Source organism: Salarias fasciatus, chromosome 2, assembly GCF_902148845.1.
Source record: "Salarias fasciatus chromosome 2, fSalaFa1.1, whole genome shotgun sequence".
Classification (NCBI taxonomy): Eukaryota; Metazoa; Chordata; class Actinopteri; order Blenniiformes; family Blenniidae; genus Salarias; species Salarias fasciatus.
Window position 1 is genome coordinate 25,578,528 of NC_043746.1, and position 72,089 is coordinate 25,650,616.

Sequence of the window (72,089 nt, forward strand, 5' to 3'; positions counted from 1 at the left end):
CAAAAAAATTAAAAAATAACTTGGCCAGTGTTTGGACGGCAGCCTCTAGGTTTTTATAAATGAGCTGCACTAATGCAGGAATCAAATCAAGTTTTACTTAAACACAATGTGGCATGTGTGAACACACACACACACACACACACACACACACACACACACACACACACACACACACACACACACACACACACACACACACACCTCGTGTGTTTTCTATCAGCTCAGTCTGATTCTCCTGTTCGAGATGCATTCGGAAGCAATGTTGATGTAATGAAAAAAATCATTTTGACACACGAAGAAATCTGGATCAAGCTCTAAGATTAGAGACAGAATGCTGACACCCTCAGTCGCTTTAATGTTTTATAGAATTTCTTGATGAAATGTTAACTTTGACATGAATATTCATCATTATTTTGACTCTGATGTGAGCTTTTCCGTCGATACGGAGGATTTGATCTGCAGGATTTCACTCATCTGTGAGCTGATCACACGTATACATATAAAGGTCACATCTGGAGAACAACACTCCAAATAAATTATTTACCAGGCAGCAGAGATTTAAAGTGAGCTGCTGCACCTCTGCAGTGTAAAACCGGGAGCTGCTGTGTGTGATAACTGTCCAAATAATATTAATGTGAGCAGTCACCTCAGACTGGACGGTCATTTGTTTTATATGAACAAAAGAGGAAGCTTCACACAGTCATTCATGTGCAGAAACTGACATGTTCAAGTCACCGTTTACTCAGAAAGACAAATCACAAAACATTTGATTGAAACTATCTTGTCTAAACTGACTTTATCTGCAGAAACGACTGAGGCTCACATGTTTCAGTTTAGAATCCAGCTGCACATTAGGGAATATCTCTGCTGGTGTGCTTTGCTCAGTTGCATAATAATCCTCCGTTGTTGGGCTGTTCAGCAGGAACAGAGTGGGAGCTCCTGATTTCTGCAGCTTCTCTCACAGCACATGACAACACAGCCCTCCCTTTTTAACCCTTCTATGCAGTGGAGCACTTTCAGTTCTGTGCAATGTGAAACTCAGTAAGCTTTTGATTTTACTATTGAAATATTGAAAGTACATATATTTCCACATAAACATGTATTTAGCATAAATGTTACACTTTATATGAATTTGCAGGGATATTTCGATGAAGTTTTTACAAGCCAGTGTGATTTACAAATTTTAATTGACACTTTATTCACTTTCATACTCCACTACCCTTTAATGTATTCTGGACTGTTATAGCTTTGAAATTATTCCTCTCATATTTGCATTTTTCTTTAAAAATGTCTTACTTTATTTTCTTAGAAATAAGATATATAAGCCACATATTTGAAATTCTAAATACTACAATTGTATAGTAAAATGTAGGGGTCATAATCATCTGGTTTATAAGAACAATACTACCAAAGAATAGTTAGATGTGTTTTGTCCTTGCCTTTCCCTCGTGTTTGTGGATGTGGAGGTATGTGATGGCTGCAGGTGACCTTCACTGGTCAGGACCTTATTCAGGAGATTTGTTGATTCTTGTTTCTGAATCCCTGAAACGGTCCCGTCCTGAATCTTAGTGGTCTTTCCAGTCTTTGCTCTCAGTCTGACTGTTGGTGAAAATGGTGATGATTAACAGAAGAAGTGGGAAGTACAGTGTAGTGAGTTATACTGTTTTAGACTTGGCTGCAGTAGCTGCATAGAAGATGAATGAATTCTGTACTTCCTTCTCTTTAAGAAGTTAGTCGTTTTTCTTTCAGTTTATGTTTTTGTCTCCTTTTGTGATTTGACTGCAGTTTATGTTGTTTATTTCCAGCCTGAAGTAAAAAATACGTTCAATGGGGGTGGGAAGTGTGGATCACATGTTTTTTTTCTGCACATCAAAATTGAAATTGACTCAGAACCTGTTGGATTTAAGCTAAATTTTACTTCTAGAGCCCCAAATACAGCACAGTCATCTCACAGTATTTTTACTGAGAAAACCCTAACAATTCCTTTTTACCTGTAATTTATTTAACCTCTTTCTATCTATCTATCTATCTATCTATCTATCTATCTATATATATATATATATATATATATATATATATATATATATATATATACATATTTTTTTTTAAATTAATGCTCTCTTTGCTCTTTGCTCTGACGTTTAGAATGAATGAATTACTAAAACTTGAACCTCTTCAACCAACAGGAAACCTGATCGATGGATTAATTGATCGATTTTGAACATTAATAAACATTTTGTTCACGTCAGTAGAGCCACATCCAGTGTAAACTTTGTTATGAACCGGGTTTCATCTCTGAGTGGCGTGACATTAATATTTAATAATTTTAAATATTAGTTGTCCTCGCTCACCCCCCCTCCTCCTCCCCCTCCCCCCCACCACCTCCGGCTGGCCCGCACTGCGCATGCGCCCCGCCTCTCCAGGAGCGCTGCTTCGGCCTGTTCCGCGGCCGCTCGGTCATTTTCGCTTCTTTGTTTTACTGATAGTGGATTTAACTCGGATTCAGCCCAACATCCAGCGGATCGTGCTGCTCCCGAACAGGTTAGTTCTCCCCGCCGCTCTCGTCGCCGGCACGTTCGCCACCTCGGCGGATCCTCGGCCGGTTTACGGTCCCCGTCCGGCTCGTTTTTCTCCGCTCCTGTCTCTTTTCCTGCTTGCTGCTACGGGGCATGCTGCTGCTGCTGCTGCTGCTGCTGTACGTGTTGTTTTATGTGTCTCCGTGCTGGTGTATGGCGGCGCCGGGCCCTGCAGTTGCACACCGGGGATGTGTGTCTTGAGTGTGTGTGTGTTTTTAAGGGGCGAAAAGTGTGCCGTGGAGGCAGGTCGAGCACCGAGCCGGGATGCACACGGTCGGCCGTGCCGGAGAGGAGGCTCCTGCAGCCGCCTCGCTGCCTGTCTCGTCATGTTTAAATGCTGTTGTTCCTCTGAAGCAGGCTGCACTTCTTCTCTCATTCAGCTGGAAGGATCTTGAAGATGACAAAAAAATGTCCTCATGGTCCGACACTGGGCTAACCTATCCCCCTTCTGCTGTCTAAAGTTCAGCGTGTGTGTGTGTGTGCGTGTGTGTGTGTGTGTGTGGTGGATCTGCATGAGGTTTGAATTAAACCAGGAGACAAAGTTGATGCATTCATTTTCCCAGGGTGGATGTCGTCCCTCACCAGACTGCTGCAGCAGCAGCAAGCCCTCTGTGACATTGTGAAGGGAGAAAGCGTGCTCACACCAGCCAACAAGTCTGTGTATTACTACTTGAATGAAGACAAAATGTAACGCAAGCACGCTTCTGTCTCCCTGATGGGCTGAACAGGACGTATCTGGAGTCCTTCAAGGGATTTCTCAACTTTTTTTTTCCACATCTGGAACTCTGCAGCACACTGTGTGTGGTTTGCAGGTCAAAAAGATGTATTATTGTTGATTAATGTGCAATTTGAGCATTAATGCCTCGTCTCTCAAGGATATTTGTTTATCGACACCTATGTTGTTCTCCATCCGAGTACCTGAATAGAAAGGTTTCACTTCATCCTCAGCTGCCAGAGGCAGAAAGTTTCTCTGATTGATTAAATCTGAGTTTTACAGCCAGATTTCTCTCCCAGTGCCAAGTTTCAAAGGCTGTCCAAGTACATTATGCAACCTGCATGATGCATGAAGGCAGGTTTTAATGAAACGGGAGAAATCTTGCAGGGAGTATTAAAAGTTACATTCTTGTAGACTGGCTTTTGTTTTTTATTATGGAAGAGGTATTATTGAACATTGAAATAGACATTTTTACCTTGGAAATTTAGCAAAAGTATAAGTGTGATAAACTTTGAAAATTAACCTCTGCCATAGCAGTTGTGGTCTTGCATATCTTTCGGTCATCAAATCGGTGCTCCTCTCACAACAGACTCTCCTTCCAGACGTGACTTTCATAGTTTCTATATCCAACTTAGAGCGTTCAACAGCTGTGGACAGAATGAAAGACGTGACCGTCTGATCGCTGACTGATGCGCTTGTAGAGAACGCCCACCTGATGCTGATGTGTGATCAAAGAGGAAGGAGAGTACCTTTGGCAACGCGGCGTGGATTTTGATTTTGTCAGGCCTGAGTCAGCGGTGAGACGGCGCTCGTCTTCATCACGTCTTTCCATTGAGCTGAGATGAACCTGATTGAGTCAATCTGAAAGCCCCGCTGCCGTGAATGATGGCTGTCTGACAGCTGAGCCGTCTCTCGGCTTGCACTTTAAGGTCCCACATGACACGGCCGTTGCATCACACTTCACATACTCTGCCAGCATCACCTTTCCGATCATATTTCTGCTTACTCTGCGCTGAGACCTCGAGTTACCTGCCGCTTTTCTGTTACAGTTAACCTCTGATCTGAGATCCCAGAGCATCTAATGAGTCTTTTTCTTATTGCTTTGGGTAGATTTCTGGGTGATGTTTACAGAGCATCCAAGTAAAATCCATCTCGACCTTTCTTTCTTTTTTGTTAACATCAAAACAAATATCTCCACTCAAGTCCTTGCAGGCGGCCTGAGAAAACTGTCAGACAGACCGACAAGACAGGATATGAGTTGTTAAGCCCCTGTGCTGCCTGATAATGAGAAAACTCAATACTGACTGAAGTGACAGGAGATGCGTTTGTCTTATTTTTGAACAGGAAATGATCTCGGGCAGCTCCTTAAAACAAGCTACCATGCAACTGTGGGGAATCACACCTGTGCAACTTCAGAAACAGTTTACATTATTGGCTCCACTCTCACTTTGTCTCCCCTCGGCAGTTTTAAAACCGGTGATAAGACATGAAGGGTAAAGTCTGGCTTTGTTTGCCCACAAATCAGACGGGAGCTGATGTGTCACACGGCCACCATGTTTTTATTGTCATTAAGAAAGGAATCAGCGCTTTAAAAAGTGTGTTATTACCTTGGTAACACCACGATGTCGAGTTCAGGCTGAAGAGCTGTACAGTGGGACACATTTCTCTAGGTGTTGATGACAAGAATAACAGGATACAGGCTGCTTCGTAGCAATAGCACCCATTCATTTGATGTTTTCTCAACTTCATTTCTACCAATTGCTCTATTGGGATAAATGCCTAAAATTGCGAAGCAGACTCGGTCAAGCTAGCACCTTGTTTTCTCTCAGTTGCTTATCAAATTCGTTTTATTCAAACTGAACCGCCCATTCTTTTAGTTCCTCTCTGTTTCTACCTCCAGCTTCTTGGTTTGTGACCGTGGATGCCTTGCCAAAGGGGTCTTATTGAAATGAATGGTTGGTGGGGGAGTTGCCTCATTCATGTGGCACCATTGTCAGCGTGATCATGACTTGAATTTCCGGTTACTTAACCATTAAAACCAGCCAAGGCTCTCCATTTCAAAGCCACAGATGTCCTCAGTCTGATGGGTTGCCACAAGGCAGATCCCACAAAGTCAGACTTTGTTTGACTGAACCGGCTCAACACACAAAATAGCTGGTTTTCTTAAACTATTTCTCAAACAACTCTTCTTAATTTGTTTTAACTTAACCGTTTGAGCTTAAAGCTCCCTGCGTGTTTGTGTGAAACAGGCAGAGTTGTTGATCACATCCTGATAAACAAGAAATGAGAACAAGCCGGGGCACTCCTACCAGTGTGCGCCTAAGTTTCCTCCAGATACTCTAAAGACTTCCATGTCCGGATAATCGCTGACTGGAAGTCATTCTTCAGTATGAACATGCTCATTTGTAATTTTCCTCCTGCCACCCTAAATTGGATTGAGGGGAAATATAGATGATAGATGGGCGGATGGAAATGTCAATGATAAGATCAACCTTACACAACTTCCAACTTGATGGCAGACTGGGGATTTACATATGTAATTATGAGTAGTTGTAATGTCTTTGTGAGCCGTTCTGCTCTTTTGTCTGCTAATGAAGTCTCTATTTTTACCAAGTGATGCAGATAAAGAAAAAGAATCTGCAGCCAAAACGGAGAGGAAGAGAAGTTGATGCGACTTGTGTGACTGACATTTGTGTTTATAAAAGACCCAAAATATTTAACAGTCTGTGGAATGTGTTTTCAAGTTGTCATTGAAAAGCTGCACTTGTAAAAAGGGAATGAGTTTGAAAGCGCCGACGCTTTCAGGGAGCTTGTTGGGAATAACCAGCTCTGTGCATCTGATGAACTCTCCATCTCTTTGTCGAAGCCATGCCACTGGAGACATGAAGCGTCTGCTGGAACCAAACATTTAGGAAACCATATCATCAGAGTCGCCTATGTGATGTGAGAAAACTGTAAAATCACTGAGGTAATGAAACTAACAAAAAGACTTAAAAGAGACAGGAAACTGGATTATAGCGCTCCTATCTGAGATACACATTTAAATGCAAAGCTCATGGAGCCATAGCAATCGATTCTAAATAATTGAATTTACATTTTTACATTTTTATTGCATCCAGTTAGAGTTCAGTATCTTCTGAGCAGGGATCTGGCTCAGCGTCTTCCTCATAGGTAAACATCCTCAGTTTGTCAGAACACGGACGGCTTATAATCAACTCGATCCACTTACGTCATAAATGGCCCAAACAAACTATCCTGACCTCGTACAGTCAAGACTCGCATATCAGGACCAGGAATCCAGTGAAAAGCTTACAGCTGCGGCTGCATGGCTTCTGACAACACACCCTGGAGCCTGAGAACACCTTCCGTCACCCAGCTCCTCGCTGCAAAGTCAGGTCATTTCTCTGGAACCTCCTGCTCCCAGGCTGCTATTTCAGCTTAAGATCTTTAAAACATGTCTCAATGTTTCTCTCTCTTCATAGATATAGTGGGGGAAAAAAACACATCCTTATCATTCTCTTTAAACATTTAGCTTTTGTTCAAGGTATTGATGGTCACATTGAGATTAGGAAAGCAAGCTTGTGACAAGATGTTTGCTGGTTTGAATCCCACTGCTGGGATTTCAGTCAGACATGGGCTTATTGGAAAGCCTAAGGAAGCAAACTGTTACTAAATCAGACATACAGATTTCACAATCAGCTGTGAGGTTCCTCGAAGAGAGCAGCTGACATGTGTCGCATTGACAATTCCGGTTTGTTTTACTTCACGCTTGATCATAAAGGCGGTTCATCGCTCAGCTTCCAGAGCTGCATAAACATCAAACATGAGCCTCACTCGGATGCTTCCTGGTGTCAGCAAGTCCTAACATTTGTAAATATCGCTTCATAATCTCTACAAGTCCCTGATAATCTTGAAACAGACAGGGGTGGCACAGTGGTCTGTGAGAGGAGGCCATACTTGGGGCCTGTTTACACGACGTTTTCAAGTGAAAACCAAATCTTTGGTTCCGTTTTGGGTGTCTGTATACTTCTTCTGCACATGCTTGAGTAGATGGACAATAACAATCTTTGCCTCCAGCGTCTCATTACTCCCAGTCCGTATTCTCCTGGGAACTGGTAGTTATGGAGTTGGGTCACCAGCTTGGACGAATGTCGGTGTACTCCCATTGTTAAGTTTATAGCGTATTGTCTGCCCGTATATGTGTGTCGTTTCATTACAAACGTTTCTGCGTGAACACCAAACTTTTTTTGAAATGAAAATGTAAAAGCAGTGAGTTTTCACTGGAAATGTTGTGTCAACGGGGCCTTAGTGGCTCTAAAACCAGCGTGAGTGAGTGAGTGTATATGTGATTGATTGTCTGTGTTTAAGGTCTGACATTTACTGGGAAATCGTTGATGGTGTTCCTGCTTTTTTTGCTCAGGGGACGGAGGCTGTCAGGCTGGATGTGAGCAAACCGGAGAAAAATACTAAAGTGACCAATGACATGCTGAGTTGAAATGGTCCTGATGAAATTCTTAATCTGTGTTCGGTGGATGGGTTTTTAAACGTCCCTCTGAATATTATAGCGATGATCTACTTTCCTGCGTTAACATTCACACCGAGCAGAGAAAAATCCTTGACTGAAGAAGCAAAGGAGCGCCCCTTGTTTCTGGACGACGGCGAGCTATCAGGCGCTTTAGGAGCGGGACAGAGTGGTAGATGTGAAATGAGTACAGACTTGCAGTGAATATTTTTGAGTGTGATTGGTCCGTGTGCCTCTGCAGATAAGATTCACGGCCACGTTCGTGCTTTTACTGATCGTATCTGTTTTATGTCAACATCTCACAGACGTGGCTGTCAATTGAAACAGCCTGACTTGCCTCGGTGTTGACTTTAACAACACCGGCTGACAAGACGCTGGGCCGGATTCAAACGGAGGAAACTGCAAACGAGGCAGCGAGCCCGTGTTTCGGGTCCGGCCGCTGACTGTCTCTTCTCTTATAAGTTATCGACTCTGTTCTCGGGACAGATCGAACAAGAGACGCCCTAAATGTAGATGAGATCCTCAGACACATTAGTTGGTGTTTGTCCTAATTTGTAAAGCCGTTTTATCGTTCCTGGATGCTTCCTGCGCGGTGGCAGGCTGATAATAAAGACGAGCTGGGCGGCCTCCAGACTCACTTGATAGTTCAGCCAATTTAATGAAGGCAGGAAGAAGATGCACATTAACGGCAGGGATGTTGAGTGCTGCGGAGGGTTCTCCTTTTTGATTTTCATCTGCAGGCAGCAGATACATTACCGAGGTCTGCCGCTACCAAACACCGGCAGCTCTATCGCGTGTCTATTGCTAGTTTCAGACAACAGTTTTCCATGCAGCACCTCCACGATTTAATTAGCAAATGTGCTCCCATCTGTGCACGCGTGGACATGACGGTCTGAAAGTGAGGTGTTGTCAGGCGCTCGGTTGGTGTCTTTGCAATCTCAAGACGACTGACGCCAGTTCTGAGTGCCGCAAGTTCTATTGTTCAAGTGTGCAACACGGAGATCTAAATGGAGGCGCACAGCAGAAATGCACCCTGGGAGATGGAAAGTCAGAAACTTGGTTTCACCACAGAGGAGCTGAAGGAGAGGCTTTCCTATGAATTTATATTAACTGGAGCGCCACACAATAGTGGGATTTACACAAACCATCCATATGCATTCTGACAACTCACAAGAGAAAGGAATCACGCTGCTGATGTGTTTAAAGCTGAAGAAAATCAGTTTGACTGAGTTTAAAACCGCAGCTTCTGTCAGGTGTTCCCAGGATGCATTAGTTAGTGTCTATCAAAAGCTGAAAGTGGTGAACGGGGTAATATGCAGTCTTGTTTCACTGATGGGGAGTGAGTTTTGGCTCCGGATGCTCCGGTTCAACATGTGAGCTTCTGTAGCTCAGAGTTCTAATGGACACAAATGGAGGTCGTGGTTTCACAGTTCATCATTTCTGTTTTAGTGCACAGGGAGCACACAATGGTGGTCATAAACGGCGGAATAGAATCAAATGGTTGAATTGTTTGGCGTATTGAAAATGATGACGCTGATTAAAATATTTTGTTAGTTTGATTTTTTTTCCCTATTGGTGATGATTTAGTCCATTGATCTTCTGCATTTGCAGCCTTCTCCACTGTTCTGCTCATGAACAGTAACAGCAGTTCTTGAGTGACTTTGAAAAGTTCCACCTTGGAAGCTGCATTTACGCTGGCTCCGAGCACCATTGTTGTATTAAAGGACATCCAGAACGCAAGTTTTTGATTTTGAATGGAATAAAAAACACACTCTTGCTTCATGCTTCCTCAAAAAAGTGTTTTCAAGTCGCTAGTGCCGTATACACTTTCTCTCAGCCCAAATTGAAATCCTACTGCAGTCACACTTCAATGCTGTGACTCTCTTGTATTTCCTGTTTTATATTTTCTATAAGCCAGTAACTCTATATTAACATTCAGTGCTGCTCTTCAGACAGCATCAGCTTTCTATGCTGGGAAGTTTCGGATTGAGCAGACGGGAAATCTCCAAAACGAAATTGAATAATGTCTTAAACTGTTAGATCATGATGTTTCAGTTATTGATGCCTTGGTGAGTCGGGCACTTAATAAAATTGAGAGCATTAATCAACTGATCAACCAGTACAGCATGAATTTTCCAGTTTTCTGTTGTGTGGAAGTGACCCTGAGGTGGAGCTGCCGGTGAGTTGCAGCAGCGGCGAGAGTTTACCCAGAGGCAGGCGAGGTTCGAAATGAAATGCAATTTGAGGGATTTGTTTGGAAGAGGCTCCGTCCTCGTCAAACTCCCCATTTTTATTCTCTCCTCTCACGCCAGACGGCGAGCAGACAATAAAACGGGTCAGCTTTTATTTAGCGGTCTGTCAGCTGTTTGAGAAAATGTGGTGAAGGGTCAGCGAATCCCCGAAAAGCCCCGGACGGCGCGACACTCAAACGACAGCTCTGATTAACGTCCCGGCCGGTTTAACGAGCCCGGGAAGCTTCGGTAAATGAACGGCGGTGCAGCTAAATGAGGAATTAATAGCCTGCCCTCTACTCTGGCTCAACCTGTAAGGTAAATGGCTAATAAGGTGTCGTCTGTGGGTCGGAGTGTGTTTCCTGTCTGTGGCTTGCAGCGTACAGTTGGTGTGTAAAACTGGAAAAAAACGAGACGGGAACACACCGCCGGGCAGCCTGCTAACCAACAAACCCACGAAACGGCTCATTGCATCGTCCGTGTTGCAGCAAGTCTCTTCCCCACCGCAGATCTGAGGCTGATTTCAATGTCGTACTCTCAGGCCGGGGAATGGAAACGGGCTCTTCACGGTTTCTTGGACCGTTGCTTCTTTCCTGTTAGAAACTGGGCCGGCCTTCTGGAGCATGCAGTGTTTCCTCACTGAGGAGGTCGAACGTTAAATCTACTGGTTCAAACTTCACTAAAAAGATAACGTGTTTCCATATTTTATTGATTTTCTTTTGTTTCACTTGTTTTGAATTCCGTTTTATGCCTGCGTTGTGATGGACGGACGTGTCCGTTGTGTATTTTGGATGTACAGTTCTAGGTGAACAAGAGCTGTGCAGTCATGTTGCAGAGTGTTGCGATCATGAGTTCATCTGCAGTGTTTCAGAAATTGACCTGTTTGTCTTTATTGCTTTTGGCCATTCTTCCTGGGTTTTTCTGCCTCTGTGAATCGATGTTAAAGTAACAAATTGAAATATGAAAATTTTCAAGTCCTTTTGATAATGTCCAGTTCCGATGGTGACTCCTTGTCTGACTCGACCTCTTCTGTGCAACTTAACGTAATTTCCACGAATAACTGATCCTAGACCCGCTGATGGGACTTGACGGACAGATTCTTCTTATTCTGGATTTTTCTCACTCGTGTGTGTTTCTTCACTATCGATTAAAATGCAAGTTTTTTGAAAACGGCTACAAAAGGTGGAACCTTTTGAAAACACTTTGATACATCATGATATACTGTAATCCTACTTTTGCTCATAGTCAGCTGCAATCTGCTCCAGTTCCTCCTGATCTTACTTTAGTTGAAGATGAATGTTGAAGATTAACGGACGTGTCTTTACAGTTTTGAGTTACACACTTGTCTCACTGAAAGGAAGCGTCTAATTCAAGTCTTGGTTTTGGACCCTTTATGTAAATTTCTAACCACAGCACAGTAAAAAAACAAACAAACAAACATGTGTTTGAAGTAAACAAGTGACTTTAATTTGCCTGAAAGTGTGAGTGTGTGATTGTGTGCTCGGCCTTCAGGCATAATCAGCTGGACAGAGCAGCACAGAGGGTGAGGGGGATTCAGTCTGAGGGAAAAAAAAAACCAAGCACTTTCAGGTGATTAAAGTGTGCTATAAACAATGCATACCTGTATTTATTTCTTGCTACTGCAGGATCCCAGTGAAAGTCAGTTCCTCCTTTAGAATCTCATCTTCAGAATCTTGAGCGTTGTACAGACGCGACTCTGCTGTGACCTGAGGAACTTTCTCTTTCGCACTCTGTGGTTTTCAGCAGGCGACGGCGTGGGACGGGAGTGAATCAGTTCCAGGTCTCAGAACTGGGTCAGAAAAGCTTCTGAGTCAGCAATATGCTGTTCAGTATACTATTTTACATTCACTCTGACACGTCGAGCACTTTCAGCACTCGATGCAGGTTGATTTAATATTTAAACAAGTAGACCGTGTTTGTATTGGGTTTTGGCCAATATCACACTATCAACAACTTTTCAGAATTTTCTGGGCAGTTTTATTGGTATTTATCAAGATAACTCTAAAAATAGATTCAGTTTGATTATACTGTATGTTTTGAAATGTGAGAATGGTTAAGCGCCCCATCTTTTTAGCTTCAGGCTCTACTTGAAGCATTTTTTTTTTTGAGGCATGATTACGTTCAGCTGAATTAACGGTTCATTGCGTTCACTGGTTGCGGATTCACAGCATCAGTTGCTTCCATTGTGTTTCTCGCTGCCCTGCTGCCAAAAGGAAAATCAAAGTTAGCGTCGTCTTTATGACCGGAAGTGAAGGTCTTGGGGGGGAAATCGTAATTTCAAGCACATAAAGAGCTGTGTGCAGACGAGATGGCTCAAAGCACTGAAGGTGATCGATCTCAGCTTTGACTACGAGATTTATTTTTAATTCCTGTTGGAGCAATGAAAGCAGGAAAGTGAAGCTCAGCGACCCGCTGCCACCCCCCTCCCCCCTCCTCCTCCTCCACCCCCCCGCCAGCCCCTCATCCACAGTTGCCCCGGTGGGGCTGTAGCGAGTCGCAGATTGCAGGTAATTGTTGTTGTTGTTGTCTGTGGGCGTAACCGAGAATACGACGCAGAGCGGCGGCGAAAGAAAAATAAGAGGCGAGCACGCCCTCCCTGGGTAAACAGAGGTTTGGAGTCTCCGGCCGAGGCTCTGTCAGGGTAAGTGGCAGGTGGAGGACTTGTGCATGCTGTCAGCGCCCGGTTTGGTGAAGTGGTGACGTTTCTGACAGGCAGGCAGACTCACGGGGAAACTTTTGACACTTGAGTCCTTCAGGGAGGGCCGGGCGCTCGGTAATTACAACACTTAACCTTTCAAATTGGAAGCTATTTTAAGGAAGATCTGATGGGATAGCTAATTGAGGAGAAAACGTCAATCACATTTTCAACTCTTTACAGTCAAAAATCACAGTCTGGATGATCCAAAGCCACGTCCCATCAAAGTAAACTTCTCCCGCCTCTCAGATTTTAAATATGTTACCAGAATTCTATCCAGTAAACAAATGTTGGAGTAACTCAGTTGCACTGTTTTTTTTGTTTTTCTTATTCTGACTTCTGTAGTCATTTCTATTTTTTCAGAATGTATTACGAGGATTGTATATAACTTAATTGAGAGTTGGAAGCTTTCTGGTGCTGACAGTAGACTTACATTTGGTTGTATTCAGTCTTCATTAATCATAAGGAGGTGCTCATTTGTGTGGACTTCCTTGACGCAGAACAAATAGTCTAAATGTTAAGGCTGGACAAGATCAGGTGAAAATGTAAAATACAATAATGTGAATTATCATGATAGTTAGGACTTGCGGCAATACAGACACATGCATAGATGATGTTAATGTCATTTTGTGTATTAAGATTTGTTCTTCTGAATAACAGTGTTGTTTCTCTTGCCCTTTATTTACATCAACTCTGGTGGTAAGCCATACTTTTTTTTTTTTGTTATCACAAATTATTTGTGACATATTGTGCAGCTCTACTAATTACCCCCCAGAAATCATAGATTTATACTGACTTCAAGTCCTAAGAGAATATAACAGCACCAGGTAGTCTAGCTGCACTGACCAAGAACTCTTCATAAACAACATGAAAAAATGTAGTAATGATGTAAAAATGTCAATAAGCCTTTTTTACCTGCTTCACATTCAATTTCCACTCCAACCAGATGGTACCTAATACCAAAATACATGTAGAGTGATTTTGTTAACAGCTTTTGAGCTTTTCTTTTGACAGAAGTCATTGACATAGATGTTGTGATTACAGAGTTGTTTTATATTATTAATGTCATTTTGGAGCCTAAGCCTTAAAAACGGCTGTTTCAGAAGGTACAAAATTGATGTTCCTAAACTGAAAATCATAGATCTGTGTGTTATATTCAGTGGGTTTTACATATTTTGGGTGTTTCAACATGATTCAGTCATGAATTTGCCTCCAAAGTCTTACAGTACATTTAGAATCGATGCTAAAAAATTTTTTTAAAGGTCATCCTATCTCAGCTGTTCAGTGTTGCACATTTTAAAGAAGTCAATAAAAAACAGTTTCTCTGCCAAGTTTCCTCTTCAATGTTTTTTTCACAAAATTATAGCAATGGACCGAAATTGTGCATCATTCAGTAATAGTTGGGTAGTTTTGTTCTTTAAATGTTTCTTTATCTGCAACATGCTGCAGTAAAACTTCGAAGAGATGTCAAAAATGTAACAACTTCTAAAACATAAAAAGCTAGAACTTTGTTGGGTTGCTGGATTTTGCTTTGGTTCAATTGCAAGGTCACGAGTTTGTGTGGATAAAAAGCAGCTGCTGGGGGAAGTGAAACATGAAATGTGTGCCTTGGTCGCCGTCCTGTGAATTAGTACAGCTTCACATTCCCACAGCACTTTTGAGGATGCAGTTAAGGCTTAAACGTGCAGCAACAAATCAACGCCGCCGCTGCGTAATTACACTTTGAGTTACGCCTGACGAATAAGTCACGCTTGCCGCTCGAGTATAATCGCTGAACCTGTGATTTTTCATAATAGTTCTCGCCGTTATGTCGTAAATATATGGCTTCTGCTCTTTGTTGAAACCGTGTCTGAACCCTTAAATCCTTTGATCTTGCCCAACAGAAAAGTGCTTGTCTGAGTCGTAATCGTGCTTTTCCATGGATTATTTTGAGCACAGCAGGGGGGGAAAAGAGCTGTGAGCCTCAGGACACTGTCACAGGGGGGGGGGAAAAAAACGATCAAGCCTGATAAAATCAAACAGTTAATTTCAGTGAGTGTGTTTAGGAAGCATTCCTCGGTTTACAGGCAGCTCCTGCTCATACTGTCTGGGTCAGTGCTGCGGCCGTGACGAGCATGGTGATGGATGCTGTCTCACGTCGGCATTTCAGGCTGCTGGTCTCATGATTAAAATCCTGCTGTGACCGACTGTAGCTGCACTGTGACTCTGTCAACTTTCCACAAATACAAGGATCCTTGACTTTCTCAACCACTGGGTCTTCTTCCGTTTATTCTTCACCAAACTCTTGTTTCCAAACAAGTCTGACTAGATGGCTGCTCACCCAGCAGCATCTGTGCCAACTGCTTGTCTTCATGCGTTTTCCGTCGCGCTTTGATCAAACGGCTCCAACATTTCCGTTGTTTCGGACCACCTTGCTGCGAGGGCTCGTCTTCTTTCCAGTGTTGTCTCAATAAACCCGTTTACAATGCAACAGAGCGTGATCAAAAACAGAAGACGCTGAACCACCTCTGTTTACAGTTCATCAAGCGAGGTTACTGGCCTCTGTCCTTTGCTTTTACAGCATCACGCTCGCATGACTTTGGTCTTCTTACTGTAATGTTTTGGAAAATCAGAGTGTCTGCAGCCTTTCCTAAAAGTCATTTGTGTTGGCTCCAGAGGGGAAAAAAAAATATGCTGGGCTGAGAAAAATAAAGTGAATGAATGAATGACTTCAGCTTTGTGAGGATAGGATGTCTGTATGAAAGCTTTTAGTCTGCCTGGCTGTGTCGTCTCTTTGATGGCTGGCGACCTGTGAGGGGTTGCTCTGTGTTTTTCAGGGCTTTTCAGGGAATAAAGTGGTGGTAGAAAGATACTGAACTAGCCTTAGGCTGCTAAGTGTTAAACCTTACTAGATAATTAGCTATAATTAGTTTGGAAAAACCATTTTTGTTGATACAAGAAGGGGAGATTTTCCACAACAACGTCATAGGGCATGTTAAGGAATTCCACATGCGATCCAGATGATCGGGCTGCAAATGTGCACTTTATTGGAGGAGCTGTGAAACTCAAGAGTGAACCGCACGCACCAACCAGGACCAGGGCTGAAAGATTCGGGTTTTGGTGCCGTCCGCAAGGGAAGGGACTACGTAGATGCTGTATACAGTCACATTGCTCCATGTATTATCAAATGGTAAATATCTGGTGCTTTTCCGTCACTTGAGCAGTTCCCAAAGCACTTTACACTATCAATCACACTCACAAATCCATTTATACTCCAATGGAGGCTCATCCTCAGGGAGCAGTTTGGGGTTTGGTGTCTTGCTGACATTTAGAATCTCACAGTCACCTAAAATCAGTGTAAGGTCCATGCACGTAAGGAGAACCCAGACGAAGCTCTCCCTGAGCTTGGAATCAAATTGTGTTTTGTCTCGCTGTGAAGATGTGTTAACCACTCTGCTATTAACAGAATCACACACACGTATTCAAGTGCGAAACAAATTTCCCTTATACAGCTGTCAAGGAAGAATATATTTTCCATTTGAGCCTTTTTTATTTTCAAGCAACTCTCATGTTTTAGGAGCAAAAGAGGTCAGTGGGTGACCCTGTTGTTTGACTAGTAATCCACTTCCATCGTTTACACCAATCACAGCTCATATAAAGCGCCATTTGGCCGAATCCTGGAGGTCCCGAGGATGATAATCTGTGATGTAGGAGAGCGCCGCTTTCCCGTCTTGACATGTGACTGAGTGGACGGTGTTGCACCAAAGCCCGGCTTACTGTTTAGACTGGGAGGCGTGAAGGGAGCGTTTGACATTTCTAAGAGGAAACAGAGACTCGCAGTCATCTGACAGGATTTTTATATTATCTACTCACAAAAGGCTGTCTGAAAGCCGACGCGCTCAGCTCAGATTTATTTATGCTTCTGGAACTGCTCTTCAGCTGCTTCTGTCTGCCGTCTGCCGCACAGAAGATTCTTTTTTGTGCTGCATCCTACTTAAGCACTGAAAGTCCAACTTAGTCTGGCACCATGGTTCATAAAGCCAGAGGTGTTGCTCCATTTTGAGGGAAGACTGAGCTGTGTTAAGAGCTTGGATTCTATGAATAGGCTAATTTTTTAGAGCTGCCTTGCTTGTTATCTTCTTGTTTTCCTTCTTCTGGGGACTTGCTGTCAGCAGTGCTCATTACACGCGTTTAATGACTTAATTAAAGCTGGCTCTTCACCGGTATCGGCGTGGTTTATCAGCCACATCGACCACGGAATAATAACAACTATTGAGGTCTCGCTGGGTTTTACTGGGAGTTAATGACGGGGCTTTCTCTGACAGACTGTATCTACATCTTGACTTTGAAATCAGCTGAGCAAAGGGCAGTTAGGCTTAGCTCGAGGGTTTTTTTTCTTCTTTATCATTTCTCACAGTTTGAAAAGGCTGCAGCTGAAGGGTGTGGTTGATCCAAGGCCCTGTTGTTATCAAGAGCCCAGCAGAGACGAAAAGTCTAATGAACAGCATTGCAACAGTTTGAGTTTGTAGTCGAGTTATGATAGCAGGTACATAAGATGAGGCATCCTGCACAGGAAATAAACTTGGAATGAGTTTCGGGTTAAAAAGAGGGTGAAATGGACTTAACGTTGTTCTTCCTGCCCATTTGTTTGAAAACACCCACGGAAAAACCTGACTGTATCTGGACCATGCTTACATGATGTTTTCAAGTGAAATTTGTTTTTTAAAAGACTCCCCAGGTGGAACCTTTTGATAACACTCCAGTGGCGACCTCCAGAGTGTCATGACTCCCAGTCCATAGGCTCCTGGGACTTGGTAATGTTAGAGTTGAGAGTCACCTGGAATAACAATCCAGCTTTGTTTTCTTTCCTCATGAATGTGAAAAACAGCACCCACAGGTGAAAAAATATGTTTTCAGCGTTTCTGCCATTGTCAACAGACATAATTTTCAAAATGGCATGGTGTGAACGCAGAAAATTTCTGAAATGTCAGTGCAGAAACGATGCATTTTCACTTGATATGTCGTGTAAACGGGGTCTTTAATGATGAGGCGGCTGACAGAATGATGGATAGACTCATATTTAGCTCCCTGTTAGCACCCTTGTGTCATGCTGACAAGGTCCCTGAATGTGTGCGTGGGTTTTCTCTCAATACTCCGATTTCCTCCTGCAGTCCGTAAACATGCATTTGAGGCTAATTAATGACTCAAATTGCCGGCAGGTCTGAATGTGAGTTTGTGGTTGTCACTTGGTTCTGGCCATGTGCTGGACCGGTGGCTCCGCCCCTCGGCCAGCTGCTATCAGCTCCAGCCCCATGTGACCCTGAAAAGGTGTAGAAGATGGATGGATGGATGTCACAATGAATCAGCCACAGTGCTGCATCTATATTTGGCTTTTTTCCTCAAAATTGATAACTGCTAATTACTTTACTCCAATTATAAACAAGATCTGCTTTGCAGTGTCCCTTCAGCATGTCCAGACTGAAATGGTCCCAGATTTAGAATCGTCTAGAGGACTTCTTAGCAGATATTTGAATTAAAACTCCACTTTGAAAAGTTGTTGACAATTCAGTCTGATTGCAGTCATTATTATCAGTAATGTGATTAATGGAGACTAATCATTGCACTCCAAACAGAGGAGAAGTTATCACTCAGTGAAATTAAAAAGAAAGAACTGATCTGTTGTATGTTTAAAAAAGATACATGAGATGCTTTTCTTAGGTTTATTATCACTGTTATCATTTTATTCATTGCTTGAAAATGAAAACATTCAGCTACAGGTTAGTTAAGTTATCGAGGTGTGTCAGTCGTCACTGCATCACAGGGTGAACACACCTCATACAATCACTTTCACACCTATCGACGGTGCAGATTCACCAGTTTCCTCTCAAACACGTTTCTAGACTCATTTATTAGTGTGCTCAGTGTTTTCATCTACCATGACTCCCCCAGTAGTTTGAAAACAGTGAGTTCTCATGTTTTACAAGCGGCAGGTACAAACTAAACTGTTGTGATGGACAATCTCTTTTTTTTTTTTTTTGTCACTTCGGTTTGACAAAACAGTCTGTAAACAAAGAAATCTGACAGATAAACTGTTGCCTTACTGAACTACAACAAAGTCATGTAACTGTTAGAAAAAGAGCAGCATTGACCTCCGTTTCCTGTCATTTTTCAACCTATCAGACTGTCTAATGACAATATTCAGTCTCTTTTTCTAATGTGTCTTCTCCAGCTATTTTTACAGGGAATAATCATCTACATAGCAATTTGAACCCTTGCTCCGTTTGATGTTATTGATCAGTACAGTGTGGCTCAGTCAAGACAACGCAATCCTTCAGGATGTTTTTCTTTACCAGATAAGCACAGAAAGTGTTGCATGGGAGCATTTCATTGATCAGATTTCCGCAGCTCGTCTCTTTTGTCCTGGTGTGTTGGTGTGTTGTCTGGGTGGGCTGCTCGCCCTGAGTGTGGGTACGGTGACGGTTTGCTCTCCGTATTGTCTCCCGGTATAAAGCCTGGGCTTGTGAGGCTGCCTGTCGTCGCGGTGGGACCTCCCTGTGCTCCGCCGTCGAGCCTGTGTTTGATAACTCGGAGGAGCTGGATAACAAGCCCATTTGGCGATGCTAACAGCACATGCCGCTTAGTGGAAACATTTATCCAAAGCTTCTTAGCGTGACACGAGTGTGCTTTGTCTTTGTCCTAGTGGCTCCTGAGGGAATCCCCGACCCTTTTCTCCGAGTAGTGCTGTCTTTTTCTCCTGGAGCTGCAAACACAGAGAAACCAGTAACCCAGTTAGTGTTGCTGTTGTAATGTGTCCACCGTAACCCTCCAGGATCAAAGTGGCTCATCCGAGCTCGTGCCACACATGACTGGCAGTCCGCACAGTTAGCTGTGTTGTTTTATGGGCAAATACAAATGTGTTGATATTTCCCAGAGTCCAGAAATAAATGCCACAGAATGCAATCTGTTGAACTCGGTGAACAGTGACTCCTCATCCAGTGCGGTGATTGATTTTAATCCCTTCCTCATCAGAGAATATCGGCTCCAGCGATCGATAGCTGGGTCGATCTGACCTTTCCCAACAGAGTTACTCGGAAAAGAAGATTTCAAAAACTGAGTGTGGTATCTCTGTTATGACCCGCAGGGAGCCTCATATCTGTGTAGTTTACTGATGGAGGAAATGAGACTCAGCAGTTTCTTAGGTCACTTAAGAGCAAGAAGAACTGGGTTACAGTACATGCCTTTGTGTGGAATCTGCATGTTCTTCCTTTGTATTCTTTGGTTTAGTCCAGCTGTTTGTTTCCACCATCCAACAATGTGCTTATCAGGACACATTTGTGAGTGCGCCTGTGCTAGACCGGTGATCTGCCCTGGGTGTTACTAGAATTGACTCAAACAGGTGGTGACCTATTGGTTGGAGGAGCAAGCCTGTGTTTGCAGGTTTGAATCCCACTGCTGATTAGCTGGTTACCACTGCTGCTCCTTGAGCATGACCCTTGACCCCCAGCAGCTCAGTGACAATGCATTGCAGCTTCTGAATGAAATTGACCATGAATGAAAGTCTACACAAGTTTTCCCACTGCTTTCAGGAACCAAAGGCCTCTCACTACACACTCACCATTCAGCTAGAAATATTCTTGCAAATGCAGGGAAAATGATGAATAGAACGTTTACGTGTAGGCACTTATTGAGACATAAGTGAATATCTACTAGACATTCACCGAGCGCAGAGCAGATCTAGACACCCAGCGCTGATGAAATTGCTTTCCACCAAACTGTCTCAAGAAAAGAGTCTTTGTTTGCAGACAACCAAATAGAAACGCTTGACTGTATACGCTGGTCCAACCACTCACTGTTTGCCCCATGCACACAGGCTAAGCCACAGTCTTGCTGTGATGACTTAAATTGTCTGCTTTTTGAGTAAAGAGTGTTTTGAAAAGTTGCCCGCTGTAACAGTGGAAGTAATTTTTCCCCTATAAGTTCTCCTCGGCGTACACTACACTCCTGTTGTAGTGTTCAAACAAGCTTCATGCCATCCATTAATCACACATACCAGCTTTGTTCAGTTTAGGATCCGTCGAGAGAGAGCGCTGACCTGTACACCAGTGTGCCACCATGTGATAATTGAAATATCGAGTGTGTTTTTCACAAAATAATCAAGTAGGGGAGAACAGCGTAGGCGAGTCTATTTCTAAAGCACCATGCAGGCATGAGGCAATTGAAGGTACCCCCATAAGAACTGTGAAATAGATTGAAGTAAACAATGAAACGGCATTCGGAATTCAGTTACAGCCAAACATTTGGGAGTTAAGCCCATTAAATAAATTGAATTCAAAAGCAAACAGAAGCAGACAGTACAAAAGCAGTAGGATGATCCTCACCATACGCTACTTCAGCGATGAGCTGCAGTGTTTGAAGTCCTGATTTAAATAAGCTGAAAAGTAAACGTGTGTAAACTGATCACAATCCTGATCAGTGTTCGGCAGTGAAAGCAGCTCTCACAGCTTGATTGTACATTATATCTTGACTTCAAGTGCAACATCTTAAAGAACGGTGGACTAAACTTTGATTTGTGGTGAAGTGAGCGAGTGGTTATCTGGAGGTTTCACCGTCTGACCTGTCAGTGTGACCGGACTTGTGAATATCAGCTTCTCTCGCGCTGCGCCTCTGGAAGGACTTGCTGACACAAAAAGTACTCAGTGTACTCCGACCTCTCGCGTCTCATTGCTCACTCTGATGCTTTTTCCCCTTCAAGCTAGGAATGTATCTTCCCTTGCATCTGACATGTGGTTATCTCATGGCATTTTTAACCACAAACATAATTGAGCCAGTTACCCTTTCTGCTAGTACAGTCACTTTGTGGATGAAATGTTCACCTTGAAGTGTTCTGAAGCCTTTCAGTGGCTGTTTTGGGACATGTAGGCACCCGGGTGGTTTTCTGTTTTAGGGCCTGCTCCCTCTGTGTTTTGTCTGACCTGTGAGGTGAATTACACATTAGCTTCACTAACTCCACCGCTGGCCCTCACAGCCCGGACTCAAAGCTCAATTATTCAAGTGTTGCTGCTTCTTGGCGGTGTGTACGGCCTCCTGGCCTGCTGCAGTCTGCTTTTCTTTGGATGGCGTCTATTGTCTGACTGATTTCCCCAGGCACCGGGGCCTGGCTGGAGGATTGAGGGCCATCAAACAGAATTAAGAGCAGACAATAACTGTGTGTGTGACGGTGAATGCGTGTGTGAATACCCAGGCGAGAGTGCATTTCCATTTTTGTGTACTTTGTGTGGATTTTAGGATGTGTGTAACTCCTGTGTGTGTGAGTGTGTGTTTTGAAGGGAAGCCAAAGCTTCCACAACAAGCAGAGGCCTCTCCTCCTGGCTCCGTCCACTGATGCAGGCCTTCAGTGTCCGACGCTCCAGCTGGCAGCCAATTCATACTCCAGCCAAACACTCCAATACCCACAGGCAGGCCAACAGGGGCTCTTTGTGATGCCAGAGTGTGTGTGTCTGTCTCAGTGTGTACTTATCAGCCGCCGAGACAGTTGTTCAGCTCTTGATTGACTGCGAATGTTGTTAATCTTAAGACGTAGCTGTGGACATAGACGTGAATTACATTACATTAGTGGCCCAAAGTCAACGGATGCTGCTGCTGTGTGAAAGAAGCAGCCTCGACAGAGAGAGACGATTCTGAATGCAGCTGACCAATGAGATGTGGCTGACACACACACACACACACACACACACACACACACACACACACACACACACACACAAGAAGGATGCTTGACATTCTAACTATGGCGAGATTCATTCTTTAATATATTTGCAACTTGGTGATAAGTGTATTTTCATTTATTGATTGTTTTGCTTGGTTCAGTTTTTGTTTGGCTTAATTGAATTTAAAGGTGCATTAACGGAGTTTGCAACGTTTTATGCGAAAGACCGGCCACTGCAGGCCTTGGGCGTAACTGCAGCTAGTGAAAAAGCTCGTGTCTGGGCTCGCGTCCACGGAAGAGTTGAACTCCTTCCTCGCTCTTTTAGTAGCGCTCAGAGTAAAATTTAAGTTCTTTTGCCTGGTGGGTCTGTGCTGGAGTTGTGGCAGTGCTCGAAGCCGGTCCTTTCTTAATTTCTGGAAACTCCATCCTCAATACTGCTCGGTTGCTGCTCGTTAACCCTCTGGCGGAGTAATGCCGGACAAAACGAAACTTAAGGATATCAGGCCAGCGGGAGTGCGCATTACATCACATCATCTCAAATTCTCAGCAAAAAAATTCTGGTGCCGGACCGGCACTGCAACTTTCAAGTGACAATTTAACGCTGTAAGCGGTACTTGATGAATATATCAGGGCTCATTGTACACACCATTGAACATTTGTAACATATTTATGGTGGAAAATAAGTATTTTTAAAGTTGAAAAACTCCTTGATGCACCTTTAAGGAAGACACATGGTCTAATGTGTTGGCGCTTTCTCCTAACTAGTCCTCCATCCTTTAACGGTTTGCATGGTTTTTCCTTTTTCTGGCACAGGTTTCCTCCATTTACTCTGACTTATTAAACAATCTAAGCACATTTTAAGAATAATTGACTCCAAATAATCATAGCAGAATACAGGCTCTGACCTAAATATATTGAATTAATAGTTTATTCATATATTTAGGTTCCCTTTTCATCTCTTATACCTGTAAAAATCAAGTTGGAGGTTTCATGAGCCACACAGTGCTGGAACAGTGCCTTTGAATTCAGGCTTTTCCCAGCCATAATCAACTTTTTGGCAGCAATGAATGCATTAAGGTTACGCGTCCATCCAGCCGTCCGTCTGTCTACCGGTCCGCCGGTCCATCCATCCAGCCATCCTCCCAGTCTTTTGATTCGTCAGTGATTGTTTACTCACACAGTCAACACTGTCAAATGAATATGTGACAGATTTTATCTATAATGGGTGACAGTTTATTTAATTCAGCACTTCTTCTGATCTGAATGTATCTGTAGCATCTAAGAAATGCTGTGGACATCCCCCGCAGAGCTCCGGGACACATACGATCAAGCGCCTCCTCGTAGTGTATTTAGCAGACAGTATCGCCCACTCGCTACGTTTCCACGACCTGCTGCACGCCGTTCGCTGGATAGTACAGCTCGGCTTTTATCTGTGGATCAGAGGGAACCCAGAAGTAGTAGGAATACATTTTACCCTCAATGTATCACACGCTACCGAGGGCTTTAAGTCTACAGCTTTCTGAAATAATGTCAGTTTGTGTCTGTTCTGATATGTTGGCTCTGTTTGTAAGAATGAAACATTTCCTGATAGTAACCACCACCTCTGGATTTGCATGTTGGGTAATCCATTGATTAATGTCAAGGAATGGATTGAATGAATGAATAAATATCAGTCAGTGACAGTCTGAATGCACTCATAACCATTAGTGGTTAAAATGACCCGAAACAGCAAGTACTATAGTCTCCTGATTTAAATGTTTAATTGGAACTTACCTCCAATTTGCATGATTTTGCATTTCGTGCAGTTTTGACAAAAAGGTCCACACCTGAGTTGTCTTATAGACTATTGAGATGTTAAAAGAAGTCTTTCATTAAAGCATAGCAGCATTGCTTTATTGTGATTGTGAATATTTATTGTAGTTTAATTGCTTGTGATTGGCTCGCCAATTATTTGTGGATCGATGTGTTGAAATAGATGCATGCCTTACTGTTTTATTGACTTTTCTGAAGAGGAAATGAGAATATATCAATGCTTTGGTGGAGACAGCTCGGTTTTTTTATGAATCGCTGCTGGACTAATTGATCTTAAATGACCTTGAAATAAAAAAGGCCAATATTTTTTGTTCAGGTTTTCACAGAAATACACCTTTTTTCCAGTTTCAGTCAATTCGATTCTCACACAAAACACACCAGAGCAGGTTTCTTTGCATGACTTTTCCAGTCAATCTCTTGATCTTATTTAGTACCATCAATGTATGCAGGCATTACCAGAAAACCACATGCAAATGCTTTTATTTCTTGTTCTCGTCTTCATCTGAAGGCTGGCCAGTGTTGTAAAGGCTCCTCGGGTTTGGGTGGCATGAGTAACTGTTGAAGGCTCCTCCGCTTCTCACCCTTCCTGTTTGGAGTCACAACAATCAAAGCACTGAAGTCCTCGTGTCCAGAGAGACACACATTGTGTACCGAGACTGAAACTGCTAATAAACAGGAAGTGTTCTGAATACATGGCTATAAATGTTGGAAAATTGAGCTCCCAGATTTGCGTCAATGAGCTGCCGGGTTCAACTCATCCCTCAAATTATATCCAATACAAAATACTGGGTTAGATGATTAAATTAAAAAAAAAAACTTTGATTGTGTTTAGTGTTTGTTTCACCACTGTGAAATGACGTTTGATATGTTCAGCTTGTAAGCGTATCGAGCCTTGAAACCATTTCATTTCGCCTGCTGCTGCCACTGCTGCCTCCCAAACGGCAACTCTTACTTTCAAACAGGATCAAACAAATTTTCTTTTCCCTCTGCAGATAGAAAAATGGAGACAGTTTTCAGCAACTCAAAATGCAGTTTCTGTGTACCTGCAATCAATCAAAACATAACAAAAGTACACCCTTTTTACTTCAAAATATATAAATTGGACTAAAGACAAACTTGAGACTGAAATCCGAATAAAAGCATATAATCTTTAGCAATAATGATTTTTATGTGAGTCAAATGTAAATTAGTTCTGATGTTAAGCTTTAGTATCTAAATCAACCAGGAAATTAAGAAAAGCATTGGCCGTTGTTGCCTAAAGCCTAATTTATCTAAAATTTGCCGTCTTTGTAAATTATTGCTCATTACAAGCAAGAAATAAACATTACCAACAAGTTTGATGAGATTTTGCTTCCGATCCTTCTCCTCCTCCTGGCATGACGGTGGTGAGCTGGTCTGTACGACCTCTGAGCAGGACTTCCAGAGGTGGAGGGACTGTGAGAGTACACTGCCCTCTTCGTACTGTAGACACGAGATCTGTAGATTAGCCAAAAGCCCCTGATGGACCCTGAAAAAAACCCAACAAACAAAAAAAGCTCCACAGCGTAATCATACTTAATTCATCATTCTGGAAAAACTGATGAAATGAGAAAATAACCACATGCAGACACTGGAAAACAGTGAGTTTGCCTTCAAGTCTGAAAGAACGCCATTGAAATAGTGAGTTTACTCTCCTGATTGACTCCTCGAGGAATATTACTGCTGCAGCTCAGATTTGACTTGCTTATCATTCTTGGAGAGAAATTGTTGATCTTACCACAGGCCACGTGTTTGTTGTTTTTTTTTTACGGTCCTCTTTTATTTGAGAGGTTTCGCTCCTGTCGCTGAGGCCTTGTCAACACCAGCTGGTGTTAAACTGCCGTGTCGGTAAACTTTGATTTCATTCATGAGCTACACGTTGCCGCCACAGCTGCCGACGGCCTTGATGGGCACATCAAATCAAACCGCTACAGTCGGGTGCGGCGCTATCATCCCTCAGAAGTAGTTTTTTTTTTTTTTTTTTTTTTTTACCAAGTCCTTTCCCGTCGTGCTGAAGATCAGACTTGTTTATAGCCGACTGCCGCCGGGAGGGAGGTAAAAGAGACAGAACGAAGCTAACGACGGTGTCTTTTTACAGATGGGCGACAGATGTCCTCTGTCTGACATCGGAAAGTAATCTCTTCGTTCGACTTTCCTATCAGACGGACCATAAATCACGTTTCTCCTCACCCCCTCCTCCTTTGTCCGACATCTTCACTTGGCTGCCTCTTCTTTTCCTCTGAGAACCCGCAGGTGTTTTGGGGTCGTGACCCCCGAGGCTCATGCGACACATGGAACATACAAATGTTCCTGTCATGGTTTGGTGAGGATCAGTATATTTTTCGAGCTATGGCTTGGTTTTCTGGAGACAGAAACATGACAGAAGAATCAGCTTGTATCTCACGGTTCCTGGAATTGACGTGTCAGCTGTTTAATTACACACAAAACGGCATCAAACTCTCAGCGGAGGCAGCTGCGGCGAGCCTGTTGTGGAGGTTTCTGTGGTCGATGAAACCAGAGCGACTGGTTTCAGAAGTTGTTCAGTTTGCTGCTGGACAGGTTTCAGTGGGAAGACGTGTGACGGTATCGACATGATGATGATACAGAACCCACAAAGTCACATGTGAATCATCTGAATGCGACCTGAAGGGTTTCCCAGGAGTAGTTTTTTTTTTTAATCATGTTACTGTTTATTTCGAGTAACAGCTCAGTTCAGAAGTTAGATTATGGGATTCATTGATAACATTAGTAGTTTAAGTTTATTAGCAAGTAGCTATTGAATGGAAAAGTACTGATGTTTCCTGTATTACAGTAGAGTGAAAAAGAAAAACCATTGTTTGGTTCTTTTGTGGAAAAAACTTTCATGTTTACTCGACGGTTTTTGTACTGCAAACGAATGAGAAGAACGCTGAAAACGATGTAGTTGCTGTACCATGTCCGGCACAAATTGACTCCGTTGATTTTTTGGTAATGAAGCCGAACACACACACACACCACACACACACTCGCAGAGAACGTTCTGCTATAGCATTAACACTGACGTTCGTATGGCCAGACGTTCAGGAAAGCTGCAGTTTACTCCGTTTCCATGGAGATGAAGCGTTTTCAGGAAAGTTTTGTCTTTCAGTGGCTCTGACCAGCGGAAACGCAACACCAAAAATTCACATTTTTCACTTGAAAACTGCATAACTGGGGCCTTACTGTGAACTCAAAGGAGAAGTCGAGCTGATCCTTAGCTCGGGGGTTGTGGCTCAGATGAAGTAGGTGGATTGTCTTGTAATACTGAGGTCAACGGTTTGATCCCCCGCTTGTCAATGCAATGCAAGAGTTTCATTTCTAAGAGTAAAATCTTGCTTCACTTCACTACAGGAGGTAGATATGTTTCGCTCCACTCTTGAAATAATTTAGCAGTCAAATTGTGTGTTTTATACCCCCCCCTGGAGGTTTTACCCTGATGACAAGCGCTGCGGCCGCCTGGTCTCCAAGACAGCGCCGCGCTGTAAACCACTGTTTTCAGCGTGAGAGTCCGAAGCAGACCGTCTGGCTCTGGCTCTGGCTCTGGCTCTGGCTCTGGCTCCTCGTGGCTGACGCAGGCTGCCTCGCAGACAGCCGCTGTCCTTAAAGACCCCGAATGCAGCAGCGGGCGGACAGCGCTGGACTGAGTCTGAACGCACCTGGCTTGTTATCTATCAGTACAATACCATGAAACCACGCCTGCTGCATCCGGGGTCACCTGAGGATAACGTGCTTCCCGCGCCTGTATCCTCAGTCGCCCATCGCGGGTCAGGAGCGCCGCCTGAGAACACAGTGCTCAGAATGTTACGTATTCTGATGTAAGATCCTTCTCAGTTTCTACCGATAATGTGTAATACTTTCATCCCAAAGGGTTTATTTCTGCTTTTCAACATGCAGACGAAATCAAACTTTAATTACTCTTGAATGTGTTGATGCTTAATTATGAAACACTTTCATCTTGGTCAAGTGTTTCCTGTTTAATTAAAAAAAGGCATTTATGAAACCATCGGGACGATAGCGACAGTTTAATTTATTAAAATGACATCAGGTGGGACTCTGCTTTTTCCGCATTGTGCAGATAATATTTGGATTAAGCAGTTAGGATTGAAATATACTGGCAGAGGTGATCTTTATACTCGTGGATTTGAAACATGCTCTGTAATAATGATGCTTCTGTCTTGATTGGACATGAAATCCTTTAGTATATACGGATATTTTTTAAGGAGAGATCCAACTGTTATTCCTTTCCAATGCAGCAAAGACGCGTTTTCACTTGAAACGTCGTCGTGTAAACGTGGTTTGAACAGTCATGTTTTCACTCCTGCAGCTGGCCGTGTTGTGATTTGACACTGAATTTAAAACGAGGTGACGGAGTTCAAAGGATTATGAAAGGTCATGGGGACGAGCACGGCCGCGTCACAACCCCCACCGACGCACCGCAGTCAGGCATTATGTCACTTGACATCATGTGACGTGTGTGTGTGTGTGTGTGCTCTCTGAGTGTGTGTCCTCAGGAGCCCTCACCACATTTCATGTGTCGACTAGCTGATTTCAAGGTCTGATGAGCAGACAGAGGCAGGCTGCCACACTCCCTCCGTCACCGCAGATTTTCCTTTTTTTCTTAAAGCTGTGTGTGTGAGTGTGTGTAGGAAGATGAAGGCGCGGTGGGCCCGGCTCTTCCATCCCGTCTCCCACTACTAAAGAATGAATCACACAGACCGACGTCACAGCCGTCCCCCTCGCCGTGACGAGTGCTGAGCAACGCGGTGCTCCACCACAGACTCTTTTTTTTTTCGTTTCTTCTTCTCCCTCTGCTCCCGGCTGAGTTTTAGCTGCTGTGGGTTTTCAGCCGCGAATCAAACAGTGTGTGCGTGTGTGTGTGTGTGGGGTGCCGTGATGAGCAACGCCCTCGTACTCCCCCCCCCCCCCCCCCCCCCCCCCCCAACTGCTCAGTCAAACTTTATGAGGTTAAAGCTGTAAGTTAGCCTCTCGCTGGTGGGATTCCTCACATTATTCATGATAATTACATTTTTTTGTTAATTCCTGTTAAAAGAAATGTTGAGATGGAAGCTTTATGCTGGATTTATTTATGTTCTATCTTAAAGTTAAAGTGGTTTAACTCTGCAGGAGCACAGCAGTGTTGAACAACAAACTTATAAGATTTTGATGCGAAGGTGTTCTGGAATCATGGGTGAATCAGGATTTGATAAAGTTTCCTTTAATGGTTCACGTGGTTTCCAGTTGACATTACTAAAGCATTCTGAGGGTTACATGATGGTCTGTATGAGACCTTACTGCCTTTAGATTAAAGAACAACCCTGCAGATCAGACGAAGCCGTAAAATGATACTTTCTCAGTTAAAAATGAAAAAAAAAACCCTTTAATTTGATTGTTAAATTTAAAAAAAGTCAGTGTGCATTGTGCATTTTTTAAAATGTTTTAGTTTTAATAATAATTATATTCAATACACTGAATGTGATGAAATACTGTCTTTTAGAAGCTGATGGATTGAGCCTCAGCGGTCGTGGAGTTTTCCTGCTGGTCAAGGAAAGAAGAGCTTCACAGTCTTATGAAGGCGTTTTTATTTTATTTTTTTATTTTTTCCAAGAAGCAATAACACTCGTATATGGACCTCATTTTTCAATTTGACAATATTTTTGTTCAGCTCCTTGAGATTCATTATCCGGGCGTCCGTGGTGTTTCTGTGCTGGTGTGGTCAGGAGCAGCTCCGAGCCTTCGTATTTTATTTAATCTGCTGTTTTGCGCTTCTGTCGGACTTATTGTTTTCCCAGAGGGAGGTTACCTTTTGTTTACATCCCGACTGTATTACAAGTCTCTTGTTTTCCAGGTGGAATAAAACAAACGAGGCACCTTGAATTTGCTGTTATGTTCTCGGCAGAGATGGTTTGTTTGCAGGAGTGTCACTGTTCGCTGGGTGAATTCATCCATCACGAGACGCATTAATGGCTGCTTTCTGTGTGTTCAGGCTTCGATGAGGGGCTCTCCATGATGAGCAGCTAACACCGCCGGCCACTCAACCACAGGAAGAGACGTGGCTGCTGCACCATCCACAGGCGACGCATGGCGGTATTAGGGGTGAGAGCTGTGATTTATTTCAGTAATCCCAACACCCAGCGAGACAAAACAACACTTAATGTTTGCTTTTAGTTATTTCCTGGTTTTTTTCAACAGCCCCACGAAATGAAAAAAACATCTTTCTCGGTTGTTTTCTAATGTGTTTCCTGACTTTTTGTTAATTTATCTTGAAATTATAGCCGTATAGCCATATTTAGTCATAAAATCTCACCTGTCACTGAAAATGCATTCCACAGCTGTAAATATTGACAATCCTTTAATGTAGAGAGTCTGATATTGAAGTTATTCTTCACAGTTTCACGCAGCAATACAGGAAGTTAAACTGAGGCGTTTTTTTTTTTTTTCTCTCTTTTCCTCATCGATCTCCGTCTCCGTCCAGACAGCCGCTGAGTTTTGGCATTCGCCGAGGATTTCTGAAGAGGCTGGAACCTCTGAATAATGAATGGCGCTTGTCCCACATGCTGGTACAAGCAGCGAATATCCCAGTGATCAATGCTCAATAATTCACTCGTTGAAAGATTTGGCAGCAGCTTTACTGCTGTTCTATCACATTAACTTTTTAACTTCTTCTGTTGGGAAAAACGGCACATTTTTTCCTAATAGACATAATGTAACCTGTATATTTTTGCTGTTCTGTATTTCATCTAATGAAACATTATTTCAGTTGTTCTAAACTTACTCCCCCTCCTCCGTTCACTGGATTTTCTGAGCATGAGCGTCTGAGAACACAGCCGGCTCCCGGAGACTCTTAAATGATCGCGCTCAGAGTGGAACCTCGCTTCGTCACGCCGCCGCTCGGCGAAAACTTAAGCCTCCATGCGGCAAATCGCTGGGTCCAAGACACGAGTCAGTATCAGAGCTCCCGGCTGAAGACTGATTTCTGTCTTCCGTTGTGTTTTTAGAAAGTCACGAGACGTCGCCGCCTGTAATAAACCACTCACCTGCCTCCTTAGCGTCAGGCCGGAGGTGCAGTGAACTGTCAAAAGAGCCACGTGAGACTGCATGAGTGTTTCTAGCTGGCAGCAAAAACAGCAAACAGTAAACCTCCGCCGCTCTCCATGAAGAGCGGCAGAAACATCCTGCATGATGTTCCTGCCTGTGATTATGGGAGTATTGCAGCCGCTGGCGTCTTCACACATGCTGGTGCTTTGTGGAGCTTTTCTGTTGTAGAGGGAAGCATCAGTGTAGAGGAGAGGCCCTGACTGGACTCTCAGGTTTATTTAGTCCCCAACAGTTTGAGTTTTTTTAAACATGGTACTACATGGTGAAAATGCAGGTCTTAGATTAATTTAGAATTCAGTTTTTTCAAATAGATGGCGGATATCTCTCTGAAACACCTTGGAAGACCCTTTTTCCTTCATCATTGAACATAGGAAAATATATATTTCTATGCAGGTGGATGTCACACGCAGTGTAGACTCATTTTTGTTTTGATGTATGATAAGATTGAGACTAGTAAAGATGATATTGATTTGTGTTTGAGCGATGAAGGCGGCAACAAACAAAATCGGAGCAAGAAACGATGAGAAACAATAACTGACCATGAAGAAATAAACTGTGAATGAAACATCATGTGGGAGCAGGGGCCGTTTTAAACGTGCAAAGCACTGTACTGTCATTTTATTGCATAAAAAGGAAAATTGCTTTATAAATGAATGGAAGAGCATGATCCAGCAACACCTGAATGTAAATGTGTCGAGGTGTGTCTTAAGGAGTGATTTCAAAATAAAGATCTGATTAATGAGCCAGCTGAACATTTAAAAAAAAAAAAAAAGTGTTTGAGGTTCATGATTATAACGTTATTTTGATTTGAAATAACTTGTATACTGACCCTGACCTTTTGACCTCCCTCTCCCCACAGAACCCCGACATGCTGACGAGGAAGATAAAGCTGTGTCACATCAACGCCCACATCACATGTCGTCTGTGTGAGGGCTACTTGATCGACGCCACCACCGTCACCGAGTGCTTACACACCTGTAAGTCGCCCTGCCGTCAGCGCCGTGCCGCTTCTGTCTTGTTGTGGTTCAGCTTCGCCACACACACACACGACTCCGATGATCTTATATGTCGTTTCGATAAAAAACAGTTCTGCAAACCTGAAGCAGCCACGGACTCACCGACCCGCTGATCTACACATTCATTCGCCCCGTTAGAAGCTGAGACGGCGTCGTCTCTCATTTGCGCCGCAGTGCATCAGTAGCCGAGTGTTTTTTAATAAAGAACGATGGCGCCGTCTGCCTCCTCCAGCAGGTCCGATCGGAGCTCCGGCTATCGGTCACAGTGAAGCTCCTCTAAAAACCGAGTCTTCAGAGTCCGTCGTTTCTCTTTTCCTCCGTAAATGCAGGATATAATAATCGGCAGATCCTCTGTAAACACCCTCAGCATCCTGTTATCTGCTTCTCAAAGTCACTTCCAGGTTGAGTGGTTAGTTTAATTGTGGTTAATTAAGTTCGATTACTTTATTTTCTGTTGTTTCCTCAACAAAGTTACCTCTAATGATTACCTGTCAAAGCAGTTTCCATGCACACCGGCAGTTCCCCCCAAAATTAGCATTTTAATAAACCTGTGTTTTATCAACAAAGGAACACGGATCACAGATCAGATCCTGGCTTATTTAAGTTGTTGTTTTTTTGTTTTATGATGCGTGAAAGCAGTTTGGCCTCATGCACAATTCATGAAATCCTGCGATCACGTAAACAGCACCTGCGAGGGCTGCTGGTGTTTATTAGCAGCTGAAAGGGAATCAAACGCTGTCACTGAATGTTGCTCAGAGGCAGAAAAAAAAAGCAGAAATGAAATGCTTCGCCTGGACCATGGATCCATTTTCTGCTCGGTGAAGATAAAAGCTTATTTTATTATAATAAATTGAATAACGGTGTTTTTCATTGATCTTTCAAAGGTGAATCATTAGCCAGTTTGTTTGTATTGAGCAGTGTGTGTGTGCTGTTGTCTCAGAAAAGAAGTTAGAAGTTCACAAATTGTCGGTATTTCAGAGGAGTAAGCAATGAAAGATGCAGAAGAGACCAAATGAAGAATTCTTTTTCACCCAGTATGACGTTAAAATGAAGGTTTTTTTCCCTCTATCTTCAATCCTAACATCTTGGTTTCTAAGAATCCTGTATTTCACTGCTTCCTCATTAACATACACACTGCCAGCACGAAGCAAATGAATCATTTTCTCCCCTGAATCTTAATTTAAGGAGCTGTGATCTGTGAACTGTCTGTTTCATCAACACGTGGAGCTCAGGTTGCTGCATGGATTCAAAAGCTGAGGGACATTTCCTTTAGTCCCTTTATAATAATAATATTCTCCTATATTTCAGTGCCTCTGTCACTTCAGCCTTCACAATCTGTTTCACTCTGCTGTATAAAGAAGAGAAAGTCTTAGGACTCTGCTTTCTGTTAGTTTTTGAATTTTCTACATATCACGAATGGCCCAAAAGTTATTCCAAGTATGCAGAATTATGTAAAATCCGTCCCCTTCAGACAACTCGCCTTTTCTCTCAGCGTAAAGCTTTTAAAGTCTTGAACTAAATACCTGAAAGATTTGGATCAGCCAGCATCAGAGCGGGCGCTTCAGTTCCCCGCGTGTCCACCGGAGGGCGCTCCTACCCTGCAGACCGGAGCCCTGCCTCCAGCTCCCCTCAGACGTCAGTCCAGACGCTCTGATCGTGGCTCTGGCGGGGAGGAGAAGGGGACTCCTCCACTGCAGGCTGGAGACAAAGGGATTCACGTCACGTCACCACTGCAGCTGCTCTGACACACACAGGAGGAGGCAGGCGCAGGAAACGACGGCGGGGGTCGGTGGGATTTAAATAGAAGCGTGGTGCCGAGGTGCGTTGCTGTACCTGCACCTGTGCATCCTCTCGTTTACCCCGCCGAAATGTTTCATCAACTCTCTGGCGAGTTGACCAGGCCACGCAAACACAGACCACAGGTCAACGCCGCATGAGCTCAAACATGGACCTGAAGAAAGTCTGTCGAGCAGAGGGAGAACGTGCAAACTCACTGCACTGTGAGGAAGAGCTTCACTGTAAAATAACCTGTAACTATGAAGAGACAGGAAGCATTCAATCTGATGAAAGCAAAATGTCACCTAATGCAGTTGTTTATATGAAAGTCACTTTATTTATTTTTTTTTCATTCTTGTAGTTTCTGCTAAATAAAGCTACACATCCGACCAGCTGGGGTCAGTGTTTTCAGCATAATGTGAAATTCTGTCATCTGCCCAGTAGATTACAATGGAAATGTGGTCAGAAAATGCTGGTAAAGTACTTCACAGCGTCAGTCGGACTGTTGTTTTGCTACTGCGTGAAATAAGTGATTCACTTCACCTGCAGGCTGCAGCCTTCAGGCAGCCACTTTCCTACGTTTTATTTTCAATCACGAGCAGAGTGAGAATCAAGCTGCTGCGTGACGGTTGGTATGTGATCCATAGTGTGTGTGTGTGTGTGTAAGCGTGTTTGTCCCCCGTGTGTGTCCCCAGTCTGCAGAAGCTGTCTAGTGAAGTATCTGGAGGAAAACAACACGTGTCCCACGTGTAGGATTGTTATTCATCAGAGCCATCCACTGCAGTACATCGGGTAAGTGAAGAGCCGCCGCAGAGCTGCACACACACACACACACCCACGTACATGCATGTGCACACACACACGTGCACTCCCACACTTGCTACCATCTGCAGTGCTCTACCAGCGAACATAAACTGCTGAAAAGCCTCTGGCCTTTAAATCAGTTGTGCCGTGATGAGTGCAGGGGGAGATAGAGTCAAGACGATAATGAAAACAATAAATACTCGTTAGTCTGTAAATCAGTAACTCAAGTGATAGATAACCGGCTGTCTGCCCTGCATGGCGATAAGTCGGTGCTGGAGATCCTAAAGTGACAAATCACTTCTAATTGAAGTTTTGTCTGCGTATCTGTGAGCGGTGTCAAAGTTTCATACAGTTTTCTCCTGTTTTACCATCACTCTTCCAACGATCATGATAATAACTCATAGTTTAAATTATAAACAAATTTTCAACCAACCGAACAAACGGTTTTATTCAAGTGTTCATCAAAGTGAAATGACTTTGCTGCTCTGTTTTCGCTTTTTTTAAAATCCGGAGGCAAATATTTCCACCTTGTATGAACCAAGAGAAGATTATTATTATTGGCCGTCGCTGGAGCCCGATTGAAAGTAGCAGCTGTCCATGTTGATACACGTAAACCGATACAGCTCATGATTGAACGCTGCGACCAAAAACTGTAAAAGTTATGAAATGAAGTTGTCACATTGGTCAAAGGCTCATCTGTGGTTATGATACGGTAACCCGGTAATCAGTGGTTATGATTGTGGGTTCATGTCAAACTTTGTGGTTCCTTACTTGTCAAAGAGACGTCTTTATAAAACAAAGCAGAGGAACAGACACATGTTCTTGACTGACACAAAGCTTCAGATCCGGTTTAAAAGTGCGTTAAAGTCCCCCACGCCCTCGATCTGGCCCATTTATCCGTCATCGTCCAAACCGAGCCGCCTGCAGGCTCGTTTATCGCAGGAAGACGCTTCATTGCAAACACTTCAGCTCCTCTGCGCGCAGCTGTTTCGTTTCTCGCCTGTTTTTTTTTTTTTTTTTTTGCTGGAAATTGGAGTTGATGGGGAAACATCACAAGTGATTCAAAGACAAAAACAGCCAACAGATGACAGACAAACCCCCCCCCCCCCCCCCCCCCCCCCCCCCCCCCCCGCCCCTCCATCTGCTCGTCGCGAACGTTGATCAAGTTGATGTTAGCGATTGAACTGAAAATCACAGTCAGATGTCTCCTCGCAGAGAATCAGACGGGCGGAGCGTCCCCCGCCTGCCGGCGCTGCCAGCTCCAGCTCTCCTTGACGGTTTTGATCCATTTGGGCTTCACACGCTTGATATTTATTCTGGCTGCACGCTGGCCTGGCATGCTGTGGCTCTGAAATTAGCTCATCTGCTGTTAATCTTAATTTTTTGTCATTATAATAATTGAATACTAGTACAGGTGATTAAAGTATTTTATACATTTATTCCATTTTATTACAATAAATGGAAACAGTCACGGTAAATGCATCTAAATATTAAATGACAGCTGTTATTGTAGGTATTTTTTTAACCGATTTCTGGTTAAATGATAAAATTCAAGTCCATGGGTGACAATAAACTGAATTTATCAAAATACATGTTGACTTTGTGTTCAGTCAACACGACAGTTTCTACATCTTGAAATTTAACTGTAGTTTTAGGCAGTAAGTGATCGAGTTTGGAATGAATAAAATACCAGTGAGTTTGTGGAGGGAAGAAAGCTAAATGACAGATGATAATCAAAAACATGTTGATGCTACAATTTAATCTGGAAATACATCTGAGGGAGGTGTGCTCAAATTATTATAAAACAGGAAATCCTCATATACTTGAAAGATAGACCACAATCACAGTGGAATACGTTTTGATGGATTTTTTCCCCAATGATCTTTGACAGTCACGTGTGTCTAAGTTTTTCATGCTTTAGTAACAGAGAAATGTGTTTTATTTAAACAACTGCAGAGATGCTGATTTACCTCTGTGTTATTTAGCTTTAAAGTCACAGCCAGCCCTTTAAGAACGGCCATCATGTTGAGGTGATGAACATTAGTTTGACCTCTGGACTGTTCCAGTATTTTCCACCGGTGTCCACCAGGGGTCAGTGTTCTTCCACGTTTCTGATCGGGCCCTGTGTCAGACAGCTAATTCAGGCCCTCAGTCCACAGCAGGGGGGACAAACTAGCCTCGTTTCTTTTTCCTCTCGCAACCTCACAACAGACCGAGGCGTGCGTGCGTGCGTGCGTGCGTGCGTGCGTGCGTGCGTGCGTGCGTGCGTGCGTGCGTGTGTGTGTGTGCGCCTCCAGGACCTGATGACTGACCGGCGCCCGCTGTGCGTCTGTGTCACCTGGGACACTCGGCAGGGAAAAGGCCTGCCGACTGACGGAGCATATGCTGCTCAGCAGAGTGTCGTTTACATTTTTCCTCTCTTGTAACAGAACATCTGACGTGTCTTCAGAACGTGTCTCTGGTTTTTATCAGACCTGTGTATTTGTAGGATTTCGCTCTGCAGCACAGCAGGTTGTGGAAATCTGACTCACAGTTATCAGCCCGGCCTGAAAAACCGCAAACAAGAGATTTGAGGAAATGCTTCTTGTTTTCAGCGACTGTTGATTTTTTTTTTTCTCCTTCCATCAAATGACTTGACGCGTTTTTGTTTCTTCCATCTTTGCAAAGCAATTTCTTTCTGTTGGTAAAACTCATTTTCAGGTTTTTCATTGTTTTGTGTTTCATTTCAGCCATGACAGAACAATGCAGGACATCGTCTATAAGCTGGTACCGGGACTTCAAGAGGGTGAGCCTGTTACACCGTTTCTCTCTTAGCTGCTCAACTCGCCACATTCTGCAGGAACTTTGATGTTTGAACTCCGAATGATTCAACATGTAGCGCACGCTCACTGATTGAAAATGCAGAAACCAAAGTTTATTTTCATTCCTTTGTGCCTTCTTGGTCTATTCTTGCAGCGGAGATAAAGAAACAGAGGGACTTCTATCAGAAGTTGGGGATGGAGGTTCCCGGTGACATTAAAGGAGAACTCTGTAACATGAAGACTCATCTAGATCAGCGTAACGGTACGCAGCACACACAGTCACGCATCGCCTGGACTTACATCAACTCGACTGTGGCTTCTCCTCGCTGAACCTCGAACCAAACCAAACACTCTCCTGGATCTTCATTCCTCTCCTCTGATCGTGACGTTACGTGAATCATTGTGCAGTCGGGTTGACATCGGCACAGGGAACGTGCCAGGGAACCTCACACTGTATCTCCTGCAGCCTGGTGTGAATGTGGTGAGACGGTAAAGGCAGCGGCGGTGAAACAACCCGGCCAAGCGGCTGTAGAGTCACTCTGCCCCCCCCGCTGGAGCTGTGTGATGGTGTTTGATCACTATTGGTTCCAATAGCCTCATTATGTTGGGTCGAGTTGCAGGTAGAAGCTGTATTTTTCAGAATAATGAATGAGTTAAGCTGCGTTTTCCTTCATTTTGATTGCACATAATTGCGTAATATTGTTCTCTTCACATTCCACCCCGACGCTGTGTTCTATAAGGAATGAGGCCTTCAGCCTGTAATGAACAGCATTAGAGTCACGACCACGAGTAACAGCGGAAGCCATTAAGTGGCGCAGATGAAGGCAAATTGAGCCAATCAGAATGAGCTCCTGGCTCACAGTCCGCGCACGGCCGCTTTTCCAAACCAGCCCGTTTCCGAGGGCTAATCCCCTCCCCCCGCTCTGAGTTTGGTAATTAAGGCTCAGATGGAAGAGGAAATGATCTCCAGCTTCCTGTGCCTCGTCGCTCAGAGTCAGATCTGGCTGAAGCGTGCACAAACACACACGCACCTTCACTCACAAACACTTTTTAAGAACTGTTAAACAGAAACTCAGAAAACCTTAAAATCATGCGGACTGAAGTGTTCACCTTGAGTTTTTTTTAGATTTAAACCAATTTGGTACATTTTACCATGTGCTGATGGTTAAAATCAGGTGCATCTAAGATATTATTAGCTGTTTAAATGAAATTCATTATAAATATTGTATTATTTGGTCAAACTCGAAACTGTCTTTGTCTTTTCATTAAGTCTGGATCATAAGAAATCAATCCTACCAAGAATATGGTCTGTTTTACAGCAATTCAATTTCCAGTCAAATAAATCTTTATTTAGGAATTATTTATACATATATTTATATTTGAATAAATACTTGAATGTCTTTCAATGTTCAACATTTAAGACATAATATATAAACACATTTCCTTGTCTTTTGCCTCAGACAGATCAGAATTTCTCAGTTTTAATTGGCCTTGAGAGACCAAACTGAGACAATGGTGCACTTGAGACGTCCCTCAGGTGAAGCATTAACATCCTGGCTCGTGCTCATACACTTCCTCTAAGACCACCAGGGTTTTGTTTTCCTTTTTATTTTCCTCATGCCTGAATAAGCCCACTCTGAATCCTTCAGTCTCCTGCACGTCAGCCAGAAGAGAGATTGTGACATTATTTAGTGATCCCTCCTGAAGTTCAATCAAACGACTCAACTCAAGAAAATCTTCTGATCAAAACTTCTATTTAAGTACAGCATTTATCCTCAAATTCAAACGTGACCTCTCTGAACAGTTAATCATGAACTGATCATCACTGTCACATCAACACTGCTAACAGTTGAACTAAAGAACACTGTACTTTAGGATTTGTACTTCTAAATAACAAAGACTTCAGCATCATGTTAACGATTCAGAGTAATAATAATATTAAGTCAACATCACCACTTGAAGCTTAAATCGCCCAGTCACTCCCGCTTCAGTCCACTTTCCCCTCCGTGTGAGTAAATGCCCCTTTCTCATTAAATCTCGTTCAGCCTAAGTTGGCGCTGAGTGAAGTCGTGATCACGCCACGCTAAATACAGGCGACAGCGGGCACTTCGCTGACGTTTCCCCCCACGAGAGCTGAACCGCTTCACACCCCATTAAAGCTTCATTCTGCCAGAACCTCATAAATAGAAACTTTCTCTGGGGTCCTGCTTTACCTGGCCAAGAAACACAAATCCACCTGTGCTGCTCTGTTAATGGCACAGGGCAGATAATCCCTCAGCACCACGGACAGCGGCGGGAAGGCCTCTGATGTCGGGTGTGTTTAAGAGAAAACACGTCTCTGTTAAAAACAAAGCAAACGTAGCAGTACTGGTTACTGCAGGAAAACTAACTCTTTACTTCTATTGTCTCCTTCTGTGAAGAACGACTGGAGACAATAGCGTCAAACGAGGAAGAGACAGCAGCTCTACAGCGTTCTTTCTGTTTCCATCTATCACAAACGTTACAAAAAGTCAACCACTGCTACTAGAAATTAATATTTCTGATCGTAATGCATTGAGGCCTGAGCTCCAGCTCCGAACTGCTTCATTTTATCATATCAGTGATTTCAGAAAAGTTGCAACTTCAGCTACCATTGAAATTCAAAGCGACTGTGGCTCTGAAGCGTTTTTTTCTCGACTTTAAATAATTCACCTGCCGTCCGCCGATGCTCCTGGAACTTGACAGAAGAAGTGTTCGCAGTGATATGTTTGTTAGGGGCTGATTGACTGGGACTCAGTGAGCAGACGGAGCAGTGGGGAGCCAATACAAGATCCTCCAGGAGGTTTCAGAAGCTTTTTGTCACTTTTTCTTGAGGTTGTATTTACTTTCAGATCCATTTGCACGCCTCTGAAAAGCTACATTGAAATGAAAGCCTGCAGAGAGAAACACACATTCCAGATGGTGGTGTGTCTCTCTCTCACCACTAAAATTTCAGTTTTACCACTTAAATATGTTTGTTGTCAGAATGAGTATCAAATCATCCATCTCCATGTAGTGTTTATCTGCATTGCCTGAAAGACCGTGTGGGATCAGGAATGAAAACTTCCATGCTGTCAATGCAGAGAACATAGTTCAGTTGTACGTTTTCACGCTGTGATCGGGCCGGACGTGCAGATTTGTATATTTCTTGAGTCTCAGTCAAGCTTGAAGCCTTTTTCGTGGTTATATATACATCAGTGTTTCCATTATCTTCAGTAATATCTGTCCCAGCTGTGTGAACATCACTTGAAGGAGTGATAACGGAGAGAGGAGAGGTTGGAACATGCCTCTATTGAGTCTTTTAATTGCAAATCTGTGCTTCGCATTCACTGCAAGCTTTCTTATATACACCATCCAAAACAAAAGTTTGATTCCAGCAGCACACAACTGACGCACTTGTCTAAATTACCTGCTTTTATTTTCACTTAACGCGAGGAAGCTGAAGTGACGCGGTGCCATGATGAGTCTGCGGAGGAAACTCCCACACAAAACACATCATTTACTGATTTTTAATCCCAGCGAACAGAATCCTCCAATAAAAATGTCACTGAACGAGCCCAGGAAATCTGATTGAAGGTGAGCCAGCCCATAAATCTCCACCAAACTGAGTGAGGCGGAGAAACTTTGGAAGAGGGCTCAGTTATACAAACATCCAGTCATCAGATTTAGTCAGTATCGCCGAGTCGGGACGTCGTGTCTGGAGTCACCGAGACGCTCGGCGGCTGTTTGAAAGAGAAAAAAAAAACAACAATAAGAAAGTAAAACCCACCTGATAAGCAATCAGCGAAGCCAACAAAGGTAATAAAGTTACAAAATCCAAGGCTTTGTGTTTGTTTTAAAACAAGTACAGAAAAGCAATACCGTTCTGTCTGCCAGATTTGTCAGCAATCCAATTTTGACTTTGATAACTAAGTTTCGAATCTGAAAATTCAATACAGCTGTAATGTCAGAGCCAACAAGAAAATCCATGAAGAAAAGCAGAACTTCAGCTGTCCTGGACTGTTTGAACGCTGCGGGTGTCGAATGCAGGGCAGTTTGATCTGAAGCAGTTTCCACAATCTTCTACATGCAAAAAGCTGTAACAGGTTTTCAGAGGTTACATAAATAGTCTGAAGCGACCTAATAAGACTTGGGGCGGTGTTTGTGGGACTCTAATGCCGTCACAGCATTGCAGAAGCTGCAAAGCGCAGTCATGCAGACTCAGTATTTATCTCTCTTCACAGACCTGACTCAGTGAGTGAGCGCCGTCCGGGACGCTGTGGGGCTCATTTATTTGAGCGCAGGTTTGTCGGGACATGGAGCGACATTATCTACTTGCTTATGATGCAGTTTCCTGGTTTGGTTCAAAAAGTGGAGATTTGTTGGTTAATTTTAACGAAGGAGATGGGCCAGCGGCGGGATGTCCCACGTGTGTGTGTGATCCGCTGCGGTGAAAAGCTGTTTGCTCTTTTGTTAGGCTTCAGATGGGAGCAGTCGAATAAAGCAGAGGAAGCAGAGCGGCGCCGGTCTGAACTGAGCCAGGATGTGAACTCACCTGTAAACACGCAGAGCCGTTTGTCCCACGGTCTCTGAATAAACGCCGTTTAACACAATGGCTCGCCGCAGTGAACAATTAAAGCTAATTCCAGGTTTAAAAAAACAGTTTTAGGAGGTAAAGAACAGTAATAGATTCATGCCTATTTGCTTTTTGTGAAAATTAAAGGAACATTAACAAATCCCGCCTGCAGCTTTTTGCATAAACTGTTCTGCTGACTGGAGGCGTGCTGAAACATTCAGGCGGCGGACCAGAAGTCGTATTATTCAAACAAAACCCTGCCTTCACTTCTTCCATGAGCAGAGGGAGGCGGGAACCCACCACGCTGGACGGCTTGCTCGAAATTCCCTTGACCTCATGGAGGAGATTTAAATTTTTTTTTTTTTTTTCTGGGAAAGGTTTACCAAGATTCCAGACGTGGCCAGAGAGTGCAGCAGAGACGAACACAACCAGCTTCCCTCATTCGATAGGAGAATCTGCAGCTCTAGACCACGTGTTGTCTGCGAACTATGTGAAACATGAACTCAGCTCCTCACTGTGGTGTCTTCACGCAGGCGACGCCAAATCGGAAGACACGGCCAATAAGGAGGCGGGAGAGGAGAAGCCAGAGGAGGATAACGACTATCATCGCAGCGATGAGCAGGTGAGTCTTCAGACTCCTGAGCTTCATCCAGCATCGTCGATCACAGAGCTGATGTAGTTTAACATCGCGAACTGACCTGATAGTGGGAGGAGGTGGAGCGAATCTGCAAACTCAGAAAACACTCACACCATTCACAGAGAAGCCAAACATAACATGTTTTACATGGGCATGTTTAAAACGGATATTTAGGATGCACGGTTTCATTACAACACCTTTATTTCTGTATACTAAGAGCTCTTTTTAAAGGATTCACCTTCCAGGTACGGAATCTAAACCTTCACATTTGATGCATTAACGTGTTAACAGAACGATTTCCTGACATTTCTCAGAAACTTGTCAGCGACTACAACTCTGTTCTGCTGTGACAAAGTTTCACACTGTACTGGAAGTGATAAGAAACGTTTAAAATGAGTTTGTCCTTTAACAGATCGGAAGCAAATTGAGTAAAATAATTATAAAGTGTCCTATCAGGAATAAAAGTGCAGAGGAATGAAAATAGTGTTTGCGATAATTGTTGGTACAATTGCTTTAAAAGCCGGAGCTTCAATTATTTCCTTTATAAAAGCGGACCCCTCGCGGTTCTCCAGCCCGGTTTACAATTACTGGCGTCTTTTGTCTCCCAGCTGTTTGATTTTGCTGGGATCCACTTAGTGAGTGACACCGCAGCGCCACACCACTGCTATCCACCCAGCACATTTAAATGGAAATGGGCTGGTCTCGATTCCCATTTGTATTCTGGCACCATCTAAAGACCTGGGAAAAAAAAAGAAAAGATATTAATAATGCAGAGAGTGGAGTTATGGCTGCTGCAGAGACCAGGATCAGGAGCCCCGAGCCTCTTCGCTGCACGTCGGTGTTGTGTGGTAAGAAGAAGACGCTTTTTAACAGAGATCTTTTTTTTTTTTTTTTTTTTTTTAAATAGAATGAGTCAACTATTTCTTATTCTTTTTGCCACCATGCAACAAAAGCAAGCTGCCCCAGAGAGGGTGGAGATCTCACCCTCTGGATATTCAGCAGAGGTGCAGAATGCACGCAGAATAACTGATCAGGGAGCCGGTGTGAGCTGAATGTAGTCCTGTCAAATGTCACAGCGAGGGAGAGGGAGAGAGAGAGAGAGAGAGCACAGGAATACTGGATGAAACTGGGGAAAAAAGGCAATGCATGATGGAAAAATAAAGAATTAGTTATCACCACGAGTCTTTATTATTAAGTTTCAGTTTTTTGATTCTGTAAATCTGACGTCTGAACGCGGCTCATAACAAATCAGAAGATGAGAGAGAAAGTACTTGTTTTGCAGTGTAATATCGTTTAAAAAAAAAATTACGTTTTTGAAGCTACAGAGATTGAAATGTTGTGTTCGTAGTGACTTATGAGTGTTTCACGCTTTGATTTTCATGTTGTTGTGGTGCAAATAGTCAACTCCTGCTCTTCTAATACTTGGCCTCTTTCCACATGAAGCGAGTTCAGACGATCAAAATTCATTTTGTATGCTTCAGCCTGGTAATCTTTACAAATATAACTCTCATAGAGGTTTATACTCAACAGGATATTTTTACATAAGCCCTCATTAAGTTGTATTTGTATCTACTTCTGTCTTTTTACTACTTCTACTTTAGCATTCTCTTATCCAAATATTAATTCAAGTATAAAACAATAAAAACCCTCTACAGTGTGAGCCTTCCAAGTCCCAAAAAGCAGAGCAGAGAAAAGGAAAAGTGAGGAAGAGACAGCAGCTGTTTCAGCCTGGGACCCTCCCCCCCCCCCCCTGGACTCCCACCCAGACAGAGGAACTGTCAGGCGGAGCGGCACGCATGGCCGGCTTCCAGAGCGCTTCCCCGCTGCCTTCTGGACGACCTTTTAGAGGCTGACCTTGAGCCGAGAGGCAGAGAAGAGTCAAGTGGAGTCAAAACTCTGGGAGAAAAATGCAAAAACATCCAGCAGCCCACCAACAACACACCGATCAGAGGAAGCAGCGCCTTCAGTAAAGCGTGCGAACACAGGCTCATGTTTCCTTGCACATTTTGCAAATTTAATAAACTCCCTTCTGTTTAGGTTGATTTGTTTGTGTTGGAATTGCTTTAGATATTAATTCTCCATTTCGGGTTCATCTGACGTTCTAAACTCACACAGACTGAAGTTGAAGCCTGGAGACAGACGCCAGGCGTTGCGTCGGGACTCGGTAATGAAGCTGTAAAACCGTGTGAAGCTCCCGCCAAAAGGCACACGCGATGTTTTCTTGATGTGCCTCAAAGTTGCATCACGGCGTGCGTTTTCAGCCAAAGCGGGACTCCTCGGCCCCGTGAACGCGTCTCTAATGCGCTCTAAAGCGATCCAACTGCCTGGCGGAGTGCTGCGGAGGCCCGGTCACTGCCAAGCTTTTTATTTCACGCCGGAGTCTCCCCTCACCGGCAGCGCCGCTGGAAAGCGGATCCGCCGCCAGGATGCTCCTTGCTTATTGAAGGGCGAGGCTGCGAGGCTCAAGCGCTGCCAGTGTTTGCTCCAGAGCAGAGAGGAATTCCAAGTCCAAGCCGAGAGCAGGGCGGCGTGAGTCCTCCCCGTCTCCAGAGAGACGCGGGGACACCAGCAGCTCGGCGCTTCTGCCCTCTCAGGCTCGTCTTTTGATATGCGGAGGCAGAAAGCTCGGCGGCGGTGCAATGCGTGACTCCTGCAACCGCCATCTGCCAGAACCACCTACTGTGTCACCTGAGTGGGGGAGAAACAAGCCCACGGGCCAGTGGCAGTGACGCCCGGGCTCAGGAAACATGCCAGGAAGCATCTCTGGTCCAGTAACCTGTGGTTGGACGGCACATTAAACTGATACACAAAATGTTTGTGCACATATGAACCCTCCAGCCGACGGTTGATTTGTCTTTACAGTACGGCACACTCTCTGTTAACGCCACGCGTCTCCTGTCTGCGTCCTCCCACAGGTCAGCATCTGCCTGGAGTGCAACAGCAGCAAGCTTCGGGGTCTGAAGCGCAAGTGGATCCGCTGTTCGGCACAAGCCACGGTCCTCCACCTCAAGAAGTTCATCGCCAAAAAGCTCAACCTGACGTCATTTAACGAGGTACAGAGCAGAGCTGGCCACAGCAATCTGGAACCAAACTGCTCAAATGCCAGGTATTAGGAGGCTGAAACCCCAGAAAGGAAGCAGTTTAAGAAGCAACGTCGGTGTTTTGCTTTCTTTTTGGGATTTTTACCTCTGAATGTAGTCCAAGGAGACGCTGCATGTTAAACTCTCAGCCACTCAGATGATGATGATTGTGTCAATAAGACTCCCACAAACTGTCCATTTTAGATGCAACAAAGCCATTAACATGCCGTCTTAATGATTATTGCACTGTTCATGTCAGTATTGGTTAAATCGTGAGTAATAAGTAGTTCTTATTCATTCCTGTGCTCGCACACGCTGCGGTTTTTCGCCCCAAAAGATGGATTTGTAGCGATTTGGAACAAATCTTTTGAGTCTTTTCGCCGTCTGCTTCATGGTGTCGGAGCGGCCGAGCGCCGTGCGTTTCACAAAGTTTAGATAAACTTTCAGGAAGCTCCATAAAAGGTCAGTTTGTTGAGTTTGCCGGCACCGAGTCGCGGCGTTGTGGTTGTTATATTCAGTAGGAGATGAGTCTGGGCGTGGCCTCGGCGCTCCTGTCGGGAGCAGCGGGGGGACGAGAGTGGGCGACGCTGTGACAGATGGACTTTTAGGGTGCTGCGATTGTTCATCGCCGTCTATTTTTCCGTCTTCCTTTCCTCCCCTCCCTCGCCGGCTGTCGCGGAGATGAGTGGGTCGGCTCCGTCACGTCGCCGGCCTCCGCTGCGCGGCTCCGGCGAGGCGGACGCTCTGCCCGCCAGCCATTGTTGTCTTTTCTCTCGACTATCAAAAGACGGCGGTCGAAGCGGCTGGGAGCTCATTCGTCGTCACGGCGGTCGTGTCGCACACGGAGATGCCTCAGCAGGAAGTCGCTCCGTTAATAAACCGCAGATAAAAGAAACGCTGGTCGGAAATAGCTTCCAGAATGAAAAATGCCAAGGGGAGCGAGATATGTCTAAAAACAACCAGGAAGTGTGTTGGTAATTTCCTAATTTGTTGACCAACATGCCAAACGATTTTCACTGTAATTCAACTTTAATTTATTTGTTTTATTTGTTTATGGGGTGCCAGACGGGGTCATGAGGAGCTGATCTGTATCTAAACGTCCAGGTGGAGGATGTGCAGGATTACAGGTGAAGAGATGAGAGGAAACATGAGACGTGCTGAGGAGGAGTAGTGGATCTATTGGACAAAGAAGATGGAAATGCCAGGAATCAGATAAGATCCTGCTGTAGCGGTAGAGGAGAGGGGGGTTAGGTTGAGATGGAGGCTGAAGGGAGGAACTGAAAACCAAAGATCAGCTTTAAATCTGCTGCTGGTTCACAAGAGAAGCGATCAGAGTTCATCTGAAACTGACTTTGATGAAAAATCACTTCCAGCTCCTGTAAGAACGCAGAATTACTGTAAAGTGTTCATAACATCTCCGGACTATATTCGATTTGACCAACATTTGATATTTTAACTTTCTATTCTGTTCTGTGTGGAGCAATCCTGGAAAGAAATTCCCTCTGGGATTAAAAAAGTATCTCTATTCTGATTCTATTCTATGTCTAAATATATGACTGATTTCATCAATACAAAAAGAAACAACACCCTTTATACTTTTTCAAGAGTAACAAGACATTTTCAAATATTTTATAATGTGGCCAGATTGCCTGCATGTGAACATGTCACAAATTATGAAGAGAAACAGGAAATAACGAGAGGATCGCTCTGGAATATCATTTCTAGATGAAACATTTCTACATTTTTTTTCTTTGTTTACTGTTCTTTTTATTCTGTGAGTAAAGGCATCTTTAATTTTCTGAGTTTAGTCTCCGTTTAGTCCCTCTTTCCTGTGCCGATTGAAGCTCTGAGTGTGCTTCCAGTGTGAGCCAGCAGGAGGCGCTGTGGCAGTGTTGGTCCTGAGCTGCAGCCCACTCTCCTCCTCCTCCTCCTCCTCCTCCTCCTCCTCCTCCTCCTCCTCCCTCCAGTCCCCCGGTATTGATTGGCAGATGCAGATGCGAGTTCCCGCTCAGCAGAATATCAATGTTGACTTCACAGGAGGAGAGGCAGATTTGTCGAGTCGGCCTCGTGTTCAGCATCGAACTTTCCGTCCCCTCCGCCCGGGAGCCGCGGGACGCTCCGCCTCTCAGGAGAAAGGAGCTCCATCAGGCTCCTCCGCCCTCGGCGCTGCTGTAGGAGCAGCGGTTGGGTTTAGACCTCCGCCCTGTGATTGTTCGCTGGCCTCTCGATCAGAGACGTATTCCCGGCTCGTCTCACACGTTCAGTAATTAGTTCTGCTTTTTTTTCTTTCTTTCTTTTTTCCCCCACAGCTGGACATTTTATGCAACGAAGAAATCCTGGGGAAGGACCACACTTTGAAATTTGTTGTTGTGACCAGATGGAGATTTAAGGTAACTTGGGTAAATACGCGGGACACTTAAGTTATTTTAATCAGTTGAGCTAATTTGATGGCTTCAACAGCGCCACCCGCAGGCTCAGGCTTCATTTACAGCAGCAGCTCTCCGAAAATCATGTAGAAAAGGTAAAACTGTGTCTTCTCTCTTCCAGAAATCGCCCCTCCTGCTCCATTACAGACCCAAGATGGATCTGCTGTAGCTGCAACCCTTCTTGTTTTTTTTTTTTTTTTTCCCCTCCTTGTTTTTGTTGTTGTTGTTTTTTTTTTTCCTGGTTGGCCCAGTGGTCAGCGGACTGTGCCGAAACATTTTTAAATTTTTACATTTTTTTTTTATTTTTTTTTTAATTTATGCAAAGACGATCAACCAACACCAAGCAAATCACCCGACTGTAAAACGTCAACACAACAAGCCAGCAAGTCGGGATGCTGTCGGGGGTCGGGTCAGGCGGGGGGTTTGGATAACGGGGTGGTGGGACGACTCCTAACTGAAAAACACGACCGCCTCCAGCACAGACACTGCAACACTGGGTGTGTTTTTAACAAACGAAGACAACCTGTTTGTTTTTTTTTTTGTTTTTTTTTTGTTTTTTTGTCCGCTACATCCTACATATGTGAACAAAAACAGAAGAAAAAAAAAGGAAAAAAAAAAACCCAACAAACTAATGGAGAGAAAGCATATATTTATACTTTTGTACAGAAGAGACACATGGAACCAAGACACTACTGGTGCTCTGTTTACACGCTAACAAGATGTCGGGATTCACATCTTTTTCGAGCTTCATGCAGACTTCATCCTCCCGGAAAACACGACTGAACGCTGAAGAAAAATGTGGGTTTTTTTGTTTTGTTTTTTTTTTTTATATGAGAAAAAGGTGTTTTTGTTGGTTTTCTCTTCACAACACACTCGACACATCTTGGGAGCACAGAAAGTTTATGGAGAAAGTTATATAACAGGCATCAAAACTAGCGGATTATCAAATAAATTGTCTCTGAATTGTTTTTTTTTTTTTTTTTTTTAATAATTCATTCTGTTGGCTTCATCTAATTTGCTATTGGGGTTCTCGATGATTGTCAATTGTGAATAGGCAAAAATTTCTTTGTGTAGTAATTTATGTTCTATATACCGATATTGTATATAAAATGTCATTACAGAGAGAGAAAGAGATTGAAGAGAGACTTTAGACTGTTAAAAAAGAGAGAGAGAGAGAAAGTGGAACCCAAAAGTGCTATCTATATGTTGGACAGTAAGTGTCCATAAGGTGATAAATTAGGATTTTTAAAGACAGACTCATTATCAGTATCAAGATATATAAATGCATCTTTATGTTGTCTGAGAAAGACACAAAACAACTATATCAGATCCTCTTCCATGTGTGTGTGAGTGTGTGCGTGCGTGTGTGTGTGTACTTGGGGTCTAAATATGTTTCCGCTCTGAAAAGCGTCACTGCTCTCCCACAACCTGCTGTTCCTCATCTCTCGTTTCAGGACCATTGAATCCTCAGCTTCATGCTAAACGATACACGTGTGTGTGTGTGTGTGTGTGTGTGTGTGTGTGTGTGTGTGTGTGTGTGTGCGTGCGTGCGTGTGTTTGTGCGCATGCGTGCGTGTTGCTAATAAGGTCAGTGGGTGATTTAGGGTGGGGAAGCCCTCGTTCTTGACTGGCAGGTTGTGTGAGAGCACAGCATTTTCAAACGTAGCAGTGCAGCGTTTGGAGGATGAGCCTGCCAGTCCGCGCAGAGGGCGGCATTATCCCACGCTCGATCAGAGTGGATGTTGGCACACAAGACATTTACGAGTCTTTTCAATCCTCACACATAAACCTGAATCTCATCTCGAACTTTCACATCCACACATAATTCATCCTGCTGCTGCTCCAGCAGCGTAGAAGCAAAGCAGCGTTTTGGCAGAGGAGCCGTTTGCCTCCATCGATCCCCCCTGCAGCCCTTCATCACCCGTCCGCCGTACCCACACGTTCACAGCGTTTAGGTTTTCAGGTTTTCTGTTTCATGAATTCGACCCCAGCTGTAGATGTAGAAGTTCAAACGTGAACGGATTTGAACGCGGCCACAGAAAACGAGCTGGTTTTTTATCGTATAAGAAGAAAGGAGGAGAGTGAAAAGGTTTCCTCATCAACGCCCCCAAACGAGAGAGCAGCTGATGTTTCAGTTCCTCCTCACTGCCAGCCGCAGATGCAGAACGGTACAAAATGAGACGGTTTAACATGAGAAATGAGTTTATCTGAACGCTACACTAATAACTACTGCCGCCCCGCACAGGGGAGTGGCATTTCCACACCGGACAGGTTATGGGGATGTTTATTTGTCAGAAAGTTTCTTTGCAGAATAGCCAGTGTTCAATATTGCTGAATGAAATTTCAGGTTTCACACAGGGACTAAGATCTTTTTTTGGTTTATTTTGTTTTCCTTTTGAGCATTTTGATAATAAGATCTCGTATAAAATGACTGCTGTTTGGTCATTCTGGTGCTTCTAAATGTGTCTAATCTTGGGAACATGCTGTACTGAACTGTGTGACGAAGCAAACTACGAAATGTCTTAACTGTGGACGTTAGAAACCCTGAAACCGACTTGTCTTTTACTGGATCCCTGAACGCCGTGTCAGACCTCACGTAGTATTACCTCGCCGACTCGCCTCCTCTGGAAGTGAACAGCGGTCTCACTTCGCATCGCATCAAATCACATCCACCCGAATCCAACTCTCCTCTCCCTGTCAGGCGGTGTGCAGGGATCCCGAGGCGTCAAAACTCTGGAGAAGTTTCTCATTTAAAGGAAATAAATATCCATTAGGTGTTTGGAAGCTCTGCCTCTGAGGCTCAACCTGAACTTCTCCGGCAGGTTTCACTTCAATTCTGATGGTGTTTGACAGTTACCTGTGTAAATCTTACTCATTATTGTTTTGTTTCTTTGGTGCTAAAGTGGAGGAAAGTGTGTGTCCAGATTGGGATTTTCTTTTGGATCTGAGTCGCCGGTTCAAATTCAGTTTCGATTGGGTCATTTTCTATGTTTTTTGTTTTTCTTCATCAACATACATTCAGTAATGTCTGTGTTCTCAGTGGATATTTAAAGAAAACAAACAAGCTGTGTGATCTGTTTGTGATCTATGATTTAAAAAACTCACAATGAACAGTTAACAGGAAACGCATCCATTTCCATTGCTCCCATTTTTAGCCACTTTTAACACTCGAAATACGTTTGGACTAAGAATTTGAAGGTTTTCTTTTACAAAGCAAACCTAAAATTCTAATCTGCTCTTAAAATGACTTTTAAAAAACGGAAAACCTTACCGTGACGATCTCCGGTGATTCCAGTGTGACGTTGAAGTCTTTTTCAGTGGAGACTTGTTGCGTTAAAAGGTTTTATCGTCACGTCACCTCTACAGTTCAAACCCCCCCAACATCCGCTTTTCTGTCAACAAACCCCCCCCCCCAACAAGGTGCTACTGTAATCTCACTACAAACAGAAGAACATGCTCCGTGTGTGTGTGTGTGTGAGAGAGAGTGTGTGAGAAACTGCTCTTTACTGTGTAGAAATAGGTCTCACTCTGTCCTGTTCAGGAGGTTTTGTTCACACTGGTCTGAACAGATTCCTCTAAAGGAAGAACCACTTTCCAGACTGAAACCCGTCTTTTAACTTGAAGCTGAGTAGAACGGATTGACTCCTGGTGTATTTATCCAGAAACATGATTTTAGAAGGACCTTTTTTTGTGTTTTGGTCCAAAATGATTTTCCGTAGGAGTTTCTCTTGACTTGCCGTCCTGCATTGGAGTGAAGCTTAAAGAAACTGTTTTCAGAGGGATATTTGATCGCCTGTATTTACAAACAAGAATGTCGGGTTGTTCCAGATTTGAGATGGAGACCGTGTTTATTAATTAAAACCGTAAACCTTCATTGCTTTTGTCTGTTTTCCGGCGTCCCAGAAGTCATACGTTTGTTAAAATAAAGTCTTTAAACAGGAAAATTGAACTTTTCCAAAATGTTTTTACTCCTCGTGACTGTAATGAATATTCTTGGAATATTAGCAGTTGTAGATTTAGGACAGATCTTTTTGTTGTTGTTTTTAACAACGCTTCTCCGACAGAGTGCAGATTGACTACACTGTCAAATGGATCACATGTATTTTTTTTTTTTATACAAACAAGGTCTGATTTTTGTTGGATATGCAAATCAGAAACAAATATTTTATCGGAGGGAACATTTTTGTTTCATGTAGTCTGGAAGCTTTGCAGACTTATCAGACGTGTAGAACGACCGGTGAGGCCGGGGAAAAAGGAAAAAAAAAAAAAAAACAGTCTGAAACTCAACACAGAAGAAAGGCAGCGGTGTGAACAAAACCTCCCAGGAACAGTTCGTGTGTTCATCGAGCTTTGTTCAAAGAAACCTGTGATCAATGTACCCGACGGGGAAAAGGGCGGGGCCTGGCTCTCTGCTGCTGGTGCTTTCTGTGGTGCTAACAACTCAAACTTTCAAACTTCAAGAGCGAAATCGGGGACGGGAAGTTTTCCTCGGGTGTCTCCTCTTGTCAGAGCAGTGTGGATAGAGCAGGTGCTGTTTCTCCTTTCTTGTTTTTTTTCTGATATTGATTTTTGCCGGGTTTACCCACACGCCCAGGCTCAGCGCTTTGAATAAGTCACAGACTGTGTCGGGGGCCGATGCTGTGAAAAACAAGAAGTGCTGAGAAATCGGGGGCGCTGGCTGCGACTCGGAGACGATTTCACTCTTATTACTAGATTCAATCCCTGATGGATAATTGGCTCCAACATCCCTGAATTGGAAAAAAAAATCTCCCAATATGGCGGCGTTTCTCCGACGCGACCTTCTCCAAATGGGGCTGGTTGCATCTTCCACTTCTGGCGCAGCAGAACGGATCGATGCTCACCTCGTTATCGGGACCCGCATCGAGACGTCGGCAGCTTGACAGGCGAGCTGAGAGGCTTCGGAGCGGCCTTCCTCCGCAGAGAGGGGTCATCATCGGCTCCAATAGAGGTCGCCGTCCGGCTCCGCTCCGACCTTGAACTCGACACTCGCTCTCGCCGGCAACGGAATCTTTCCTGGCAGCTCCGAACGTCTCTTCTGTGTTGACTCCAGTGTAATAAGCGTCCACTCTGGGACTGCGGCGGCGGTGTCTCTTTCCCCCTTGTTTCAGAGCTCGTCTGTAATCTGACAGGCGGGGTGAGAAAGACGGCGACCTCCGGGATCGCACGGAGCGAAGCCGCTCGGCGGGGTGCCTGCGCCACCTGCGGCGTCGCCGTCGTTCAGAGCTCGTTCAGAGCGGGCCAGTGAGTGGATGCTTCCACTTCCTCCCAGCATCTGTCTGCTGGATTTCAGTAATCCGACCCAAAACTATCGGGAAAGCTGAGAAATCTCTCCGTGGCGTCGGCCCAAGCAGCCCGAGCAGAATGTCATTGATCAATCTGTCCGTTTCCTCCTTTTTATTTCTGCTGAAAAAGGTGACTTCTGCAGCGACTCCCGTCTTACACCCCTTCTTTTGTAAAAAATGTAATAATCCGACATGCGGCGTCAAACAAACACAGTGTGAATCTGGCAATGTGGTTATTTGTATTTGCAAGGAAATGTGCAATATACGGTTCTCAGATGGTTCCAGGTTTCAGCATCGACTCCATTAGCAGTTGTTCTTATGATTTTCTACTGTTTCTTTTCCAGTCAGTTCCTCAGGTCACTTAATGCCTTCTGGTCCTGAGGATGACCAGGAAATCTCAGAACACACACTCTAATGCACCCGAAATACAAAAAAAACGACTGGATGTTGTGTTTGTCTCCTCCTCTCCCTCTTTTTTACGCGAGTTTTCCTCACATGATTTTTTTTTTGTCTTTTTTTTTTTATTTTCAGGTTAGCACTGGCACATGTTCGGGTGCCCTTTTCCTTGCCTACTTTTGTATTGTTGTTATTTATTGCACATGGAATGAACTGGTTTCCATTGACGCATTTAATTGGTGGAGTTTTGGGGTCTAGAGTGGGGCTTGAATTTCTTACGTACAAAATTACAGAAGCTTTTGTCAAAACCTAAGTGTGTATTTCATCAATAAATGCCTTTAAAAGTGCTGCTGGTGGCGTGCGTCTTTACAGGAACGGTTCATTAGCCATTCATGTTTTTTAATGTCAATATTTAGGCAAAAACTCATGAAATAACTTTTTTTTTTTCCACTAAACATTTGAGAATAAAGCGTGCGACTGAGCACACTCACACAGCTCCTGGGTAAATACAGTAATAGTAAAGCGTACAGTCATCGTCTCTCCTTCCAGTCAGACACAGTGATCCGGAGCAGTAAAGCCACTTCACTCCGATCGTCTGCACGCACATTAAACATGAACGACATCTTTATTCTGCTCCACGCCGCCACTGATCCTTCATTTGATACGAATTTGAATTCATTTGCTATCGGAGGCCTCTCCTCGGGTTCTGCCGGCTGCCGGCGGAGGAATTACTCTCAGGATGCGATGTGTTGTTTGTTTTCTCGGGACCATTAGATGGCAGCTATTTCAGTCGGCGTGTGTGGGCGGAGTGCTCAGATGTGTGAAATGAGAAGAGGAAAACCACATTATTGACTCATTAACCGAGTCCGTGGTGAGGAGGCTGTGGATCTGCCTTGTGCTCTTGCATGGCTGCTGTTTCTGCCACACGGTGCAGTTATTACACCAGCAGGGGCAACAGGAGCCGAAGCCACTGCAGTTCATCACCACCGGGGTGAAATGCAGCCACTTCACTGCTTTCCAGGCTGATTCATGACCCAAAACACAAGAAAAACAACATTACCTCATGCAATTAAAGATCATTTCTATGTCCTTTGGCTGAATAGGACACCAGAGTTTAGCTTTTGTTTAGACTGTTTCAAGATTGAAATCTCTGTATGGAGATTCTCTGTTAAGATCTTACTTTTGTATTGAAGAATGTTGTATGTTATTCTATTCCAAACTGGTAAAGATTTAATTTCAGAAACAAAACACATTAGGTTTCAGTGCTCACCATTGCTTCATTGTTTCCCTACTTCCTGGTCAGCATATCTATTGATTCTCTGTTTATTTCTCTTGGATTGGCATAGATTCATCCTAGATCCGTGCTTTTGGAGAAATACTTTAGTTTTTGATTCCATCTCTGCAATCTGAAACAGATTAATGTAACAACTTGATAACCAGATGTTAAAAAAGACAAAACAAAACAAAACACAAACCAAGTAAAGAAAGTAAAACACGTGCACTTTTTAAAATGGGATTGCAGAACAGTCTTGTAAATCTCTCGCTCCATTATGAAGCCTCAGCCTTTCCATTCCTCTGATTAGCCACTGGTCCCTGCCATAAATCAAACCTGGCACAGCGTCCATTTCTCATCAGGGGTTTTAATAAAGTCCGACCACTTGGAGGACTTTTGCAGAAGTGTCACACAGGCAGGAATCCTCTTGTGCAGCTTCAAAGCTCAGCGTCTGCGCCCGTCCACATCTTTGCGGGGAGCTCCAAATTGGAACAAGTGTCCTGAAACGACCCGGCGGCCGTGGAGCAGACACGCTGACGGTGGCGAGCTCGCAGCAGATCAGAGGACTCCGAGCGGCGGCCCGGACCGACACGGCCTCCCTTGAACTGCGTGACCTCCAGCGGGAGAAACGCGGAGGGTGAGGCCAGTGGTTGTTTTCAGAGCTCCGGCGGCCAATTCTCTTGATGTGTCTAGACAGCCATGGGTGGGATGACAGCCAGAGCAGCGCTGTGCGGCCCGATCGGCTCAGCGCCGCCGCTTCTGACAGCAGCTTCTCTCCGTCCGTCTCCCTTCTCGCCTCGACCCAAGAATCAAAGCCTGTTCGCCACAGAGGAATGTGCTGGTTAACCTTGTCAGCTCTGTGAAAGACGGGATGTCAGAGTTTCACTCTTAACCAATAAAAGACAAACTGTTCAAGCTTAAGGAAGCTTAATATGACAAGGCAACAGACCTCAACCACTGGAGCTGAACAGAAATGTGACCAAACGATGCAAATGTGCATTCTGATGGAAAGACATGTCTTTTGCACATTTACAAGTGAAAAAAGAAAACTTTAATTCCATTTTTTATGTCTGTTTACATAACAATGGTGCTCAGAGCCACTGAAAGTGGAGCTTTTCAAAAACAACTCTGTCTCCATGGAAACTGGGAAAAAGCAACTTTTAGGAAATGCTGTTTGGAAACGCTGCTACTGAGCAGTGGGGTCACTGTAATCAAACCAACTTCATCATCTCTCCATACAAATGTCCGTGTATTCCCATTTTTAATATTTATTACTTATTGTTCTCTGCACAGGTGTGTGGCTTTGAAAACCAGCCGTATGAAGAAACACTTCTGACTTCTTCTTTTGCATGTTTTGAGCACAGAGTTCCTCCATCTCTTCATCACGATGAGTGAAGTCTGCCAGATCTCTGGATTCAAACTCTTACAAAAACCCATAATATGGATCAAAGAGGAGAATAAAACCCACATGGCAGTAAAACACTGCAGAAGTGAGATCCTCCCATCTTTTATAAATGAGTTTTTCTTATTTATTTCTTTTCATTACCTCCAATTCTGGCAATGTTGCCGCTGCAGTGTGACTAGAGGAGAAAGGGAAGAACAATAATTCCTCAACTGAGACATAAAAGGTAGGAAAAAGCTGAAAGTCATCATCTAGATTGAGACATGTAAAGATGACACGAAACACATCTCAAACTTTGTGATTGTAGTTTTAGAGAATTTGGCATCACAAAAAAGTGGAAATTGTTTTGAACCAGTGGAGCGAATACTTCGAGGACCTCCTCAATCCCATCACACGTCTTCCATGGAGGAAGCAAAGGCTCAGGTCTCATAGATGGACTCGTCCATCACCCAAGCCGAAGTCACCGAGGTGGTTGGTAAGCTCCTCGGAGGCAAGGCACAGTAGGTGGTACTCGCCCTGAGTACCTTAAGTCTCTGGATGTGCAGGGACATTGCGTGGCGGTCGGGGACGGTGCCTCTGGATTGGTAGACTGGGGTGGTGGTTCCTCTTTTTATAAAGGGGGACCGAAGGATGTCCTCCAAATATAGGGGGATCACGCTCCTCAGGTTCCAGGGTACTGGAGAGGAGGATTTGACCGATAGTCGAACCTCGGATTCAGGAGGAACAATGCGGTTTTCGTCCTGGTCGTGGAACAGTGGACCAGCTGTATATCCTCCATAGGGTGCTCGAGGGTTCGTGGGAGTTCACTCAACCAGTCCACATGTGTTTTGTGGACTTGGAGAAGGCGTTCAACAGCGTCCCTCGGGGTGCCTTGTGGAGGATACTTTGGGAGTATGGACTCCAGAGCCCCTTGTTAAAGCCGTCCGGTCTCAGTATAGGTACGGGTCTAGTCCGGCAGTAAGTCGGACCTGTTCCCGGTGCATGTTGGACTCCAGCAGGGCTGCCCTTTGTCACCGGTTCTGTTCATACATTATTTTTAGGACAGAATTTCTCGGCACAGCCAGGGGCTGGTGGGGATCTGATTCGGGGATGACAGGATTGCATCTCTGCTTTTTGCAGACAATGTTGTCCTGTTGGCTCCCTCATACCCAGACCTTCAGCATGCACTGGGGCGGTTTGCGGTCGAGTGAGAAATGATGGGGATGAGGATCAGCACCTCAGGATAAGTGGGAGATAGTGAATGGATCAATGGATGGATTTCTTTAACTACAAAAATAAATAAATACTTTTCGGTTGAATTTCCCCTTATGGACTGATTGATATTAAAGGTCTAATACACGATTTTCTCGAAAAGACGAAGCCCCACGTCTGTTACTCACTTTTTGAACAACGCGCATGCGCCAGACCATCCGCCCGGCTCTCCTGCTTCTCCCAGGAAACGCGGAAGTGTACGAGCGCGATCTCCTCTTCTCCGGCGTGCACGGCTCTGTTTACAGTTTCTGCGATCCGCCTCGCTCATAAATAAAGCTTTTTTTTCCGAAACAGTTACAGTTTCATTATGTCAGACTCGCCATCGGTAAGTACAAGCTCAGAAGCTCACCGGCTACATAAACACTCTGAATGCGCATGCGCAAAAGGGAGAAGCTGATTGGGCGCAAGCACGGAGAACCGCCTTACGAAAGCAGCTCGTCAGAATGATTGACAAACAGACCCACCAGTTATTTAGGTGATCCACCCGGAAATCAAAATGTTGTATTACACCTTTAATTATCTAAAATATGACAAGAAGCAACAACCAGAAAAATAACATGACTGTTGTTCTATATATACATGTGTAAAAAAATATGACCAACAACATGAGTAGCTAATTAATTCTTGATCGTTTCTATTTATATCTGCTTGTTCATATATGAACATAAAAATAGCTATATATTCAAAAAGGAGTAAGGAAAATATCATAACTCATTTAATCTCATAAAAAAGATAAACTTCTGCTCGAAGAACATCCAAAGCATCTGTATATCAGTATTATCAGAGGGTATCTTCGTCTTCTTCATCTGCACTCAGTTCGAGTCAGAGTTTAAATATAGATGATATAACTGCAAGATACAATACTGGAGAGGCTGCACAAAGAAAAGATAGTATTCATCTGGAAGGTAGAAGATGAAATTAGACATACATGTAGCAGTGTAAACTGAGATTCATGATGTGGATGTGAGATGTAGCTACATAAAGTTGTAACTTAAGCTCAATTTACATGACAGAGATTAAAGTGAAAACTCAACTTTTTTGAGTTTTTCTGTGGGAAATCATGTTTTGAATCAGTTGACCTGAGTGTGTTTCTCTTCTTGGGTAGATCTTTTCTTTGGCTGTGTGGAGGTGGATGGTAAAAAGAGTGTCTTGAGTGTCAGAAACCTGCAATGCAATTCCAAATTAATTCACCATTCCGTTCTGTGGAAGTGTAACAGAACTTTCCAACCTTGTGTTAATTTATTCCTCTCAACACTGCAGCAAGTTGCAAACACTCCATTGTTCATTTGTAAATCAACTAATTCTGCAGAATAAATACAGAAACTGCAATCAAGAGTAAATATCATCTAGAGCTTTTACTAAATACCTGATTAAGGAAAACCAGTTCTGTGATTAATGACACAAGTTATGTCTCACGTCTCGGGGAATCGGTCATCTCTCATTTCAGAAAAACCAAAACAAAAAACAAAAAAAAAACAGCTGTCTATGCAAGATGGCGATTTAAAAATTATGACAGCAAAATGTGAAGAATGGGATCCACATCAGATGTGAACAAAATGCTACAGATGGTGTCAAGACAATAAACTGAGAGGAAGATCTCCCAGTGCCTCCATGGAGCAACAGCTGGCTGCCATCTACACACACACACACACACACACACACACACACACACACACACACACACACACACACACACACAGTTGTATGTGAGGACTAAATTAAACACATGAACCGAGGAAGGGCGCGTTTGTCGCTTCACCAATTAGCAGCATCACAGAGTCGTTCACAGGAGGCGAGGCTGTGGTGTGAATCCCAGTAAATGTTACATCCCCTCCTGAGGCTGCGTGCACGTTGTGGACGCTTTGACTATTTGCTGCTGTTCACACCAACCTGCAGGTGGCTGCCCTACTTTTTAGCTGCTTTATTTTTCTGGAGCACTTTTTTAACACTGTGAAAGTGATATACAAATAATTAAAAGAAGAAAAACTGCGCAGAAGGTGTATCTTCATGGTTACCACTCTCTCTAAGGGTAAATTTCAGTGACAACCTCATGCAGTTGCATGTTTATGACATTTGGAAGAAGACATAGGAAAAACATGCAAACTCCCTCAGGAATGCACCACTCCAATCCTCCTGATTCTGCATTTTGCAGGAAAATAATTTCGCAGCGGCCGGCTAACAACAAGAAAGAATTCTTCCCTCTAAAGCATCATAAGTTCTTTGGGCTGTGTTTCTTTAGGGGAAACAGAGCTTCAGCCACTCGCTTTCAACTCCATAACCGCCTCGTACCGCGTCCCTGGGTTGTTCACGCATCAATGCAGAATCAGCTGCTGTTATGGACTGTGTGAGCTCATTGATCAGCCTCTCGCTGCCCTCTTCCACACTGCTGCTACACACCACAGCTTTTTAAACAAATCAACCCAAAGACTCTGCACTGAAAAAACTCAGTTGCTGCAGTGAAGATCATGAGAATCACTTTAATGTTGATGGGATAAGAAACATCATCACCTTTTTTAATCTGATCTGTTCCCACACTGAAGTTTAACTGATGTGGATACATTGGACAAAAATATAAGATGTTACAAAGATGGGCAAATGGCTACAAAAGGGATGATTTTTCTAAGAAATATTTACACTCACCATTTGAATTATTCTTCATTTTCTACATAAAAAAAGTTACTACATTTGAATTAGATGCACCAGAATTTTGATATATGTGAAAGGTGAAATGTCCAGTCAATTTATTGTAAGAAGAATAGCTGAGAAACATTGGTGTAAATGGTTGCATTTATATGTTTTTGCATTGGAAAAGTTTTGCTTTTAAATAGAAAAGTATTGAAAACGATGTCAGTTGCCACAGGAGTGGAAGAAGAGCTGAAAATGATGTAGTTAACATGCCAGGCCCCGAAGAATGAAACCACAGATGCAGATACCAGAGGTGGGAGTTTGGAGCCTGATCAAGTCATCTCCATGCCATGTTTTTGCTCTGACCATGTCTCACACCAGGTGAATCTAATCAGCCCTGCTCCTCAGCTTGTCTGTGGTACATGGTGAGGGCAGAAACATGGCATGGATATGACTTGATCAGGCTTCAATCTCCCACCTCTGGCAGATACACAGAACAGCTGTAAACATTGAGTGTGACTCTCAACTATACAACTAAAGTTATGGAGACGGAGTCAGTGTGTTTTGAAGTTTCGAAATTCCACGTTATAGAAACAGTTTTCAATTAAAAACACTGAGGTGCCGACAGAGTCCAACATTTAAAACTTGCTTTACTGCAAATAGTTGCACTTTCATTGTCTGTCCATCCATCCATCCTTCCATCCAACTGTCTATCCATACACCCATCCATTCATCCATCCTTTCGTCCATCCAACTCTCCATCAATACACCCATCCATTCATCCCTCCTTCCATTCATCCATTCATCCATTCATCCAACTGCCTATCCATACACCCATCCATCCATCCATCCATTCGTCCATCCATCTCTCCATCCATTCATTTGTATGGTCCTCCAATCATCCAACTGTAAGTCTATCCATCCATCCGCCTGTCCATATGCCCATAATTTCATTCATCCTTCCAACCATTCATACATCTATCATCCATCCATCCGTACGCTCATGCATCTGTCCATCCATACACCCATCCATCCATCTCTCTGTCCATCATCTATCCATCCATCCATTCATCCATCCATCCATCCATCCATCTTTCCATCCATCCATCCATCCATCCATCTATCCATCTGTCCATCTATCTATCCATATATGCGTCCAACCATCCATGCACCATTCATCCATCCATCCATCCATCTCTTATATACGTTTGAATCCATCTTTAATCTTCGTTATTCAGTGTGCAGGTTTAAAACACTGTGGTTATCTCCAGTGAGGTAAAGATGATTTTCCTCTTCCTTTCAGGAGGACGCTGGTTGTGGCACGATGCTTTTCAAGGGGAATGTTATAAAGTAAAATAAATAAATAAATAAATAATAAATAAATAAAAGGAAATACAAGAGATCGAATTCATTCAGCCCTTGTAGATTAATGCATCCGGCTACATTGTCACGTCTATTATTCTCACTGCTGTGGCCTTTGTGCCACATTGCGTCAAGATTTTGATGAAATGGTTTCCTTGGAAAGCAGTCGAGGCAATTTTCTCCACACTACAATTTGAGAGAGTGAGATGCACAAACAGTCTGGGCTGAAGTGGAGAGAGGCAAACAAAGAAATCTTGCGCTCGCTGTAATTTCTTGCCCAAACGGCGAGCGCTGGGAAATCTCCCCCCGCTGCTTTAATGCTGAGTAGAGAACGCCACCGCCCCCACCTCTCAAACTCACCACCAAGCCACCTGAGGCTCCACCAAACCGCTGCTTAATCACACAGGTGAAGCCGCAGCCCGTTGAGATCGACGGGGAAGGAAAACAAAATGAATGGGCGAGCCGGAGAGAGGCGGGCGCGTGGTCCTGCGGAGTTTAATATGTCGAGCAGAGAAACTCAGAGCTCAAAGCTTCAGTTCCATGTTAATGTGTTTGTTCTGTTCACGAGCAGATCAATCACCGTGTAGTTAGAGTAAAACCCATGCTGGTAGTTCAATAATTTTATCGAGCCTCGGGCTTTGTCTGCTAGCAGTGCATGCTAATGTGGTCAAATGGAGCAGCAGGTAGCGTGAAAACCAGTTTAAACCAAGTCTGAAGTCATTCGAAATCAAACTAATGAGCTGATTTGGATAAAACCTGCAGAAAAACTTGACCTGCTTTATCCCACAATGCAGGATCTAAAATATTACCCCAAAAGACCACAAAGGGAGAGATTTCACTGTTTTGATTCCTTGCCCATATCTTAATAATACAAGTAACACTTAGAGACCTAATACGAGTCCCTGTGGAACCCCGTATTCATTCAAATTTGGTTAATTTTCCTGCATTTGTGCGGGTTGTTCTCATTTTAACCATGTGCTTAACCAGTTCAACACAAACCTTCTGATCCTGCACATGTGAGGATTTGGAACATGTTAAAGCTACACAAACAGCTATTCCTTGTGATTTATGCCATTATATATATTTTCTACATAATCCAGGGGCCACAGTGTTGGATGTACTTGTTCTAAAGTCATAGCGAGTAAATTCTTTAAATACAAATGTCAAATCAAAATTATACTATTACTTTGTATTAGTTCATGCATATAACATGACAAGATATCATGCATCATGATTGTACTCATGATACTATAGTTATAGTAGTATCAAGTTGATGGTGTAGTTTTTTTCTTCTTCTCAATCTATTGAGCTTATTTTATGAAGCAGCCAAGCAGTGGTTTGCAGTTTTGCATCACATTAAGGATCTAACTGGGTTGTATTCAGGCCTGAGGCATTTTTCACCAGTTTACATGTTTTTCTTAAGCATGTGTGCCAATTTCATCATGAGAGGACTGGAACAGTGAAATAGTGCCAGAAAAAAACATTTAAATTTAAACTTCAAGGTTTTTCTCTGTTGTAGCGGAGAGCATACGTGAGGAAAATGTTTATTTTTTTCACCAAAGCAAACAAATAGTATTGAAAATGATTACAATCTCAACATAAAGCCAATTTTAATGACACCTTCTGATACAAAACACAGTGAAAAGTTTTGAAAAAAGAAATAAATTGGATAAAGCCGTAAAGACGATGGATAAATTTAATTTGAGCATGGTTTTTTTTTTTGGCCTTGCTTTTTTACATGCTCAGTGAAATACTAGGAAACAATCATTTTTCACTTTTTTTTTTTTAGATTTGTGACTTTTTAAAGACAACAATGATAAACTCAATGTGGTACACCACACAAACATTTTCTTTTGAATCTGTTTAATTATAATGAAGGATTGTAAATCTCAAAGGATTATAAAATCCTTTGAGATTTCCTTGAATGGTTGAAATCATGAAAATATTTACACTTGTGAATCCTTTCCTATAACATAGTGTGATTTTTTTTTTTTGAAGTAGCCTTATTGAGTAAACAAAGTGTTGTGTACTGTGGTTATATTTAGTGTTTGTGTGTGTTTCATGTTTATTTTATATTATTAACTTTAATTGGTCTCAAAGTGTCCAGTTGAATTTACGGTAAATATAAAAGAAAAGTAAACATTTTTTAGAAATTTCCTAAATTGTAGAAATCCTTCAAAAGCATGTCTTTTCTGAAAGTGTTACAAAGATTTGAAATCATATTTTTCTGTTGAATGTTCAACATAAAAACATATTCTGTTGCTGAGTTTGATTGGAAGAAACATTAAGAAAAGTTCCCGTCGCCAAATCTTGTCACTTGTTCAGTATTAAAGGTTTTAGTTTGAATTGGATTACACAGCGTTTGAGGAACGGGGAACCAAAAGAGATTAAACCTCGGCGCTGAATGTAAAAATAGATGTTCTGACTAATGTTGCGTGACAGTTTCATCAGTGCCACAACAGATGTTGAAACGCACACAGCGACAGATTCTGCCCCATAAATTAATTCCCACATGGAGGGTTTTATTCACGGTGTGACTCTGGGAACAAACTTTTCAAACTTCACCAGAACACAGAGAATCAGTGAATGAGAAGACGGTTAGAAGGCAGAAGAGTTTTTAGTTCTCACGAATCGAGAAACACTTCAAGGACGAGCCACAGGTGAACACATGAGATCAATAACTTGATGAGAACGCACCTCTCCTGATTAAGACACAGATGAACTGCTTATCTTCTCGTTGTCCTTCAAATTTAGCAGAGAAAATCACATATTTTTAAAAAAGTTCTCACTCGACTCTTACAGTGTATCAACTAAAGCTTTCCAGCACTTTTACATGAAATATTTAAATATTCTGCTTTCATCATGAAACTAAAGTTTCAAAGAAGGGATTTAATCCCGAAGTCAGTCTGCAGCTCGCGACAGTGGACTGTATCTGAAGAGCTTAAGGTGATCAATAAGGTGAATAACTTGTCAGGCTGGAGTGCGCTCATGAAGCTGAAGTGACGGCAGCTGCAGGTTAAAGACGTATCGACCTTTAACCAATTAGCTCAAAAGCCACTTAACTCCTGAGGAGGTTTTAGAGAGATTGTTTCTTCAAGTTCTGACTGACTCTGTTGAATTGATCTCTGTGATTCTGCAACTGTCTCTGTAGTCCTTAGCTCTTTTTCTCCCCGGACGTTTTCCAGACCACCAGATTCTATTTGATATTTGTTTGATTCATTTCTGGGATTGTAGCTTCTTTCCCATAAACAGATTTGAGGTCAGTCCGGGAAGCAGCCGCAGAGTCTGAGGTGCTGACAGGAAGAAGAGGAAATAGATAATCGTCAGTTTCAGTCATTGTGAGGCAGTGGAGAGCAGTCATCCTCTTATTGGCAAATGGAAGCCATTCATTTGCACCTGTGGGCAATCACAGCCCTTCCAGTGGGGGATTTGGGAGGATGGCTCCATTCAGGGGAATACAGAAGTGATCATTACGCTCTGTTGGACAGAGTTTGTATTTATTGTGCAGGTCCAACAGCAGTGGCCTCTGGTTTGGTTTGCATTTCAGATCTAGTCAGTGCTTGTTGTTCATGATATCACGGCTGGTCTTCATCACTTCATCAGTGTCTGTACAGGGCAGCAAGTCAGTGAGAGAAATGGAAAATCCTGGTGGCTTTGTTCTCAGTACACCCACCACTTTGAGTTTTGAGATAACGGCCAAATTCCAAGTTGTCTGTCATTTGGAGAAATTTTCACATAGTTTGGTATATTTTGGACAATATTGAACCTGAAAGAAACAAAAGTTAACTGAATCTGACAGAAGCTGGCAGGAGTGCAGTTTAAATGTTAAATAAATTGCACAGTATGTATTTCATGTGGTTCAGTTTCTTGAAGGGGTCGTGTGGGGGCGGTCTTCAGCAACACAGCCTTCATGTATTGTTTCTGTTTGAAGCATAATTTATGCTTTATGGTACTCAGTTGCGTCAGTGCATCTCTCGGTTATGTTATTTTTATATTGCATGATCTGACTATCGTAAATTAACTGATCAATCATAAAGGCTACGCTCTAAATTCAGCATGGATTACATATTTTACAGAAAGACTTCATGTGGGTAAAACTCCCAACTGAAATATGCTCCCACAGCTTCGTTAATAAGTCAAATTGTATGTTTGAAGGATGAAGCTGCGGGTTCGTCCCCATTAAATGTTCCTTTCAGCCTTTGACTTCCAGACTGAAGTTCAAAAATCCAAAACAAAAATGCTGAATGACTTATTTTACAACCTTAAAGCCGAGCACCAGCAGCAGAGACCAACCGGATGCTTGTGTGTGTTCATTGACACCTGCGGTCACATGTGTTCGCCCCTTCAGAGCGCCGCTGGGTTTCATACATCACACCCACTCGGCCCGTGCAGGCCGGGTTTTGTACATTTTCTGTGGTGACGTCGTCTGGCTCCGGGAAGCCAGGCGGGAGGTGTCTCATGTGTCAACATCTCATTCAGATTAAAAGAGAAGTTCAGAGATGGATGGAAGTTAACGGAGAAATCCATTAAAACGTCCAATTTGATTTATTTGGACGACAGGGAGACGCCTCCTCGGAGAGTCCTAATGGAATTATATGCTGATCAGTTTGGGGTTTGCGAGGTGCGGATGTGAATGTCATCTTTTATTGTTTGACTTTCCCTCCAACACCAAGCCTCTTAAGATTCTTCCTCCCAAACGTGCGAGGGAGCGGCGGTTATTAGTTTGTTTTGAAGATTTTCAGTAAAAGCGTCGTCAGACTCACAGCCTGGGAGCTTTCAGCCGAGATGGTGCTCATCCCGGGGTGTTTACCTCCAGGCCTTCCGGTAAATAAGCGGGAGACGAGGCGGTATCTGAAGCTCCGGGTCTGTTGAAGGAGGCTTTCTGCCGCTTTGGGCTCTGCATGTCATTTTCAGAGTTATCACGGCAAAGACAGAAATAAAGCCTGTTTACTTTGGGTCTTCGTGTAGTTGCGTAGCAACCGCTTGGATGGGAACGGAAAACGAGCTGACCTGTGCATCGCGATGCTCCAAACAGCCAACACACACTCTCCACCGGTCACGTACCTCAAGCGAAGACACGCTGGGTTACATAAGACGTTTGGAGGATTGTCTCAGAAATGATCGGCTACATGAGTATTTTTATTTAAATAATGATGCCAGCTCCAAAACACACAGATGTTTGGTAAACGTTAGAACAGATACACACCAGCTAGTGCAAATACTGATAGTTACAGTATCGAAAAAAGGAAATTATTTATGACACATAGTTAAAACTCAACTTAAAGTAACTCAGTTACTTGTAATGAGTTTCCCTACAGGATGAGATATAGTAGAATAGATAGATAGATAGATAGATAGATAGATAGATAGATAGATAGATAGATAGATAGATAGATAGATAGATCTTGAGAGATCAACAACTGTTTGTTGCAGCAGCACAGACAATAAAGAGTTCAATGAAAATGCAAACAGATATAACATACAACCACTGAGCTGTAATAACAGTTATCACTGTGTAATATCAATAAGAAACCAAGCAACAAGTGAGCAAAGAAAAGATGGAATGGAAATATAAAATAATCCTGTATTTATAATTAATATATGACATAGTACCCTAATATTATTTTGAACTTCTACAGACGAATGTAGTGAAGTCAAATTAGAAGATAATGAATGATTTATTTCATTCATGCAATTCGGACTGTTAAAACAGTTATTCTGAAGCACACATGAGCTAAATATTTCAATCTGGTGTCGCTCCAGGAGCAGGGCTGGAAACCACTGCAATATTAGTGCTACTTTTTATAAAACATTTTTGTTGTTACGATTTGATACAGTTATTCATCTATGTTCTGTGAATAAATGCCCCCTTTATCTGAAGCAATTAATCTCAGATGTGCACCATTTAATTACAATTGGCTTTTTTTTTCTTTTTTTTACAGCAATGATCAAAGGCGGTATAGAAACAGGAAGACTGCGGATCCAATGTCGAAATCAAGATGCAATTAAGTTCTTCTTGAATTTTTTGCCCTCAATAACAGCCTGATGACGGGAGCCGTATCGCAGCGATACGCAGTGGAGATGTGTTAATGTGACTTCAGTTTGCCCCCGTACTGCATCATCCAACCTCTTTCATTACGACTGAATGAGTTTGACCTGCCCAGACAGCCAGGCAGGTGAAAACACACCCAGGATTTTCCATTTGGCTGATTCCCTGTAACGCATTACCGTCATTATCTCATCCGTGTCTGCGTCCACAACGGATCACTGCCCAGATCTACCTGAAGCGACGGCTCCAGCAGCCTGAGAGACAGTAACAGAAATATAATGACGGGCTTTTCAACTGTTCACAGACTCACAAAGGCTCTTCCGTCTCCAACTTTTCCTCTCATATCCGTTCAAATGAAACTTGCTCTGCAACAGAACTCAATTTAATTTAGAAGTGGAAACAAATAAAATTGGATATGATTCGTTTTTCTTCTTTGAAGTCAGCTCGAAGATGCTCCGATGTCTTTTACTGATTACACTGAAACAACAAGAAGACAGGCGGCCCTGCTCAAACCCATGAGGATTAAAGGTCCCGTAAAGGTTAATGTGATTATGGAGGCTTCGTGGTCAGAGGGGGGGGGTGGGTTTTATGCTTTCATCCACCTGCTTTATTGGCTTTGAGCTGGTCTGAGTCTACAGTGAGCATGAGGAGGGTACAACATCACGACCAACTCTAAAACTACCAAATCCCAGGAGAACATGGACGCCCTGAAGGCTGCCATGTTTCATATACGTCTCTATATGAGAAACAGAAGCTTACAAGTTTTTCTTTAACTCACTTTCTGCTTGAAGGTGAAAACCTCGTCCGGGGCGACATTTCCAGGAAGGAATCTGAATTCATCCGTTCTGATCTGAGCTTCCACAGTCACTCAGTGTCCTGTGCAGGAGGAAAAGCTGTTTATTTCCATGAAGAGTATTGCATAAAAACCTCAGCGAAACTGACATCGTGGATATTCCAACAACAGCCTGAAGGCTGATGAAATGCATTTTAAAGCAAAGCTATAAGCATTAATTGGAAAGAAGAAAAAAAAAAAACAGGATTGAAATTGCTTTCTATTCAACAACACGGAAATATCATCCCCACATGACAATGCTCACAACACAAACAGACGTTATTTCTTGGTCATTACCAGAAGCACTTCTATTAGATTACTCGGTGTTATTTTTCCTTATGCAATGAGCCAACACAATGCCCGCTGCGCAGGATGTGAGCGCCGACTTCCACAAAGGTAATTTGATGGCAGTTTTTAGGGTTATTCCAGTGAAAGTAAGCACCATTGAGCTCTTCAGCCGTGCTTTCACTCCATGTCCTGTCTCCCACTCCGTCATTCTGTCTCTGCTTGTTTTCTAAAGTGCTGAAAGTCTCGTTTTAATAAAAGAACAAATAGACGTTCGGTGAGTGTTTTTATGACTGGAGAGAAAAAAAAAAATGCAAAGGGGAAATGTGATTGTGTGGCTTTCAGCAGATAATAACACCTCTTTATGCATCGCGTGGCACATTTGAATTGCCTGCAAGAATTGAGCACATATTATAAAACACTTTCAAATCCACGCTGAAATATTTCACCGTGATGAGCGAATGACAAAGGCCCGAGGGAGCGACGATTTCATGGTAGCGCCTTCAGAAGTCGGCGGCGTGCGCGGCTTCAATAAATCATTATCATTGCATCACCTCCCCCAGGTGCCAAACGTGGCCTGGAAACTCTCTCCCTGTGTCAATCTTTGATCACGCCAGCCACTCACATTTTAAGTAAACCAGGTCACTCCTCATTTCATCTCTGCTGTTTACTTATTGATTTCCGGAAACATCTGCTCCTCGCGGAAGCAGAAACATGGCTGCGCTACGGCAGACCGTAGCATGGCTGTGTTCACGTCTTCTCCTGAGCGTCCTTTGATTTTCTCCGTGTGTGTCTTGTGTTGGGAGTCTAAAACCCTGCATGCTGCATTTGCATAAGATGGGGGATCGGAGCATGCACATGCTCGGGCCTTTGATGTTGTGGTTGTCCCCTCCCACCGTAAATCTCTGCCTCCATTATAATTATGTTGCAGCATTGCTTTAAAAAAATGGAGGGAAAAAAAATTCAACACTATTGTTGAACATCATATGAATACGACATTAATACATACAGTATGCTTTCCTGACTGTCTTCTCATGTGAATCATTGGTTTAACAGAGTAAAGATTGCAGACATAAGCATTGTTTTACTATCTCTTGTCTGAGTTGAAGCATGTCAATGAAAATTACACCTTGTTATATGAACTTCAAGTTGATTCTATAGTCTATAAAGGTCTGTATGGTTAAGGACCAAAAAAGCAAACTTTTTTTGGAGTTCCGAGGCCATTCGGGGCTCTCAGGTCATCTGGAACAAATGAAATCAACTTTCTGTTCTCAGAGTTCAGTAATATGGAGATACTGGGTTTGCTTTATAGGCATGAAATATTTGGAAAAAAACTCCCAGAAAACTGCAGGACAAATTAAAATCTGCATTCTTAAAAAAACAAAAAATGCTTCCTTATTTCAAAAGCCTGACTCGTCTAAACTGAATTGCTTGAAGAGTCAGACTTTTCCAGTTGTCTGATGAACTATAAAGATCTTTAAGGCAGTTTGGACCAGCGACTGATCAGCTACTAACTAAGAATTATTTTTCTTGACCTTGGATTTGAACCATTTCATGATTTTTTCAGTGGTTATGATTATCATGCTACATTCTCAGAAGTATAAATGAAAAATAGCTGAACTTCAGGATTTTCAGCCAAAATATTTCAATAGATTTGATTTCCATGTGTCAGTCCGTGATGTTTGATGTGAATCCTCGCTCCATCTTCTGCATCCTCTTTGACAAACAGCTTTGGATGCATCGTGCTCTTCGTGGATGTTCCAGTTCACTCAAGATGAATTTTTCAGCCCCACGTTTTCACATCCTGCTCGTCTTGAGTCAACATAAGATTTGCTTTGTGAGCTATGCAAATGATTGTACATGCTAATTTAACACAATAGAACACGTAGCTGTCAGTTTGGAGTATTTGTTGACTGCTTTTTGCTGATGCACTGACAGAAGTCATCTTGTGTGTTTAATGACCTAAAAGCTTCATGATATCAGAAGACAGTATTAACAATATATGAATTACAGTGTTTGTTGTCGCTCCACCAACAAGACGGCAGAAGAACAACTTTTACAGAAGTTCTGAATAAAACCAAAATACACCAAGAAAGTTTAGATCTACAGTAATATACAGACTGTGTCATTATATTGCTGTTTTGGCTGAATTAAATTAATTAACTTGTACAAATTATAGCGTATTTCAGAGTTATATTCATTCAGCATACAGATTTTGATGCATTTTTTTTTTTTACAGTGTATGCATATCTTTGCTTTTTAACTATTGTTTGAACATTAAAGCCCTAACCAGACATAGGAGTGAAATTACCCTCATCTTTTCATTTTATATTCCTCATAAAATAATGTTTAATGCTGACAAATGAAATGCAAAACTGATGCGCCTTAGATCACCTCATCTTGTTTACAACAACCATCCTCGATTAGTGCAAATGAACCGGATGACAGTTTGGACTGAGTTCTGCTATGAAGAGCCATGCGCGGCACGTAGGACAAACTGGAGGATGAATTTGTCGGTAAGAGCAATCATTCATGCACAGCGCTGAGAGAAGCAGAGACGTGGGGAAAAGGATTTGTGGGAGGATGATTGTGAGGCTGATTGCAAAAAGAGCAGAAATCTGGGAAATGAAAAGATGCTGAATCATTCAAGCTCTGAACTCAACACGTGACCACAAATTTTTCCCTGTTGACCATTTTTGACTTTTAAATGTTGACAGGTGTAAAAAAATAGTTAAATATCCACAAAGCCATTCCATAATCCCTGCTGATTTTTGTAAAACAAATAGTTTCGATACATTGTGGGCAAATTT

General features: G+C 43.2%; 1 protein-coding gene across 1 annotated transcript; it reads left to right on the top strand.

Moving 5' to 3' along the window:
* Positions 1-2,436: 2,436 nt before the first annotated feature.
* On the top strand, positions 2,437-48,886 carry pcgf3 (polycomb group ring finger 3). The gene is made up of 10 exons (XM_030112142.1): positions 2,437-2,541; positions 30,277-30,386; positions 32,248-32,365; positions 34,876-34,972; positions 37,714-37,769; positions 37,940-38,047; positions 42,892-42,980; positions 45,911-46,048; positions 48,385-48,465; positions 48,623-48,886. The coding sequence occupies exons 2-10, from the start codon at positions 30,372-30,374 to the stop codon at positions 48,668-48,670; spliced, it is 750 nt and encodes a 249-aa protein (XP_029968002.1). The 5' UTR covers positions 2,437-2,541; positions 30,277-30,371; the 3' UTR covers positions 48,671-48,886.
* Positions 48,887-72,089: the final 23,203 nt, after the last annotated feature.

Coding starts and splice junctions, on each gene's coding strand:
- pcgf3 (XM_030112142.1), top strand. Junction 38,048..42,891: donor TCATCTAGATCAGCGTAACG/GTACGCAGCACA, acceptor GTCTTCACGCAG/GCGACGCCAAATCGGAAGAC. Junction 46,049..48,384: donor ACCTGACGTCATTTAACGAG/GTACAGAGCAGA, acceptor TTTCCCCCACAG/CTGGACATTTTATGCAACGA.